A 71,544-nucleotide genomic window follows, 5' to 3' on the forward strand; every position below is an offset into this window, starting at 1 on the left:
GGTACAAGATAGGCCCTTCGGAGAGGGAAGCAGAGGTTGTCATGCGCTTTTGAGGTTTGAATGCATGTCCTCTTAGTGCGGAGGAACGTCACTTTATATTGCCTCCTGTGATAAAGAACTTTATTATGCAGTCTGTCGCTTTTATGTCTTCCTCATCACAGGTTCATACAAAGCTTATTTTCCACACACTAATAGATCATACATACTAGAGAGCAATTTTTATTGCTTGCACCGATGACAACTTACTTGAAGGATCTTATTCAATCCATAGGTAGGTATGGTGGACTCTCATGGCAAAACTGGGTTGAAGGTTTATGGATGCACAAGTAGTATCTCTACTTGGTGCGGGAGTTTTGGCTAAAAAGAGGTGGAAGCAATCGTCACATGCTAAGGGATATCTAATCATATAACATTGTTTGGAACCAAGCAAAGACAATTCATTATGTTGTCTTCCTTGTCCAACATCTACTCCTAAGCATGTAATAGTTTGGTGAGTGCTCACAATTGTAAAAAGTGTCTAAGATGATATATTTATATGTGAACCTCTATTTCCTTATTACTTCTTATTAATTGCAACAATGACTGAGGCCTATCTTGATTTATTCTCAATAAGTTTCAATCATCATACGTGTCATATGTGAAGCTTTCACTTTCCATAAGATCATCTCATGATCTTTCATGCTATCGTTCTTTTCATACTTTTGATCATGGCACAAAGCAAAGCCCTTGACTATATAGCTCGCAAGCTCGAATACATCGGGGGAGAGACAAAAGCAAAAGACTCACACTAAACACTAAAGACTTATTCCTCTAAGAGAAGAAATAAAAACTGAAAAGGAAAGAACTAAAACAAAGGTAAAAGCAAAAGATATAAAGGTGATACGATACCAGGGCAACTCCCCCAAGCTTGGTAGAAGCCAAGGGGATTGCTGTGACAGCCCGAGACCGACGTTCCAGAAGATTCCCCCTTTATTTCCGTTTCTGTCGTGTGTTTATTTTTATTTGTTGCATCATCATGTAGTTTGCATCATCGCATCATGCATGGCATCTTGCATCGTCTGTCGCGTGTGGTGCTTCGAGTGCTCTCCGAGTCGTAGAGCGATATTAGTTCCCCCTCTCTCCCCTCTTTTTTCCTTTTTTGTGGTTTTGCTAAAGATTTCAGACTTAACCCCCCTTTTAAAAATTCGTTTTCTTTTAAAATGTCATTTTATTAAATGTGGGGCAACCCTTGGGTTTTTATTTTATTTCTCCTTTTGTTTTATTTTAAAACCGTCTCATTTTCTTTTCTCTTTTAAAAAGCTTTTATTTCATTCTTTAAATAAAAGAGGTTTTATTTTAATTCTTAAAAGGGTTTCATTTTTATATGTTTAAAAATGCCCAAGCTATTTTATAGTTGGGGTATGTTTTTTTTCAAAAGGGAGCCAAAAGCATATTTCTATTTTGTTAAAAACCTTTTTCATTTTGTTGGACTTTTCTGTTTTTAAAAAGGGAAGAACCCCCCCCCCCCCCAAATATGTAGAGGGAGCTGCCAAGGCAAGGCCCAGCTGGCCAGGCCCAACAGGCTCCCCCTGCCCTAGCGCCAGGAGCCCGAGATCCCATCGATCCCCTTCTCAGCCGTCGTCCCCGTGCTCCCTCCCCTCGTCCCGACAGCGCCGCCGTTCGCGCACCAGAGGCGAGTGAGAGCCCCGCTCCCGAGACTAGTCCCGTGCTCCTCGTGCCCAGCGCCTCGACGTCCCCGCCGCCTCCAAGAGTACCCGCGCCGGCGTTGATCTCCCAGACGGCCATGGCGGATTCGCCCGGGTGTTTTGCTGCCTGAGGCTGCCGGCAGGGCAGCAGCAAGGTCCTGCACCCGCGCTCGATGCCCTCCTCCTCCTCCTTTTCTCGTATAGCTCTCTCCCTCTCCCTAAATTTCCTTTCCCTCTCTCTATCTCGCAGGCTGCGCAGCGTCATGGAGCTCGAGATCCCTCGCAGGTTGCTCTCGTCGTTCTGGAGCTGCCGGTCAGAGCCGCGTCGGGGCGCCACCGCCGACCCCAACTCGCCTCGCCCCGGGCCGCACGACCTAGGAGGACCGGATCCGGGAAGCCTCGGCCAGAGGAAGCCGTCCCATAGCCTTCCCCGCCGGCCCTCCGCTACCAGCAGAAGTTGCCGTTGACCTCCCGTCGCGGCCAGGTTCCCCTGGATCGATGGTGAGCAGGCCTGACAGTGGAGTAGCTTAGTATAATTAGCCCCCCGTTTAGCACAAGCACTTGTACCAGCGCAGCGGTTAGCTCTCCGGTTCCATCCCAGAGATCTGGGGTTCGAATCCCAGCTTTCCCATGTATTTTTATGCTAGTTTCTGTTGACCTGCACCATGGTGTAATTCATCTAGTTTAAAACACTGATTTATATTAGGATGAGTGTGTAGCCGAGCTGGCTAGTGCACTTAGTCTCCACCCAAGGTATCCGGGGTTCAAGTCCTACGTAGCTCTCTTTTGCCATGCTTTCTTTTTCTCTTTTTTTTGCTCTCACACACACACTTAGATTCCCCGGCCGCTGCACTATGTTGCAATTCGACCTATGTTCCTTTTTTTCCTCCTGCGATTTCATCTTTAGCCTAGACATGCATGTTTGTAGGAGTTGTGATGTTGTACGTTTTGTAGATGCCACGCTAGTTGCACGTTGTCCCTCTTTCGTCGTTCCCTCGAGACATGGGAACCCGGTAACCGGGATCACCCCATCTTATTTACCGTTCCCGCACGCGTTTTCAGTTCGTTGGCACGATATCTCGACGAGTATCGGGATAGGTACGTTGCCGTGGCATCGTTTTTGTCTTGCCGACATAGTTCCCTTTTCGCTCGTCGTGGCGACATATGCTTCTTACCCTTCTTGCCGTGATGTAATGAACTTGCATGCATAATGCATTCATGGCATAATATATTGTGTTGCATGTCTCTTGTGCCGTAGCTCCGATCTATGTTTCGCGTGTTACCCGACTAGGATGTCGTGTAGGACCATCGCTTCACCCCCTTGCCATGTTAACCACAATTAAATATTGCCGTGTAAATTAACGGGAGTGAACTAAATAATTAAACGTGGAGTTTCGTCGATATGCAACCCGTTGCATATCGAGCTTCATTTAATGTGTAGTGTTTGCGTGAGGTGAATTGCCATGCCATCCCTTGCATCATTGAACTGATCATGCATCATATTAGGTTGGGCATCATGTTGTGCATTGCGTGGTGAATATCTGTGTTGATATTTGTTTCCGGTTGTTCCGTCTCGATAGAGCTCCGCAAGCATGTCGGAATGTGAGGACCCGTTCGACTACGTTGGTTCGCCGACTTCTCGGAGTTGTTCTTCTTCCAAGCGGGATCTCAGGCAAGATGATCATTTCCCCAGATACCATTACTATCATTGCCATGCTAGTATTACCGTTTCTATCGATTATGTCTCGTTGCCTACCACATGTTAAATATCAGCCTCTCAACAATGCCATGAAAACCTTCAACCTGTTCAACCTAGCAAACCACTGAATGGCTATGTTACTGCTTGCTTAACCCTGTGTAGTGTTGCTAGTTGCAGGTGCAGTTGCTTCCATGTGATAACATGGGTCCCTTGTCATATCACCAAATTAAATGCTATTTAATTTAATGCACCTATATACTTGGTAAAAGGTGGAAGGCTCGGCCTTTCTAGCCTGGTGTTTTGTTCCACCTTTGCCCCCTTAGTTTCGGCTACCGGTGTTATGTTCCATAAATGAGCGCTCCTAACACGATCGGGGTTGTTATGGGGACCCCCTTGATAAGTCGTTTTAGATTAAAGCTGGTCTAGCAAGGCCCAACATTGGTACTACATTTTCCCAACATAATAACTTTGTTAATACTGAAAGCATAGGGCGTCATGAACCCGAGGAGTAATTTCACATAATACAGGAAGGGCCAGTGCTAATGGTGCTGGTCCAAAACAGAGCACCGTGCGGGGCCACCGCGAGGAAACTTGAGGTTTGGCACTCGTACGCTTCGCTTATCCGTAGTGTCCTGAGAACGAGATACGCGGCTCCTATCGGGATCGTCGACACGTCTGTTAGAGCATATATCTCCATATGTGGTTTTGGTAATTGATGACAATTCCTATGGACTAATGGTTGCCTTAAGTTATATTTATAGGATTTGTCCATAGGCACTTCTTGAAGTCCATCTGTTGGGTTCAAGGAGTTTATATGATGACCAAGATGTTATTCAAGGTATTATCCAAAGAATGGTCATAGAAACACTAGGTCGATCAAGATCTCAGACAAAGAGTAAATCAAGATGATCAACACACAAAGCGTATAAGATGTACCGAGAGGGATCAAGTGATCCCATGGTATGGTAAGCATTGTCCATTACGTGTTTGTGTACTAACCCATGGTCTTTGTGAGACTCCTGTGTGGGGGTTAGGTGTGCTTTCATTGGGCTTGCGTCAAAAGGAAGATCTCATACAACCCATGAAGGATGACGTCAAGTGGTGATCGTCATCAAGATTGTGGTGTGCAAGTTCAAGTGGATCAACACGAATATATCATTGAAACATAAGCTAACAAGGATGTTGATAAGGACAACCTCATGTGCTAACAAGGACAAGATCAAAATAAGCATTCCTGAGCACTACATGCTTGATTCTTGTGGATGTTCACATGGTGGACAAATGAAGATGAATACATAAGCTAGGCTTTCCGCATTGTGTATGGGAAAGCTACTTGAAGACTTCATCATGTCTTGCTTTCAACTTGAGCCAAGAAGGAACAACAACATCAAGCTCAGGTGAAAGGGCTAACTCAAAGGTATCAGTTCCTTTGACGTTAGTTGTGCGGAGTGATGATCAGCGAATAAAAGTATACACTCAAGTATGGATCATCAGTACTCTTTTATGATTCTTGAGTCCTTAGGGATCCCGCACTATTAAGAGGGGATCACAGGTTTTGCGATGAACTTGCTCAAACTACATCTTCACTTTCTGTTCAGACCACATCTCCACTGCTCTGCTGTTATCTGAAAACAGAACCAGTGCCTCGGACATCCGGCCTCCTCCGGACGTCCGAGGGCCGGACGACCGACAGCTTCGGAAATCCGGAATCCTATACCAGAGAAATCAGAGCCATATAACTCGGACTTCCGGCTCTCTCCGGACGTCCGAGCCCCGGATAGCCGACCAGCTTCGGAATTCCGGAACTATGCACCAGAGAAACTTGAGCCACATAACTCGGACTTCCGGCTCCCTCCGGACGTCCGAGGGCCGGTCAAGGCTCGGACGACCGACTAGCTTCGGAAATCCGGAGCCCTGCACCAGAAGAACATGAGTTCTATATCTCGGAAATCCGGCTCCCTCCGGACGTCCGAGTGCCGGACGTCCGACACCCGTCGGAAATCCGGAACCTACCACCAGTAGAAGTTGAGATGTATAACTCGGATTTCCGGTCCTCTCCGGACGTCCGGTCGCTGTTTAATTCAAAATAGTTTCATTCGTATCTACAGGCCTCGGACGACCGACCCCTCGCGGACGCCCGGACTTCCGACAACTGTCGGACGTCCGGACCCTGTGTGACTTAAAGTGTCCCCAACGGCTCTTTTTCTCTCCCCACTATAAATACCCCCCTCCCACTTCGTGAGAGGGTTGCCCAACACAGCCATATCCTCATAAGAACACTGAAAGGATCGATATGGTTGGCTAGAGGGGGGGTGAATAGACAACGACCACTTTTTGATTAATCTTAGCAAGTTAAGGTAAACACTATGCGGGTTCACAAATAATATGACAATGAGGTGAACCCTATAGAATCTAACAACGAGAGCTATTAAGACAACTAAGATATAGTCACAAGCAAAAGCAAATACAAAGTAAAGGATAGAGATAACCACAAGTGGAACCGATGGAGACGAGGATGTGTTACCGAAGTTACTTCCCTTTGACAGGAAGTACGTCTCCGTTGGAGGGTGTGGAGGCACAATGCTCCCCAAAAAGCCACTAAGGCCACCGTATTCTCCTCACGCCCTCGCACGATGCAAGGTACCGTGATTCCACTATAGGTGCCCTTGAAGGCGGCGACCGAACCTTTACAAACAAGGTTGGGGCAACTCCACACAAAGCTCGAAGGCTCCCAACTAAACCACGAAGCTTCACCACAATGGAATATGGCTTCGAGGTGACCTCAACCGTCTAGGATGCTCAAACATCCAAGAGTAACAAGATCCGCAAGGGATTGGTGGGGGAATCAACTTTTCTCTTGGTGGAAGTGTGGATCTAGGCCTTCTCACCCAATCCCTAGAGAATCAACAAGTTTGATTGGCTAGGGAGAGAGATCGGGCACTTTTGAGCTTGTGGAGCAACAATGGAGCTTAGAGAGGTAAGAGATAGGGTTCCTCAGCTAGAAGAACCCTTTATATAGTGGGGGGAAAATTCAGACCGTTTTCCCACTCTCTGCCCGAGTACCAGCGGTACTACCGCTGTGCAGGAGCGGTACTACCGCTGGCTGCAGCGGTACTACTGCTGGGCCTCCAGCGGTACTACCGCTGACACCAGCGGTACTACCGCTCGCCCCTTGGTAGTGCACAAGCACTACTACCGCCGGGAAAGTCTTCGCAAAAGGGTCCGTCCACGAACTACCGCTAGGTAGGTGGAATAAAGCACCTGGAGTGGTACTACCGCCGACCAGGGGCGGTACTACCGCTGGCTGCAGTGGTACTACCGCTAGCAGTCCAGCGGTACTACCGCTGGGACCAGCGGTACTACCGCTGGGGACCATTTTGCAGAGATACTCAAGACGAATAAGCGAGGGCCGCTCCAAAAGATAAAGAAAGGGAGAATGTGAAGTGTGCGTGTGTAAAGATAGATTCCACCCAAACCTTTCCACTACGGATCCCCTCTTAATAGTACGACTTTCCTATGACTCAAATAAAGAGAATCGTAGAGAGCGCCGTGCTTCCGTTCCAGAAGAGAGGAGACGTGTCGTCTTGTGCCGTTGACGAGTGTTACCTGAAACCTTGACACATATGATTAGTCCTGTACGGTACTGTCATCAATCACCAAAATTACTTAGGCATAAACTATGCCCTAACAAACACATTTCCACCTCACACACATTTGCTCACTCCAAATCTTAGATCCCAAGAGCATTTGTGAGCCCCTTTGAGAGTTGTTCCAATCAAAAGATAGATCGTCTCCCTCTCCTTCTCTCAACCCAAGCTATTTGTGATTTGAGCAAGTTTTGAGCATTCCCCGTGATCTTGTTACTCTTGGAGGTTGGAGACTCCTAGGCGGTAGGAGTTCTTCGGAGAGGAATCAATCCGTGTGATTTCCCTCGGAAAAGTTTGTGAGGGTTTGGAAGCCACCTCAAAGGCTTACCACTAGTGGTTGAGAAACGCCTTCGTGGTGTTATCTCAAAGGGAGAATAGGGTGAGCCTTTGTGGCGTTGGTGTGCCTTCGTGGTAACATCCACCTCTCTAACGGTGACTAGCTTCCCTCCAAGGAAGTGAACATCGGGATACATCTTCGTCTCAGTGACCTTGGTTATCCTTAACCCTAACTCCTTACTTGTGGTTTACTTGTGTTATTTGAGCATACATACATTGCATATTGCTTGTGCTCATTATATTGTGTTGGCCATTTCTTGTACAAGATTAATCATTCAAGCATACCCTCTATATCCACACGTTCATACTTGCATCCCTTGATACATCGTGTTGATATAGTGTGATCTAGTATCTTGTGTTGTTCACCTACTTGTCGTGTGATATAGAGCAAGTAAGTTTGTGTAACTTACTTGTGCTTGTTAGTAACTGTATTGTGTCCATCTTGGTAGATCGTGTTGTTGATACACGTTGCAGTGCCTAGTGCATTTAGGATTTGTGCTTGACAAGTACCCTCTTAGTTTATTTCCGCATTAGGTTCAAGCCAAATCTGAAGAAGTTTTTAAATAGCCTATTCACCCCCCCCCCTAGGCCTCATCGAGGTCTTTTCAACGCCGGGCGGCCTTGCTGGATTAGTTTTACCTTTGACGAGATATCTTGTGCATCGGGATTCCGGTGATGCTTTGGGTAATCTCAGAGTTGAGGTTTTCCACTAGGGAATCCGACGAGATCGCGAGCTTCGTGATTGAGGATTTCTATGCGGCTTGTGGTAATTTGTGATGGACTAGTTGGAGCACCCCTGCAGGGTTAAATCTTTTCGGAAAGCCATGCCCGCGGTTATGTGGCAACGTGGAAACTTTGTGTAACACTGGTTCTAGATAACTTGAAGTTAACTTAATTAAAATATGCCAACTGTGTGCGTAACCGTGACTGTCTCTTTCGTGAGTTCTTTCTCCGATCGAGGACACGGTGGGGTTATGTCTGACGTAGGTAGGTGTTCAGGATCATTCTTTTGTCATCAGTAGTTTACGTCCGTTATGCGTAGATCTTTCCCCTCTTATTTCTGGTACTCGTAAGTTTAGCCACCAAATAAATGCTTAGCCGCTACTGCAACTTCACCACTTAACCATACCTCACCCATCAAGCTTTGCTAGCCTTGATACCTTTGGAATTGAGATTGCTGAGTCCCCTGTGGCTCACAGATTACTACAACACCAGTTGCAGGTACAGGTAAAGATTACTTGACGCGAGCGCGTTGATTGTTCATTTGGAGTTGCTTCTTCTTCTTCTTCTTCATCGATCTAGGATGGGTTCCAGGCCAGCAGCCTGGGATAGCAAGGATGGACGTCGTTCTTCTTTTGTCGTTTGTTTTCGTCCGTAGTCGGACCCTGCTCTTACTCTTGATGATTATGTAATGTACTGATGTGACTCTGATGTAGCTTCAGGCGAGTGTAAGCCAATTCTATATATCTCTTCTTTTCAGTACATGTACTTGTAACGATATCCATTCTTGCGACACGACGAGATGCGCTTCTATCCCTGACGAGTCCCTCATGCCAAATTGAGGATAGGGTCGCATCTTGGGCGTGACAATTGCCCATACCAATGCTTAGTTGTCTTTCTTTGGTGGAGATGGTGGTGGTATTGTTGGAGTAGTCTGATCCTCCGTCTTCCAAGGCATAGGTGCTCCATCATGGCAGGATGAACGAGTCGCTGGAATCCTCAAATCTGCAGCCAACCTTATTGATTTAAATCTATATTCATACTCACAATTTTGGTTCTGCAGGTCATAGATCTAGCCCTGAAGTTGGTCAACCCTGTCATAGAGCCTGTAGAGGTGTTTCCCAATGTCAATGGCATCCATCTTGTGATTGCTGGTGAACTCCGTGATCATCATGTGGTTGGCGTTGAGTCCACGCTCCACCATCCCTTGGCACTTGAAGACTTGTTGCTCCATTGCTTCGAGCCTCGTCTCCACGCTTCCGGTCTTCTTAGGCGCCTCAACATCACGGATGTGCAACATCCCCTCGCTCATCTTGATAGATTGAGGGTGTTTCAGCACTTCCGTGAGGTAGGGATTGATGACCTTCTCGAAGATCTTGTCCTTAGGAGCATTTGGAGAAGTCATGATGATCTAGATCTGTCACACAAACAGGCTCGAAATGAAAACAGAGGAAAACTGCGCGATACGGAGATCAAAACCTTCGGGCGAATATATATTGATTTTTTCTGGACCAGAAGGAGTGCTCCGCAAGAAAACGGAGTCCGGGAGGCACACGGGGTGCCCACAAGCCCCCTAGCCGCCACCAAGGGGGTGGCGGCTTCCAAGCTTGTGGCCGCCTCGTGTGCTCTTTGGACTGCTTTTTAGTTTTCTAATTTTCCAAAAATTTGAAAACGGAGAAAATTTCCTATTGGAAAAGCATCAGAGTCCAATTTCTTACCGAAACAGACACCTCTTCGTTTACACGGTCTGAAACAGGCTGATAAACATCCCTTATGTACTCCTGTGGAGTTATGACATTGATGATATTGGTCTCAACATTTATGGGAGTACTGGAGATATAATGCTTGATTCTTTGCCCATTTACCACTCTAGGAAAATTTCCTTCCGTGTTATTGATTTTGATGGCACCAGAACGATATACTTCCTCGATAACATAAGGACATTCCCATTTAGAGAGAAGCTTGCGTGCGAAGAATCTTAAACGAGAATTGTATAGCAGGACATAATCACCTACATTGAACTCTCGTTTCTGTATTCGTTTATCGTGCCATCTCTTAACCTTTTCCTTGAACAACTTGGCATTCTCATATGCCTGGGCCCTCCATTCATCTAACGAGATGATATCAAACAACCGCTTCTCACCGGCAAGTTTGAAATCAAAGTTGAGCTCTTTGATTGCCCAATAAGCTTTGTGTTCCAGCTCAAGAGGTAAATGACAGGCCTTACCGTAAACCATTTTATACGGCGACATGCCCATGGGATCCTTATAGGCAGTCCTATAAGCCCATAGTGCATCGTCAAGTTTGCTAGACCAATTCTTTCGAGATCTATTGACGGTCTTTTGTAGGATCAATTTGATCTCTCTATTACTCAACTCCACTTGACCACCAGACTAAGGATGATAAGGAGATGCAACTCTATGGTTGACATCATACTTAGCGAGCATCTTGCGGAAAACACCATGAATGAAGTGTGAACCGCCATCAGTCATCAGATATCTAGGGACTCCAAATCTTGGGAAAATGACTTCTTTAAGCATCTTAATAGAGGTGTGGTGATCAACATTTTTAGTGGGGATAGCTTCTACCCACTTAGTGACATAATCCACGGCAACTAAGATGTGAGTATACCCATTGGAACTCGGGAAAGGTCCCATATAATCAAAGCCCCAGACATCAAATGGTTCAATGACAAGTGAATAGTTCATAGGCATTTACTGACGCTTATTGATGTTCCCTATTGTTTGGCTTTCGTCACAAGACAAGACAAACTTACGGGCATCCTTGAAGAGAGTGGGCCAATAGAAACCTGATTGCAATACCTTATGGGCAGTTCTATCTCCAGCATGGTGTCCTCCGTAGGCTTCGGAATGACACTTGTGCAAGATCTGTCCCTGTTCATGTTCAGGCACACAACGTCTAATAACACCATCTACTCATTCCTTATAAAGGTGAGGATCATCCCAAAAGTAGTGTCTCAAATCAAAGAAGAATTTCTTCTTTTGCTGATAGGTGAAACTGGGTGGTATGTATTTGGCTACGATATAGTTTGCGTAATCAGCATACCACGGTGCACTATGTGAAGTGTGGATGACATTTAATTGCTCATCAGGAAAGCTGTCATCAATAGGTCGTGGGTCATCAAGGACATTCTCTAGCCTAGACAAGTTATCTGCTACAGGGTTATCAGCACCCTTTCGGTCAGCGACGTGCAAACCAAATTCCTGTAGCAGGAGAACCCATCTGATCAGCCTAGGCTTAGCGTCCTTCTTCTCCATAAGGTACTTAATAGCAGCATGATCAGAGTGAATAGTGACTTTGGAATCAACTATAAAGATCTGAACTTTTCACATGCAAACACAACTGCTAAAAACTCCTTTTCCGTAGTGGCATAGTTTCTTTGGGCACTGTCTAGAGTTTTACTAGCGTAGTGAATAACATTCAACTTCTTGTAAACTCTTTGTCCTAGAACAACACCAACAGCATAATCACTAGCGTCGCACATGATTTCAAAGGGCAAGTTCCAGTCAGGTGGTTGAACAATAGGTGCGATTATCAAAGCCTTCTTAAGTATTTCGAAAGCTTCCTCACAATCCTCATCAAAAACAAAAGGAACATCCTTCTGCAAGAGCTGGTAAGAGGCCTAGAAATCTTAGAGAAGTCTTTAATGAACCTTCTATAGAAACCAACATGACCTAGGAAACTTCGTATACCTCTGATATCTGTGGGGTGATGCGTCTCCATCGTATCTACTTTTCCAAACTCTTTTGCCCTTGTTTTGGACTCTAATTTGCATGATTTGAATGGAACTAACCTGGACTGATGTTGTTTTCAGCAGAATTGCCTTGGTGTTATTTTTGTGCAGAAATCAAAGTTCTCAGAACGTCCTGAAAATTTATGGGGAACATTTTTGGAAAATATGAAAAATACCTGCGCAAAGATCCACCCGAGGGGGTGGGCCAGTGGGCCACAAGCCCTGCCACCGCCACCCCCTGGTGGCGGTGGGCAAGCCTTTGGGGCCCACGTGGCTCTGCCGCCCCCAATCTCAGCTCTATAAGTTCACATTCGTCCCAGGAAAAATAAAAAGAGAAGATTTCGTCGCGTTTGCGATACGGAGGCGCCGCCACGACCTGTTCTTCATCCGAAGGGCAGATCTGGAGTCCGTTTTGGGCCCCGGAGAGGGGAAATCGTCGCCATCGTCATCATCAACCTTCTTCCCTCTGCAATTCCATGAAGCTATTCGTCGTTCGTGAGTAATCTATTCGTAGGCTCGCTGGGCGGTGATGAGTAGGATGAGATCTATCATGTAATCGAGTTAGTTTTGATGAGGATTGATCCCTAGTATCCACTATGTTCTGAGATTGATGTTGTTACTACTTTGCCATGCTTAATGCTTGTCACTAGGGCCCGAGTGCCATGATTTCAGATCTGAAATTATTATGTTGTCACCAATATATGTGTGTTTTAGATCCGATCTTGCAAGTTGTAGTTACCTACTATGTGTTATGATCCGGCAACCCCGGAGTGACAATAACCGGAACCACTCCCGGTGATGACCATAGTTTGAGGAGTTCATGTGTTCACCAAGTGCTAATGCGTTGGTCCGGTTCTTTATTAAAAGGAGAACCTTAATATCCGTAGTTTCCTTTTGGACCCCGCTGCCACGGGAGGGATGGACAATAGATGTCATGCAAGTTCTTTTCCCTAAGCACGTATGACGACACACGGAATGCATGCCTACATCACATTGACGAACGGGAGCTAGCCACATATCTCTCCGTGTTATAACTGTTGCATGATGAATATCATCCAAACAAATCACCGACCCATTGCCTGTTGGGGAACGTCGCATGGGAAACAAAAAATTTCCTACGCGCACGAAGACCTATCATGGTGATGTCCATCTACGAGAGGGGATGAGTGATCTACGTACCCTTGTAGATCGTACAGCAGAAGCGTTAGTGAACGCGGTTGATGTAGTGGAACGTCCTCACGTCCCTCGATCCGCCCCACGAACAATCCCGCGATCAGTCCCACGATCTAGTACCGAACGGACGGCACCTCCGCGTTCAGCACACGTACAGCTCGACGATGATCTCGGCCTTCTTGATCCAGCAAGAGAGACGGAGAGGTAGAAGAGTTCTCCGGCAGCGTGACGGCGCTCCGGAGGTTTGGTGATGACCTTGTCTCAGCAGGGCTCCGCCCGAGCTCCGCAGAAACGCGATCTAGAGGAAAAACCGTGGAGGTATGTGGTCGGGCTGCCGTGGAAAAGTCGTCTCAAATCAGCCCTAAAACCTCCGTATATATAGGTGGGAGGGAGGGGAGGAGGCAGCCTCAAAACCTAAAGGTTTGGCCGAAATTGGAGGTGGAGGAGTCCTACTCCAATCCTACTTGGAGTAGGATTCCACCTTCCCACTTGGAAACTCTTTCCACCTTGTGTTTTTTCCTTCTCAAACCTTATGGGCCTTAGTGGGAACTTATTCCAGCCCACTAGGGGCTGGTTTATCTCTTCCCATAGCCCATGAGACCCCTTGGGGCATGACACCCCTCCCGATGGTCCCCGGCACCCCTCCCGGCACTCCCGGTACACTACCGATCAGCCCGAAACTTTTCCGGTAATGCACGAAAACCTTCCGGTAACCAAATGAGGTCATCCTATATATCAATCTTCGTTTCCGGACTATTCCGGAAACCCTCGTGACGTCCGTGATCTCATCCGGGACTCCGAACAACATTCGGTAACCAACCATATAACTCAAATACGCATAAAACAACGTCGAACCTTAAGTGTGCAGACCCTGCGGGTTCGAGAACTATGTAGACATGACCCGAGAGACTCCTCGGTCAATATCCAATAGCGGGACCTGGATGCCCATATTGGATCCTACATATTCTACGAAGATCTTATCGTTTGAACCTCAGTGCCAAGGATTCATATAATCCCGTATGTCATTCCCTTTGTCCTTCGGTATGTTACATGCCCGAGATTCGATCGTTAGTATCCGCATACCTATTTCAATCTCGTTTACCGGCAAGTCTCTTTACTCGTTCCGTAATACAAGATCCCGCAACTTACATTAAGTTACATTGCTTGCAAGGCTTGTGTGTGATGTTGTATTACCGAGTGGGCCCCGAGATACCTCTCCGTCACACGGAGTGACAAATCCCAGTCTCGATCTATACTAACTCAACGAACACCTTCGGAGATACCTGTAGAGCATCTTTATAGTCACCCAGTTACGTTGCGACGTTTGATACACACAAAGCATTCCTCCGGTGTCCGTGAGTTATATGATCCCATGGTCATAGGAACAAATACTTGACACGCAGAAAACAGTAGCAACAAAATGACACGATCAACATGCTACGTCTATTAGTTTGGGCCTAGTCCATCACATGATTCTCCTAATGATGTGATCCCGTTATCAAGTGACAACACTTGCCTATGGCCAGGAAACCTTGACCATCTTTGATCAACGAGCTAGTCAACTAGAGGCTTACTAGGGACAGTGTTTTGTCTATGTATCCACACAAGTATTGTGTTTCCAATCAATACAATTATAGCATGGATAATAAACGATTATCATGAACTAAGAAATATAATAATAACTAATTTATTATTGCCTCTAGGGCATATTTCCAACAGTCTCCCACTTGCACTAGAGTCAATAATCTAGTTCACATCACCATGTGATTCCAACGAATCCAACACCCATATAGTTATGGGGTCTGATCACGTCTTGCTCGTGAGAGAGGTTTTAGTCAACGGTTCTGAAACTTTCAGATTCGTGCGTTCTTTACAAATCTTTATGTCATCTTATAGATGCTGCTACTACGTGCTATTCGGAAATGCTCCAAATATCTACTCTACTATACGAATCCGTTTCACTACTCATAGTTATCCGGATTAGTGTCAAAGCTTGCATTGACGTAACCCTTTACGACAAACTCTTTAACCACCTCCATAATCGAGAAAAATTCCTTAGTCCATTAGTTACTAAGGATAAATTTCGACCGCTGCTAGTGATTCAATCATGGATCACTCTCTGTACCTCTCAACATACTTTGAGTCAAGGCACACTTCAGGTGCGGTACACAGCATGGCATAATTTAGATTCTACGGCTAAGGCATAGAAGACGACCTTCGTCTATTCTCTTTATTCTGCCGTGGTCGGGTTTTGAGTCTTACTCAAATTCACACCTCACAACGCAACCAAGAACTCCTTCTTTGCTGGTCTATTTTGAACTCTTTCAAAAACTTGTCAAGGCAAGCATCTTGTTGAAACTTCTATTAAGCGCTTTCGATCTATCTCCATAGATCTTTGATGCTCAACGTTCAAGTAGCGTAATCCAGGTACTCCTTTGAAAACTTCTTTCAAACAACCTTGTATGCTTTACAGAAATTCTACATTACTTCTGATCCACAATATGTCAACCACATATACCTATCAGAAATTCTATAGTGCTCCCACTCACTTCTTTGGAAATACAAGTTTCTCATAAACCTTGTACAAACCCAAAATCTTTGATCATCTCATCAAAGTGTATATTCCAACTCCGAGATGCTTGCACCAGTCCATTGAAGGATCACTGGAGCTTGCATACTTGCTAGTATCTTTTAGGATCGACAAAACCTTCTGGTTGTATCACATACAATGTTTGCTCAAGGAAACCATTGAGAAAACAATGTTTTGACATCCTACGTGCAATATTTCATAAATAATGCATCAACAACTAACATAATTCTAACAGACTTTTAGCATCGCTACGAGTGAGAAAGTCTCATCATAGTCAACTGTTTGATCTTATCGAAAACATCTTTGCGACAAGTCGAGCTTTTCTTAATAGTGACTTATCACCATCATCGTCTGTCTTCTTTTAAAGATCCATTTTTACTCAATAGTCCTATGACCATCAAGTAGTTCTACCAAAGTCTACACTTTGTTTTCACACATGGATCCTCTCTCGGATTTCATGGCTTCCAGCCATTTGTCAGAATCTGGGCCCACCATCGCTTTCTCCATAACTCGTAGGTTCACTGTTGCTCAACAACATGACCTCCAAGACAGGGTTATCGTACTACTCTGCAGCAGTACGCGACCTTGTCGACCTACGAGTTTTGTAGTAACTTGATTCGAAGCTCAATGATCATCATCATCAGCTTCCACTTCAATTGGTGTAGGCGCCACATGAACAACTTCCTGCGCCCTGCTACACACTGGTTGAAGTGATGGTTCAATAACCTCATGAAGTTCTACTACCCTCCCACTCAATTCTTTCGAGAGAAACCTTTCCTCGAGAAAGGATCCATTTCTAGAAACAAACACTTTGCTTTCGGATCTGAGATAGGAGATGTACCCAACTGTTTTGGATATCCTATGAAGATGCATTTATCCGCTTTGGGTTCGAGCTTATCAGACTGAAACTTTTTCACATAAGTGTCGAAACCCCAAACTTTCAAGAAACGACAGTTTAGATTTCTCTAAACCTCAGTCTATACTGTGTCATCTCAACGGAAATACGCGGTGCCCTATTTAAAGTGAGTGCGGTTGTCTCTAATGCATAACCCATAAACGATAGTGGTAATTCGATAAGAGACATCATAGTATGCACCATACCAGATAGTGCGTGGCTATGACGTTCAGACACATCATCACACTATGATGTTCCAGGTGGCATGAACTGCGAAACAATTTCCACATTGTCTTAACTGTGTACCAAAACTCGTAACTCAGATATTCATTTCCATGATCATATCGTAGACAGTTTATCCTCTTGTTACGACGAACTTCACTCTGAAACAGAATTGAACTTTTCAACATTTTAGACTTGTGATTCATTAAGTAAATACTCCTGTATCTACTCAAATCGTCAGTGAAGTAAGAACATAATGATATCCACTGCGTGCCTCAGCACCCATTGGACTGCATACATCAAAATGTATCACTTCCAACAAGTTACTATCTTATTTCATCTCAATGAAAACAAGGCCTTGCTCATGTGGTATGATTCGCATGTCACTAGTGATTCGAAATCAGGTGAGTACAAAGATCCATCAGCATGGAGCCTCTTCATGCAATTTATACTAACATGACTCAAGCGGCAGTGCCACAAGTAAGTGGTACTATCATCATCAACTTGTATCTTTTGGCACCAATATCATGAACATGTGTAACACTACGATCGAGATTCAATAAACCATTGAAGGTGATTATTCAAGAAAATAGAGTAACCATTATTCTCTTTAAATGAATAATCGTATTGCAATAAACACGATCCAATCATGTTCATGCTTAACGCAAGCACCAAATAACAATTATTTAGGTTTAACACCAATCCCGATGGTAGAGGGAGCGTGCGACGTTTGATCATATCAATCTTGGAAACACTTCCAACATGTATCGTCACCTCGCCTTTAGCTAGTCTCCGTTTATGCCGTAGCTTTCATTTCGCGTCACCAATCACTTAGCAACCGAACCGGTATCCAATACCCTCGTGCTACTAGGAGTACTAGTAAAGTACACATCAACATCATGTATATCAAATACACTTCTTTCGACTTTTGCCAGCCTTCTTATCTACCAAGTATCTTGAGTTGCTCCGCCTCAGTGATTGTTCCCCTCATTACAGAAGCACTTAGTCTCGGGTTTGGGTTTAATCTTGGGTCTCTTCATTAGTGCAGCAACTGTTTTGCCGTTTCACGAAGTATCCCTTCTAGCCCTTGCCTTTCTTGAAACTTAGTGGTTTTACAAACCATCAACTATTGATGCTCCTTCTTGATTTCTACTTTCGCACTGTCAAACATCGCAAATCGCTCAAGGATCATTGTATGTATCCTTGATATGTTATAGTTCATCACGAAGCTCTCACAGCTTGGTGGCAGTGATTTGGAGAACTATCACTATCTCATCTGGAAGATTAACTCCCACTTGATTCAAGCGATTGTCGTACTCAGACAATCTGAGCACATGCTCAACGATTGAGCCTTTTCTCCTGTGCTTTGTGGACAAAGAATCTTGTCGGAGGTCTCGTACCTCTTAACAAGGGCACAAGCATGAAATCACAATTTCATCTCTTTAGAACATCACTTATGTTCCGTGACGTTTTACAACGTTTTCGGCGCCTTGCTTCTAAGCCATTAAGTATTTTTGTACTGAACTATCGTGTAGTCATCAGAAGCGTGTATGTCGGATGTTCACAGCATCCACAGACGACGCTCGAGGTGCAGCACACCGAGTGGTGCATTAAGGACATAAGCCTTCTGTGCAGCAACGAGGACAATCCTCGGTTTTACAGACTCAGTCTGCAAAGTTTGCTACTATCAACTTTCAACTAAATTTTCTCTAGGAACATATAAAACAGTAGAGCTATAGCGCAAGCTACATCGTAATTCGCAAAGACCATTAGACTATGTTCATGACAATTAGTTCAATTAATCACATTACTTAAGAACTCCCACTCAAAAAGTACATCTCTCTAGTCATTTGAGTGGTACGTGATCCAAATCCACTATCTCAAGTCCGATCATCACGTGAGTCGAGAATAGTTTCAGTGGTAAGCATCTCTATGCTAATCATATCAACTATACGATTCATGCTCGACCTTTCGGTCTCATGTGTTCCGAGGCCATGTCTGCATATGCTAGGCTCGTCAAGCTTAACCCGAGTGTTCCGCGTGCGCAACTGTTTTGCACCCGTTGTATGTGAACGTTGAGTCTATCACACCCGATCATCACGTGGTGTCTCGAAACGACGAACTGTAGCAACAGTGCACAGTCGGGGAGAACACAATTTCGTCTTGAAATTTTAGTGAGAGATCACCTCATAATGCTACCGTCGTTCTAAGCAAAATAAGGTGCATAAAAGGATTAACATCACATGCAATTTATAAGTGACATGATATGGCCATCATCACGTGCTTCTTGATCTCCATCACCAAAGCACCGGCACGATCTTCTTGTCACCAGCGTCACGCCATGATCTCCATCATCATGATCTCCATCAACGTGTCGCCATCGGGGTTGTCGTGCTACTCATGCTATTACTACTAAAGCTACGTCCTAGCAAAATAGTAAACGCATCTGCAAGCACAAACGTTAGTTATAAAGACAACCCTATGGCTCCTGCCGGTTGCCGTACCATCGACGTGCAAGTCGATATTATCTATTACAACATGATCATCTCATACATCCAATATATCACATCACATCGTTGGCCATATCACATCACAAGCATACCCTGCAAAAACAAGTTAGACGTCCTCTAATTTTGTTGTTGCATGTTTTACGTGGTGACCATGGGTATCTAGTAGGATCGCATCTTACTTACGCAAACACCACAACGGAGATATATGAGTTGCTATTTAACCTCATCTAAGGACCTCCTCGGTCAAATCCGATTCAACTAAAGTTGGAGAAACCGACACTTGCCACTCATCTTTGAGCAACGGGGTTACTCGTAGCGATGAAACCAGTCTCTCGTAAGCGTACGAGTAATGTCGGTCCAAGCCGCTTCAATCCAACAATACCGCGGAATCAAGAAAAGACTAAGGAGGGCAGCAAAACGCACATCACCGCCCACAAAAACTTTTGTGTTCTACTCGAGAAGACATCTACGCATGAACCTAGCTCATGATGCCACTGTTGGGGAACGTCGCATGGGAAACAAAAAATTTCCTACGCGCACGAAGACCTATCATGGTGATGTCCATCTACGAGAGGGGATGAGTGATCTACGTACCCTTGTAGATCGTACAGCAGAAGCGTTAGTGAACGCGGTTGATGTAGTGGAACGTCCTCACGTCCCTCGATCCGCCCCATGAACAATCCCGCGATCAGTCCCACGATCTAGTACCGAACGGACGGCACCTCCGCGTTCAGCACACGTACAGCTCGACGATGATCTCGGCCTTCTTGATCCAGCAAGAGAGACGGAGAGGTAGAAGAGTTCTCCGGCAGCGTGACGGCGCTCCGGAGGTTTGGTGATGACCTTGTCTCAGCAGGGCTCCGCCCGAGCTCCGCAGAAACGCGATCTAGAGGAAAAACCGTGGAGGTATGTGGTCGGGCTGCCGTGGAAAAGTCGTCTCAAATCAGCCCTAAAACCTCCGTATATATAGGTGGGAGGGAGGGGAGGAGGCAGCCTCAAAACCTAAAGGTTTGGCCGAAATTGGAGGTGGAGGAGTCCTACTCCAATCCTACTTGGAGTAGGATTCCACCTTCCCACTTGGAAACTCTTTCCACCTTGTGTTTTTTCCTTCTCAAACCTTATGGGCCTTAGTGGGAACTTATTCCAGCCCACTAGGGGCTGGTTTATCTCTTCCCATAGCCCATGAGACCCCTTGGGGCGTGACACCCCTCCCGATGGCCCCCGGCACCCCTCCCGGCACTCCCGGTACACTACCGATCAGCCCGAAACTTTTCCGGTAATGCACGAAAACCTTCCGGTAACCAAATGAGGTCATCCTATATATCAATCTTCGTTTCCGGACTATTCCGGAAACCCTCGTGACGTCCGTGATCTCATCCGGGACTCCGAACAACATTCGGTAACCAACCATATAACTCAAATACGCATAAAACAACGTCGAACCTTAAGTGTGCAGACCCTGCGGGTTCGAGAACTATGTAGACATGACCCGAGAGACTCCTCGGTCAATATCCAATAGCGGGACCTGGATGCCCATATTGGATCCTACATATTCTACGAAGATCTTATCGTTTGAACCTCAGTGCCAAGGATTCATATAATCCCGTATGTCATTCCCTTTGTCCTTCGGTATGTTACATGCCCGAGATTCGATCGTTAGTATCCGCATACCTATTTCAATCTCGTTTACCGGCAAGTCTCTTTACTCGTTCCGTAATACAAGATCCCGCAACTTACATTAAGTTACATTGCTTGCAAGGCTTGTGTGTGATGTTGTATTACCGAGTGGGCCCCGAGATACCTCTCCGTCACACGGAGTGACAAATCCCAGTCTCGATCTATACTAACTCAACGAACACCTTCGGAGATACCTGTAGAGCATCTTTATAGTCACCCAGTTACGTTGCGACGTTTGATACACACAAAGCATTCCTCCGGTGTCCGTGAGTTATATGATCCCATGGTCATAGGAACAAATACTTGACACGCAGAAAACAGTAGCAACAAAATGACACGATCAACATGCTACGTCTATTAGTTTGGGCCTAGTCCATCACATGATTCTCCTAATGATGTGATCCCGTTATCAAGTGACAACACTTGCCTATGGCCAGGAAACCTTGACCATCTTTGATCAACGAGCTAGTCAACTAGAGGCTTACTAGGGACAGTGTTTTGTCTATGTATCCACACAAGTATTGTGTTTCCAATCAATACAATTATAGCATGGATAATAAACGATTATCATGAACTAAGAAATATAATAATAACTAATTTATTATTGCCTCTAGGGCATATTTCCAACATTGCCTACGAGTTTGTCCTACTGCTGTTGTTACTTGTCTTGCTCTGCTCCTGTTACTTGTCTTGCTCTGCTGTTGTTACTTGTCTTGCTCTGCTGTTGCTGCTGTTACTACTTTCGCTTGCTACTGTTGCTACTTGCTACTGTTGTCACTAATGTTGTTCCTTGCAACTGCTGTTACTCGTTACTTTGTTGCTACTACTTTGCTTGCAGATACTAATCTTGCAGGTGCGGTTGAATCAGACAAATTCAGCTGCTAATACTCGAGAGTATTCTCTCACCTCCTGCCTGGCGAATCAACAAATTTGGGTCGAATACTCTACCCTCGAAAACTGCTGCGAACCCACGCGCTGGTGGGCCATCAACAACATTCTTCTAGTTTCGTTGTCGGGAAGTGCTAGCAGCATTCTTCTGGTGCCGTTGCACGGGAAGGTTTATTGTCACAGAATCAGCATTCGTCTAGCTATTGCCAGAGAGTGCCAGTCATGGGGCAAGGCATTTTCTCAATTGCATCAACCTTAGCCTTATCAACTTCAATGCCTCTTTCAGAAATTTTGTGTCCTAAGACGATACCTTCATTAACCATAAAGTGGCACTTCTCCCAATTCAAGACGAGGTTGGTATCTTTCCATCTCTGTAAGACTCGATCAAGGTTGCTGAGGCAATCATCGAAGGAATACCCGTAAATGGAGAAGTCATCCATGAAAACCTCGACAATGTTTTCACAAAAGTCAGAGAACATAGCCATCATACATCTTTGAAAGGTGGCAGGTGCATTGCATAAGCCAAAAGGCATACGTCTATAAGCAAAGGTACCGAAGGGGTAGGTGAAAGTGGTTTTCTCCTGATCAGATTGTGCAACAGGTATTTGCGAGAAACCTAAATAACCGTCTATAAAGCAGAAGTGTGTGTGTTTGGATAGCCTTTCTAGCATTTGGTCGATAAACGGCAAAGGATAATGATCTTTCCTGGTTGCCTTGTTCAGTTTCCGAAAGTCTATCACCATCCTATAGCCAGTAATAATCCTTTGTGGGATTAGTTCATCCTTATCATTAGGAACGGCGGTGATACCTCCCTTCTTAGGTACGCAATGTACTGGACTTACCCAATCACTATGAGCAACAGGATAAATGATTCCTGCTTCCAGAAGCTTTAATATTTCTTTTCTAACGACCTCTTTCATCTTAGGATTTAATCTCCTTTGATGATCAACAACTGGTTTAGAATCAGGATCGGTTTTAATCTTGTGCTGACATAGAGTGGGACTAATACCCTTAAGATCATCAAGAGTATATCCAATAGCAGCACGGTGCTTCCTCAGAGTTTTTAGTAACTTCTTCTCTTCGTGCTCTGAGAGGAGAGCACTAATAATAACAGGATATATCTCCTTCTCATCAAGATAGGCATACTTAAGAGTATCAGGCAACTGTTTAAGCTCGAACACAGGATCACCCTTCGGTGGGGGAGGATCCCCAAGCAGTTCAACAGGCAGATTATTCTTGAGAATAGGGTATTGTTCTAAGACAGTTTTATCTATCTCATCTCTATCCTCCATATGCATATCATTTTCATGCTCAAGCAGATATTGCTCTAAAGGATCCGTAGGAGGTACGGCAATAGAGGCAAGAGCAACGATTTCATCTCTACTAGACGACTCTTTTTCATGGGGTTGTCTTCCAAACTTGGAGAAGATAAATTCATGAGACACACCGTCGAAACTAACAGTGACGGTCTGCTTAATGCAATCAATGTGAGCATTGACAGTGTTGAGAAAGGGTCTACCAAATATGATGGGACAAAAGCTATCTTGTGCAGTACCAAGGACGAGGAAATCAGTAGGATACTTCGTCTTACCACACAGGACTTCTACGTCTCTCACAATTCTCAGAGGGCAGATAGTGTCTCTATTAGCTAGCGTAATAGTGACATCAATGGGTTCTAGCTCAGCAGGTTCTAACAAGGTCACAAGCATGAAATCACAATTTCATCTCTTTAGAACATCTCTTATGTTCCGTGACGTTTCAAAACGTCTTCGGCGCCTTGCTTCTAAGCCATTAAGTATTTTGCACTGAACTATCACGTAGTCATCAGAAACGTGTATGTCGGATGTTCACAACATCCACAGATGATGCTCGAGGTGCAGCACACCGAGTGGTGCATTAAGGACATAAGCCTTCTGCGCAGCAACGAGGACAATCCTCAGTACAGACTCAGTCCGCAAAGTTTGCTACTATCAACTTTCAACTAAATTTTCTCTAGGAACATATAAAAACAGTAGAGCTATAGCGCAAGCTACATCGTAATTTGCAAAGACCATTAGACTATGTTCGTGACAATTAGTTCAATTAATCATATTACTTAAGAACTCCCACTAAAAAAGTACATCTCTCCAGTCATTTGAGTGGTACATGATCCAAATCCACTATCTCAAGTCCGATCATCACGTGAGTCGAGAATAGTTTCACTGGTAAGCATCTCTATGCTAATCATATCAACTATATGATTCATGCTCGACCTTTCGGTCTCATGTGTTCTGAGGCCATGTTTGTACATGCTAGGCTCGTCAAGTTTAACTCGAGTGTTCCGCGTGTGCAACTGTTTTGCACCCGTTGTATGTGAACGTTGAGTCTATCACACCCGATCATCACGTGGTGTCTCGAAACAATGAACTGTCGCAACGGTGCACAGTCGGGGAGAACACAATTTCGTCTTGAAATTTTAGTGAGAGATCACCACATAATGTACCGTCGTTCTAAGCAAGATAAGGTGCATAAAGGATTAACATCACATGCAATTCATAAGTGACATGATATGGCCATCATCTAGTGCTCCTTGATCTCCATCGCCAAAGCACCGGTATGATCTTCTTGTCACCGGCGCCACACCATGATCTCCATCATCATGCCGCCATCAAGGTTGTCGTGTATGCTATGCTATTACTACCAAAGCTACGTCCTAGCAATATAGTAAACGCATCTGCAAACACAAACATTAGTTTAAAGACAACCCTATGGCTCCTACCGGTTGCCGTAGCATCGACGTGCAAGTCGATATTAACTATTACAACACGATCATATCATACATCCAATATATCACATCACGTCGTTGGCCATATCACATCACAAGCATACCCTGCAAAAACAAGTTAGACGTCCTCTAATTGTTGTTGCATGTTTTACGTGGTTGCCATGGGTATCTAGTAGGATCGCATCTTACTTACGCAAACACCACAACGGAGATGTATGAATTGCTATTTAACCTCTCTCCAAGGACCTCCTCAGTCAAATCCGATTCAACTAAAGTTGGAGAAACCGACACTCGCCAGTCATCTTTGAGCAATGGGGTTGCTCGTAGCAATGAAACCAGTCTCTCGTAAGCGTACGAGTAATGTCGGTCCGAGCCGCTTCAATCCAACAATACCGCGGAATCAAGAAAAGACTAAGGAGGGCAGAAAATCCTACATCACCGTCCACAAAAACTTTTGTGTTCTACTCGAGATAACATCTACGCATGAACCTAGCTCATGATGCCACTGTTGGGGAACGTCGCATGGGAAACAAAAAATTTCCTACGCGCACGAAGACCTATCATGGTGATGTCCATCTACGAGAGGGGATTTCCGATCTACGTACCCTTGTAGATCGCACAGCAGGAAGCGTTAAGAAACGTGGTTGATGTAGTGGAACGTCCTCACGTCCCTAGATCCGCCCCGCGAACCGTCCCACGAACCGTCCCGTGATCCGTCTCACGATCCGCTCCGATCTAGTGCCGAACGGACGGCACCTCCGCGTTTAGCACACGTACAGCTCGACGATGATCTCGGCCTTCTTGATCCAACAAGAGAGACGGAGAGGTAGATGAGTTCTCCGGCAGCGTGACGGCGCTCCGGAGTTTGGTGGTGATCTATCTCAGCAGGGCTCCGCCCGAGCTCCGCAGAAATACGATCTAGAGGAAAAACCGTGGAGGTATGTGGTCGGGCTGCCGTGGCAAAGTTGTCTCAAATCAGCCCTAATACCTCAGTATATATAGGAGGGAGGGGCAGGACCTTGCCTTGAGGCTCAAGGGAGCCCCAAGGGGTCGGCCGAACCAAGGGGGAGAGTCCTCCCCTTCGAATCCTAGTCCAACTAGGATTGGAAGGTGGAGTCCTTCTCCACTTTCCCGCTTCCCCCTTTTTTTCCTTTGATTCCTGCGCATAGGGCCTCTTGGGCTGTCCCACCAGCCCATTAAGGGCTGGTGCGGCACCCCTGAGGCCTATGGGCTTCCCCCGGGTGGGTTGCCCCCCGGTGAACATCCGTAACCCATTCGTCACTCCCGGTACATTCCCGGTAATGCCGAAAACTTTCCGGTAATCAAATGAGGTCATCCTATATATCAATCTTCGTCTCCGGACCATTTCAGAAACCCTCGTGACGTCTGTGATCTCATCCGGGACTCCGAACAACATTCGGTAACCAACCATATAACTCAAATACGCATAAAACATCGCCGAACATTAAGTGTGCAGACCCTGCGGGTTCGAGAACTATGTAGACATGACCCGAGGGACTCCTCGGTCAATATCCAATAGCGGGACCTGGATGCCCATATTGGATCCTACATATTCTACAAAGATCTTATCGATTGAACCTTAGTGCCAAGGATTCATATAATCCCGTATGTCATTCTCTTTGTCCTTCGGTATGTTACTTGCCCGAGATTCGATCGTCAGTATCCGCATACCTATTTCAATCTCGTTTACCGGCAAGTCTCTTTACTCGTTCCGTAATACAAGATCCCGTGACATACACTAAGTCACATTGCTTGCAAGGCTTGTGTGTGATGTTGTAATACCGAGTGGGCCCCGAGATACCTCTCCGTCACACGGAGTGACAAATCCCAGTCTTGATCCATACTAACTCAACGGACACGTTCGGAGATACCTGTAGAGCATCTTTATAGTCACCCAGTTACGTTGTGACGTTTGATACACACAAAGCATTCCTCCGGTGCGAGTGAGTTATATGATCTCATGGTCATAGGAACAAATACTTGACACGCAGAAAACTATAGCAATAAAACGACACAATCAATATGCAACGTTCATAGTTTGGGTCTTGTCCATAACATGATTCTCCTAATGATGTGATCCCGTTATCAAGTAACAACACTTGCCTATGGTCAGGAAACCTTGACCATCTTTGATCAACGAGCTAGTCAACTAGAGGCTTACTAGGGACAGTGTTTTGTCTATGTATCCACACAAGTATTTTGTTTCCAATCAATACAATTATAGCATGGATAATAAACGATTATCATGAACAAAGAAATATAATAATAACTAATTTATTATTGCCTCTAGGGCATATTTCCAACAGGTATTGCTGTTCTGATCTTGATCATGATGCATGCATGTTCGTATCTTGTTTTGTCGACACCTCTCTCCTTAAACATGTGGATATATTTATTGAGCTAGGCTTTCGCTTGAGGACAAGCGAGGTCTAAGCTTGGGGGAGTTGATACGTCCATTTTGCATCATGTTTTCATGTTGATATTTATCGCTTCTTTGGCTGTTATTTCACTTCACGGTACAATTCTTATGCCTTTTCTCTCTTATTTTGCAAGGTTTACATGAAGAGGGAGAAATTTCACTTCATGAAGAGGGAGAATACCGGCAACTGGAATTCTAGCCTAAAAGTGGAGCAAAGTTGAGATACCTATTCTGCGCAACTCCAAACGCCGTGAAAATCAAAGGGGATTTTTTTTTCCAATTTATCAAAAATACTGGGCCAAAGAAGTGCCAGAGGGGCACCAGGGGGTGCCCACAAGCCTGCACGACGCGGCCACCCCCAGGCCGTGCCATGGGTGCTTGTGGGCAGCCCACTTGCCCACTTGCCCCCTATTTTGCTATATGGAGGGTTTCGTCCAGGAACAAAAATCAAGGAGGAGCTTTTTCGTGGTTTCGCCGCCGCCACGAGGAGGAACTTGAGCAGAATCAATCTAGAGCTCCGGCAGGACGATCCTGCCGGGGAAACTTCCCTCCCGGAGGGGGAAATCGTCGCCATCGTCATCACCAACACTCCTCTCATCGGAGGGGACTCGTCACCATCAACATCTTTATTAGCACCATCTCATCTCCAAACCCTAGTTCTTCACTTGTAACCAATCTCCGTCTCGCGACTCCGATTGGTACTTGTAAGGTTGCTAGTAGTGTTGATTACTCTTTGTAGTTGATGCTAGTTGGATTATTTGGTGGAAGAGTTTATGTTCAGATCCTTGATGCTACTCATTACCTCTCTGATCATGAGTATGATTATGCTTTGTGAGTAGTTACTTTTGTTCCTGAGGACATGGGATAAGTCATGCTAATAGTAGTCATGTGAATCTGGTATTCGTTCGGTATTTTGATATGTTGTATGTTGTTTTTCCTCTAGTGGTGTTATGTGAACGTCGACTACATAACACTTCACCATTATTTGGGCCTAGAGGAAGGCATTGGGAAGTAGTAAGTAGATGATGGGTTGGTAGAGTGACAGAAGCTTAAACCCTAGTTTATGCGTTACTTCGTAAGGGGCTGATTTGGATCCACTAGTTTAATGTTATGGTTAGACTTTGTCTTAATTCTTCTTTCATAGTTGCGGATGCTTGCGAGAGGGGTTAATCATAAGTGGGATGCTTGTCCAAGTAAGGGCAGTACCCAAGCGCCGGTCCACCCACATATCAAACTATCAAAGTAACGAACACGAATCATATGAACATGATGAAACTAGCATGACAGAAATTCCCGTGTGTCCTCGGGAGCGTTTTTCCTCCTATAATTGTTCAGGCTTGTCCCTTGCTACAAAAGGGATTGGGCCACTTTGATGCACCGTTGCTACTTTTGTTACTTGTTGCTTGCTACGAATCATCTCACCACACAATCACTTGTTACCGACAATTTCAGTGCTTGCAGATATTTCCTTGCTGAAAACCACTTGTCAGATCCTTCTGCTCCTCGTTGGGTTCGACACTCTTACTTATCGAAAGGACTACGATTGATCCCCTATACTTTTGGGTTATCACTCACACAAAAGATAGCAATCGGACACGAAGAGAGCATCATGAAACATGTGACAAACATATCTAAGTCTAACATACTTCCTATGCATAGGCATTTTATAGGAAAACAGATTGTCAAGACAACCAATAGTTACCATATGCAAGGAAGAAGAAAGAGACAATAGCAATCTCCACATAACGAGATATAATCACTTGGTTGCCCTTGAAGTTCAACAGTGCACAGCTTTGTGAATCCATCATACGGAGGTATAATCACTGGGTTGCTCTTGAAGTGCCACGGACCCCCCTGCGTGACTTTCTCCCAATCCACAAGACACTCAAATTGCATGATGAACAAATTATCTTCTAGGGTTTTGATCTTCACATGCCTAGCCAAGTCCCAAGCCGCGCACATGGTACGAAAAGACCCATAGTTGCTAAAGTCCTTATCCATATGGACCTTTACCAAGATCATCCCGCGAAGGTAGTCATGAGCGGGTGCATCATCTTCCTCGAAGACCACATCGTCCAGATCACCTTCCTCCATAGAAAGTCCCTTCATCATATCCTCCAATTTCCCCTTCCATTCGCTTGCCTCGGACGCCTTGCATTGCCACTACTCGCCATGGTGATATTGTAGTCAGATCAGAAAAACCTCCATGCCTTGACGACACCTGAGTAGCAAAAACCTAAACCTACCTAGCCACTAGATCACCTCCAAGATCGGGTAGCAACGTAGAGTTGCCCCTTGATCAGCCCGAGAAAAAACCTAGGAACCAGCGGGGCGGGAGAGTAGGAAAATCTCTATGTCGCCATAGGCGGCGAGAGGAGATAAAACCCTAACGAGAGGGTAGCGTACGCACTAATCAGCCAGGCTTGGTTAGTGAAAGTTTGTGGATGCATGGGCGTTGTGCTAGTAATACTAATGTGACAATTATGAGTCAATTACATGAGTGGTGATAAAACTTGGCACGAAAATTCAGTTTAGGCTGTGTTTGGTTGGATTTTAGATTCCAACTTCTCAATAAAAAGCTAGAATCTGAACCAAAGGGGTTATTTCTCACAACGGATTCGAAGAAGCAGTAGCTTCGAGACAGTGCAATTTGCAAAGCAGCTCGACCCCGGATTCCAGCTTCGGAGGGCAAACTTCTCGTCCAAATTACCCACACTGCCATACCGCAAGTTGTACCGGTTCGCTGGTATATCTCGCGACGTCATCCACGAACACAATTGAACAGAGACGAGCCGCCCGATCTCAAGAAAGACGGGCTAGGATTGGCTATCGCCGCCCACTGCCGCCAGCTTCGGCAACTGTCCTAACCGCCGCTGCCAGCTCCGACGGCCATCCTCGCCTACGCAGGTATACTCCCCTTCCTCCTTCCTTCCTCATCTATTCTTCCCGCCTTCCCCCTCTCCTCCCCCCCTCTGCGGTCCCCCACGGGCTTGCACCGACCGGCTGCCCGGCGACATCGGCGTCGGCTCCGAGTCTGTCTTTCTCCTCCCACCTCCCTCCTTTCTCCTCCTCGCCCTCTCCTTCCCCCTCTCCTCCCTCCCCCCCTCCGCGGTCCCCCACGGGCCTGCTCTGTCCGGCCGTCCGGCGTCGTCGTCGCCGGCTCCCAGGCCTTCCTGTACCTCCCACCTCCCTCCTTTCTCCTCCCCCCTATCCGCCAAGCCCTCCTTTCTCTCCCCCCTTTCTCCTCCCTCCCTCTTCCATCTTCTTCATCCAACTATAACCTTCTCTTTTAATGCATATCTTAACTAGTTTTTACGTACATGTGAATAGAACCTGCACATTTGATTTGGTAGTGTCAAGTGCTAATAGTGATGTATATTCCTATGTGATTTGGTAGTGTCCAATGCTAATAGTGCTACATATTGCTATTTCATTATTTTGCGATGACAGGAAGTAACAACACAAGCAGATCACGTTGAAGGGGAGGAAAATGAAGATACCATGGATACTATTTGTAGTAGGATAGCGGATGCTTGTCTTGCGATAGCAACATAGGTTAGCTATATTTGATAGAGGTTATCATCATGTGAACCATATGTATATTCTATGGTGCATGTATTTTGTAATATTATTATGGGATCAATATGTATATATATGTAATATGTAACATGAAAGTATAATCATTGAATCCGTATATGTTAGCTGTGAATCATCTCAATTGTCATCACTTTTCTTTACAAAAAGGTTGTTCTATTGCCTACTAATGTGAATATCATCATTTTACGGTCAAGTTGCACACAAAAAAATTGACTCATTGCCCAGGGTCATTATAGATAATTCACAGTCAAATCTACAATTTCATAGTTGTTTCAGCCAAGCAGCTTCCAACTTTTCCACAGTTAAAAGTCCACAACAGTTTTTTCACAGCTCACAACTCACAACAACTTTTACAAAATTTGAAGCTCAACCAAACACAACCTTACTGCTAAAACTCGCGGCATACATTCAACCGGTGTCACAACTTGGCTTTGGCGTGCATATACGGTGAAAATGACGTTTGGATATGAACACGATGCCCTTTTGGTGCTCTAGGGTGGCATGGGCCCTATTGTCAACCACCAAAGAAGTTAGGCAGTGCGTGTGGCCTGTTATTTTGCAAAAAAATCATCCGAATTTTTCTCTCACGACAAACCCCTGCCACGCTCATCAGTTGTCCGCAATAGTCACTTTGTAGAACCATTGATGTGTAGGATGTAGGTGTGCGTGTTTTTTTCGAGAAAGAAAACTAGGCATTTATTCAAATAATGTTTATAGGGATAGCAATGGAATCATACGGTGATCCCAACCACATGTGTCTCCCCAAAGAAAGAGAGACACCTCACCTAGCTATGCTAATCACAAGATCTAGACGCATTCATTTTCAATCTATATTTAGATGTTATGTATTTTGTGAAGCTTAAGTCAACCTGGTCGTTCGGGTATTTTGGTTATTTCGATTCAGGTAGTTTGGGTTATGGGTAATTCGGGTTTTCAAAAATGGGAATCAAATTTTTTTCTACCAAAAAAAGAACCGAACCCAAATTACCCAAAATTTCAGTTCGGGTAATTCGGGTACCCAGAAAACCCAAAATATCCGGAGCACACATCAACATTTGGTTTGAATAATTCGAATATTGTGAGTATTTTCGATAGTATGGGTATTTTAATTAGTATGGGTAACATGTAAGTGTAATAATATCATGAGTAATTTGGCTAGTATGAATAATTCAGATAGTATGGGTATTTCGGGTTTTCCAGAGTGGAACCCGAACCCTAACCCGAAAACCGAATAGTCAGAAAATGAGAACCGAACCCGAACCCGAACCTGATACCCGTATTACATGACAATTCGGGTAATTCTGTTCGGTTCGGGTTCGGGTAGCGGGTTAGGGTACCCAAACGCCCAAGGTGAAGCTTAAGTGGGTTGCAGTCCGTGCAGCCCATCACATTGTTTCTTTTTAAATGTATAGATCATATGTAAACTTTGAGCATTAGACTATATGTCCTCCTAAAAAAATCAGACTATATGTAGATTATAATCGTGTATTATAAATACTATACATACAGTTATAATAAATTACATTATAAAAAAAATCACATATTAATTGAACATTTATCCATATAATAAAATTACAAATTACAGAAATATTCATGTAATAATTTCCATATGTAATAAAAATATATTCAATAAATTCTTATATAAGTGAAAAAACACAATATTAATAGTATATAAAAGTGCTCATGCTTTAAAATAATTATTTATTTCTCTATATATTTTAGTAAATGGTTATATAGGAGTAACAATGTTCACAAATTGAACACAATATTCATTAGTATATAAAACAATTCATGCTTTTGGAAATATATATTTATATAACATAAAAATAGTATGTAAAACAGTTCATGCTTTAAGAGTTCACGTATCATCTAAACAATTATTCATATAATTTAATTATAAATTAAAAATTATTACCGTAATAATTTCCGTATTTAATAAAAATATCTAAGTAATTTTATATTTTCTATAAAATACTAACAAAGTTTCAAATTGTAATGTTAGAATTTACAGATATTTTTGTACTTCTCTAAATATTTTTATTAATAACACACCATTCGAGTTTACAGATATTTATACTTCAATAAAAAATAATAGTGCAAAATGGGTCTTAGGGACTCCAGCCCACTTAATACAAAAAGTATATAGTGTGTGTATCTGTCAAGGACATAGTACGTTTCGTGCTATGTAGGTTTGTTTTAATACCTGTGCCAAACACTTATTCGTTAGAAAAAGAATGTTTTAAGTCGTTTTCCATAAAATATTACTCCCTCCGTTTCAAAATAAATGCCTTAAATTTAATATAATTTTATACTAAAGCTAGTATAAAATTAAGACACTTATTTTGAGATAGATGAAGTATGCCATAAGCCTAGTCTTCGTTGTTTGATGTGTATCATACACCATTTACATCATATATGTACACAAAAGTGAAGTAATGATATCAATTTAATGTACTCCCTCCGTTCCTAAATATAAGTCTTTGTAGAGATTTCATTAATAGACTATATACGGATGTATATAGACATATTTTAGAGTGTACATTCAATCATTTTGCTCCGTATGTAGACATCTAGTGAAATCGTTTAAAAGACTTATATTTAGAAACGGAGGGAGTATGTCATAAGTTTTAACACTAAAGCCTTGCTTGGATTGCCGTTTTCAAATACAGACGTATTTATATTACACCTGTATTTTACCGGTCATAGTATATTTCTAGCTGAAAACAAAACGGTGGGCAAAGATCTGTATTTTTTTAGAGGGGTATTTGAGACGAAAACGACAATCCAAACAAGGCTTAAATTGACTTTTCGTGACAAGGTTTAGAACCACTTGTGTGATTGACTCAACAATTATACTAATGGAAGGTGTGAGGCTTGAGGCTTGGTGTAGCCCATCTAGGCTCTGAATTCTTGGCGGCCCATTCCCATTCCCGTTTCAGGTAAACATCCAGTCAGCCAACAGGGCCCACCAGGCAGCCTCACACCAACGTGAGCCCCAAGACAGAGAGAAAATCCCCATTCTATGGCGGCCTCTGCGCCTCCCTCCTCCCCCTCCTTCCCCGTCTCGTCGCCTCCACTCCACCAGTCCACCGCCGCCGCCACCGCCACCGTCGCCGTCGCCGCCTCCGCCTAGGGCAGAGGGATGCTCATGGAGCTCTCCAGGATCCGGACCTTCGAGAAGCGCCTCATCCGGCCGCTCCTCTCCCTGCCGTCGCGCTCCAGGGCGTTCCAGACCCTGGCCCGCTGCTCCCCTCCGCCGCCCCGCGCCCCCTCCCTCCTCCTCCTGCTCCGCACGCGCCACATCGCTCCCCATCCCCACCCCCCGCGCCGCGCCTCGCTGCCGCCCCTCCGCTCCTTCGCGTCCGTCTCCCCGGCCCCGTCGGCCCCGGGGAGGGACCTCCAGGGCAGCAACAGCAACGACGACGAGGGCCTCCCGCCCGCGCCCCTCCCGCCGCCGCCCGAGGAGCTCGGCTCCGACGACGACGCCTACTACCAGGAGCAGCTGCTCGAGTACACGCAGGAGGACGAGACCCGCCTCGTCCCCGTCAAGGCCTACTTCCCCTGCACCAGGTCGCCTACCCTATCTCACTGCGCGCTTCACGGTTATGGTTATTGGGGTTCAGGGCTCATGGACCATGCTCTGTTGTTCCTCATGCAGCATCAACCTCAAGAGCCTCCAGTCGCAGAATTCCTTCAATGTCATCCCGCCCACCTCGCGTGCCACCAATTATGTCGTCCTCAGATACTATGATGTCAAGGGAGACCCAGAGGTGAGCGGTAATCCTATAACCTGGTTGCAGTTTCTCTGGCCCATTTCCGCCGGAGTTTTTTGATTCATACGCAATGTGACCAACATTAGGCTGTCTTGTCTGTTGAACCTAAGAAACAATGTATTTCCTGTACCAATATTGTGTGTCATTCCACACTTGTTTGTCAGTCTAAGGGTGAAATTTTGAATGGGTATGATTTACAAAAGGCTACTTAACCACTTGAAAAGTAGCTGTAAAAATAATATAGTGGAAAATGGCTTCCACTTTTATCTGTATAAGATCTCTTTATTCAGTGGCCATTATATTATGCAAAATGTGGTTAAGCTAAAACAAATTTCCCAGTCTCATTTCCTGACACCCTACATGTACCCTCAGCCTTTTGTTCAAGCTGAGATAACTTGGAATAGACGAGTATCAGTTTACAGATGGAAGAGCGAAAGAATGACCTATCTGCAATGCTACAACCTTAGTTTAAGTTTTCCAAGACAAAAGCTCGATACATGACTTACTTAGTGGACTTTGGCCATTGTCACAGTGACACAGCCACCCTATTCTGACCTATATAGCGTACATGTTGGCTAAACAGAAAACATGTCACGGGTGAACTGCCTTGCCAACTCTCCTTTTGTTTTCTCTAGTTATTTGGACAAACTGTGGGATTATTAGAGCATGGCAAAATGATTTATAATATATTTGGGCGTGTGATTTATATCTAATAGCTTGATTCTTCATGCTTTTGCTCAGCACATATTTCTGCTAGGGCGCATTTATACTTCTCAGACTTGTGATTGCTGTCTTGTTTATTCATACAATATTCAAGTTCACTGTTTTCATCCTTTTGAGATAATGAAAAGCTGTTGCAATCTGATTATAGCTCCATAGTCAGTTATTGTCTGATTGTGCCATCACTTTTTTAGAGTGGTGATGTTTATCATTCTTTGGTGTGTTCCTAAGGATCTAATAGAGACTAATGGGCTGTGTCACCTGCTATTTTGCAGGGTTTTAAGACTGGTGTCATAGATGAGAGCCATTGCCACTATATGGTAGTTTTCCAATATGGGTCCATCGTGCTGTTCAATGTTTCTGACCATGAAGCAGATGGATACCTAAAAATTGTAGAGAGGCATGCTTCAGGGTTACTCCCAGACATGAGGAAAGATGGTAAACTCCTCCTCAGTATAAGAAAAGAGTACTTGTCTGATTTGATACAGTATAGCTCCTGAATCTTCATCTGATAACTGCTACTGTTTTCTTCCTCATACGAATGCTATGTTCTCCAATGCCGAGATGTTTCAAATTTATTACTCCAACATAAATATTTGGCGATGCTCCTTGTTCACGTGAAAAGGTGATACGACATTAACAGGCGCACGTAGAAATACAGTCTAAAATCTAAATGGTATCACTAAGCAACAACGGGCAAGAAAATTTAGGTAGTTGTAAGTTGCCTTCTAAGAGAGAGATGACCGCTAGTTATTTATGTAATATAGTTGATTTTTTTTTTCTGTTTTCACATGCAGACTGCACTCTTATGATGACTATGACATTTCCTCTTAGTTGAAACTGCTAATGCAATTGTACGATCTTGTCCTACTTTGTGATAATCTATCTGGCCTTTAACTTTATAATTTACAGCTCGTATAAAATGCTATCACAGTTTGTTGGATGTTCATTGCTGATTAATGGTGAGGTTTGCCTTTTCATTTCGGTCTTTTGCAAAAGCAAATAGCCTATGCTCTAGGAGCCGCATTCCAAAAAATAAAATAAAATCCAATTGCATGATATGCACGTATCATTGTGATTACTGTTGTAGTATTCTAATCATTAATATTTTCTGAGGATTCAACCTTGAAACCTTAAACTGTAGATTACGCCGTTGTTGAGAAGCCTACGTTGGAGACATGGATGGAGGGTGGCCTTGATTTTATTATACTCAAGGATCTAAGTATCGATGGTATTCGGACAATTGGAAGTGTACTTGGTCAGAGTATCGCTCTTGACTATTATATCCGGCAAGTACGTACTCGTTAGTTTCATACTTACGGTGAAACTTCGAAATATCTATTTAAAAATCTTCACTGATAGGTGGATGGAATGGTTGCCGAGTTCACGGATATAAATCGTGGAATGGAGAAAACTGGTACCTTCACTATGGAGAGGAAAAAACTTTTCCAGTTAGTCGGAAAGGCTAACTCGAACTTGGCAGATGTCATTCTTAAGCTTGGACTTTTTGAGAGGTAAGAATAGCATCATACTGAGAGCTAGGCACGTAAACTCAATATATGCTACAGTGTTCTGTTTCCGTTCCCTGAATTTGTGTTAGGATGTGACTGTTGGACTAATCTTTTATACAGTGCATTTTTTTTGTCTAAAGGCTGTAAAGGGTAAATAGTTTCCAAGCTCTGGAATATAAACAAGCTAGATAATTTTCCTTCCATTTCCCATCTTAAATACAATGTTTTCTTGCATGTGTTTTGACCACCTGTTATTCTTTGTGCTGTCATCAACTAGTCAGTCGTGTTGTACATTTGTGTCCACAAATCTTTTGCTTTATGTAATAATTTCTGAGATAAGTATTTTGCTTTGTTTCCTGAATTTGTGTTAGGATATGACTGTTGGACTAATCTTTTATATAGTGTTTTTTTTTCTGTAAAGGGTAAATAGTTTCCAAACTCTGGAATATAACAAGCTAGATAATTTTCCTTCTATTTCCCATCTTAAACACCATCCTTTCTTGCATGTTTTTTGACCACCCTCTCATTCCTTGTCCTATCATTCACTAGTTAGTCATGTTGTATAGTTATGTCCACAAAATCTTCTGCTTTATGCCATCATATGTGAGACAAGTATTTTGCTTTTTTTAACAAGTTCTGTGTAATGCTGAGATGTCAATAGTTGATGTATTATGATCGGACTTGCATTGTTGCATAATCATTGACGAATATAAGTCTCATATTACAAGTCTAAGTCATGCAGTACTTTTGTTGTTGTTAAAAAAGCTCTTTTGCCGGATAGCGAGAATTGTGGGAAATAGTATTTGTTGTCTACTGGGAAATAGGTGTATCTCTTTGCCGTCTTTTTTTGTGTGGCTTATAATCACTTTAGATCTCTGCAATGTATGTATAATGAGACATCATGGTAATTCAAATATTTAATGTATCTGTTAGTCTTATTGCTCTGCAAGTGGAGGTGTGCTCATTTTTTTTTCTTGTATAACAAAAAATAATTTGTTTTGCTGTTTATGCAAATATGTATACTAAAAAAAGATGAAAATTGTATAAGCCAGAAAATATGTATACTAAAAAAGTATGAAAATTGTATAAAAGCCAGAACATGTGTTGCCCTTTTGTATTTCTGAAAGTTTATACAATTGTAAAAAGCTGAACAGATGTTGGCCTTGTAATTACGAATTATTCTGTGTCGCTAAAATGGAACTCTACATTTGTGTATCTGCACACATTTACCTGCTTGTTGCATAGTCCTTGTCAAATTTAAATCTCATTGTAGTATATTACAGTCCAAGTGCTATATGAATGAATGTCTAATATTACTGTAAAAAATTGTCGTTAGAATGCCAGAATCATGGCAGAAATTTATTTCCTGAATGGAAATAGGTGTGTTCTATGTGTGTTACTCCCTCCGTTCCTAAATATAGTTTTTTTTAGAGGTTTCACTAGAAGACTACATATGGATGTATATAGACATACTCCTTTAGAGTGTCCATTCACTCATTTTGTTCCGTATGTAGTCCTCTAATGAAATCTCTTAAAAGGACTTATACTCTCTCTGTCCCAAAATAAATGTCTTAACTTTAGTACAACTTTGTACTAAAGTTAGTATAAAGTTGAGACACTTATTTTAGGACGGAGGAATTATTTAGTAAGTGAGGGAGTACTTCCTAGTGGTCACCAGCTCAGTTTTATGCCAGCATCGCATTGTCTCAATTGGATTGACTTTTTGGCATTCTTCATTTCAACTGTTTAAATATGCAGACAAAGTCAATATATTATTTTTTCTTCAGAAATTTTATATAAAATTTCTCTACAAGTACAGTTGTGCTGAGAGGACTTCTCTATTTTTAACACCAAAATTCTGCGCATTGAAAGTTGAAAATTGTGAAAAGCCGAAGGGATTTCCCCCTTCCAGCTCGCAATGCCCTTCTATATTTGTCCAGTGGACGTTTACTTACAGCTTTGTCTGCTCCACCAGGTCAGACATTGCTTGGAAGAACGCAAACTATGCTCAGATCTGGGAGTTCCTCCGGGACGAATACGAGCTAACCCAAAGATTCGGAAACCTCGATTTCAAGTTGAAATTCGTTGAGGTAAGGGTCACGACCGGGTACGAAAACATGCGCATGGTTTACATCATCTGAAGACCTCTGACAGGGAGTCTGTGATTTTTTGGCTGCAGCACAACATCCGGTTCCTCCAGGAGATCCTCCAGAACAGGAAGTCGGATTTCCTCGAGTGGCTGATCATCATCCTGATCAGCGTGGAGATCTTGATATCTGTGTATAACATTGTCCAGGAGCAGATGTAGAGCGATAGCGAGATACCCAACACGGTTGTTGGTGAGAGCGAGCGAGAGAGATCGAGATCATCGGACGAACCACACTCTTTTGCCCGAGAGTTTCCCCCCCCCCCCCCCCCCCCCCCCCCGTAAAGAATGCTTAATTCGGACCTCTGGTCACGTAGCTCGCTTTGTCCGGAGCTCGTCGTGTTGACGGTTGTTGTCTAGTTCAAGTGTGAAATGCGGATGGATCCGGGGATGTGATGTGAGATCCCTTTCTCCTCTAAAAAGTGTAAAATGCGGATGAGTGGGTGAGTGAGCGCGGCCGAGGTACTAACTGGGCGGCGTGTGACTGGCACGCGATGGCGACGGGTCCTGCTTGCGTTAGTGGTCGAAAAGGTGGGCGTGTGAAGGTGTGATTGATTGGGTGATGTTGGCTTGGCGGGGCGATTGCAGGGCATAAGCCACGTTCACATTCTGACAACTACCGCAACTATTTATTATCATCGTCTTTTCAGTTGAGAACGAGCTTGGTGCTATACTCCCTCTTTAAAAAGGATGCACGTGTATCTAGATCATTAATTTAACTTATATAAAAAATATTGTTTAATATAAAAATTATGTCATTAAAAATAGAAAATTTTAAGTTTCTAATGCTATATTTTTTGTTATATATGCATCTCATTAGTTGATCAAATTAACGACGTAGGTATATGTACCGGACTTGTAAACTGAGACCGACGGAGTATGGGAGTATTATTATCAATCTAATCTGCCGGGGAATCGTTGATTATACTAATATAAATTATTAACGTTATATTAGCACTAGTAAAGCATATCCATCAGCCATTTAGCCACTTGATTGATGATCCGTTGATTAAGCCGGCCAGACGGTCAGTGGGGGCAGGCAGATGCATGCCGTGCCTCGCCGGCCGCCGGTCGTTGGTTCGTCGTCGTCCACTCCCTCCCCCTAGCAAAAATAGCGAGGCGCTCCGGCTGACTGACTGGCTGGCCCACCCACCGACGTGGCCGTGGCAGAAAAATAGACTACCCCGGATCCGGCCCAATCCTGGCCCACCACTTGGCTCCCCTCACCGGCGGAATCTCCCGTGTTCACACCGCCAAATTACCCAAACGCCCCCCCTCCCCCGGCGACCTCCCAAGGGCAGAAACGTCACTCCCTGTACCCGATCATGCCCGTGCGACCCGTCCGCCCTCGTGGCCGCACGATCGCCGGATCCAGCGGCCCCGGTCGCCCTACCAGAAGCTTCCGGCCCGGTGTATATAAGCGCGAGAGGGCCAGCGTCCTCCATCGTCCTCAGCCCGCTCCTGCCCGTCCGTCCCCACACACACGCACGCGTTTGACATTTCCTCCCCACCGCCGCCGGCGCCGCTGCTCCAGCCATGGCCGCCAAGTGCTACCCAACGGTCAGCGACGAGTACCTGGCCGCCGTCGCCAAGGCCAGGCGCAAGCTCCGTGGCCTCATCGCCGAGAAGAACTGCGCGCCCCTCATGCTCCGCCTCGCGTAAGGAGCCCCGCCATCCGCCGCGATCCCATCCATTCGCTCTTCTCTGCCCGCCGCGATCTGATCTGATGTGTTCTGATCTGTCGTGTGTCCGCAGGTGGCACTCGGCCGGGACCTTCGACGTGGCCACCAAGACCGGCGGGCCCTTCGGCACCATGAAGTGCCCCGCGGAGCTCGCCCACGGCGCCAACGCCGGCCTCGACATCGCCGTCAGGCTGCTCGAGCCCATCAAGGAGCAGTTCCCCATCCTCTCCTACGCCGACTTCTACCAGGTACCCTTCCCCTCCCCGATCCGATCTCGCCCGCCCAGATCGCCGCGGTTTCGTCCATCCTCGAAACGAGGCATATTAAACCCGATCTGATTCTGCCGTTTCTGCCGAGTCGCAGCTCGCTGGAGTCGTCGCCGTCGAGGTGACCGGCGGGCCTGAGGTTCCCTTCCACCCCGGGAGACAGGTGAGAACCATTTCTGATACCCCCCTACGGGCCGTAAGGTTTATCTAGGGTTTAAGCCTGTTTTGTTTAGTTTACCTGCGCTGCCTGACTGAAATGATGCACCATTTCTGTACCTTATCCTTGTGTGAGATGGTGGACCTGTCAACGAGTATTATTGACTTGAGTGACGACAGATGCTGTATTGTTTAGTTGGGTGGTTGGAACGGTTGGTCCACATAAAATTGTTCATAGAATGGTGATGTGGGGAGATGTGGTGCTTGTTTATTGCTGTGATGGATACATCAAAGGCAATTATCGTGGCTTCATGAGTGGGGTGTATTTTTGTTCCATTCAAGGTCTGATGCTGACCTGATATATTCATATAACTATGAAAAAGAAATGACATGCTATTCCATAAAATTCTAGTCCATGTGTGGTGTGCTAATGAGAGTCTGGGGAAATGGTGCCTTGGTCCAGTAGTGATGATTGAATCTGATGTGTGGGGTCGCTGCAGTTGTGTGACCATTTAGAGGGTATCTACATGAATGTTTATGTTTCTCTTACTGTTAGTGTGTGGTTGAGTTAGAGCATGTATGTCCTTGTATTCTCACAGTGCTGTCTAAAATCTGTGTACATGGAAATAACTGACAAACTGTTGTTCCCTTCACCTGTATGTGTGTGTACTGCACACTGTTTGTTGTGGATCCTTATAATGGGTTGACTTTGTTTGCAGGACAAGCCCGAGCCTCCTCCAGAAGGCCGTCTTCCTGATGCCACCCAAGGTACTATTGTGCAGCATCTTGTATATAAACACACCTATAGAACTTCTATACTCGTAAACATTGCTGATTGTGTTGCTATTTTTGGTACCAGTTTTGTTGAATGTGTTAGCATATCATCATGTAGGCATTTAACAATTCATAGTGGTATCAAGCGGTAGTTATGTCACTGTGTTTGTATTAGGCATAGTTTCATGAGAGAACACAATTAACTTTGATTAATAATTATTAGATTTTTTTACGTTACGAATTGACTTCCATAACTTGAACGCTTCTCAAAGATTGGGTGCACCTGTGAAATTCTTAAATTCCCAGCCTATGCAATGCTGGACCATGCCCTTATTTGCTTCTATAGTCAGTGATTAAACGGGGCGTTCTTGACTATATATTATCCTGTTAATTTTATGGTGGGTGGATTGGTTGATTTGATTTTACCTGGCTGACTTGGTGAACTTGCTGTTGTATCAGGCTCTGACCACCTCAGGCAGGTGTTTTCCACTCAGATGGGTTTGAGTGACCAGGACATTGTTGCTCTTTCTGGTGGTCACACCCTGGTTAGTCCAACTGCTCAATTATCAGTTTGAGTGACCATGCTTGTTTGTAGGCCTGTTTGAAAGGTTGTGGTTACGCAGCTTTAATTGTTTTGATGCAGGGAAGATGCCACAAGGAGAGATCTGGGTTTGAGGGAGCCTGGACCGCCAACCCTTTGATCTTCGACAACTCTTACTTCACGTATGTGATATATATGCTTTATGAGAGCGTGTCTGCAAAAGAGCCAAAGCTTTCTGTTTTGTTTATTTTCCTGCTAATGCTGTTATTTCCTTGAACCAAAATTTTCTTCTCTTGACAGTGAGCTCCTGAGTGGGGAGAAGGAAGGTCTTCTTCAGTTGCCGACCGACAAGGTCCTGCTGACTGACCCGGCCTTCCGCCCACTTGTGGACAAATATGCTGCGGTACACCCTTGATCCTTTGTAGCCTATTGGCTTCTTACAAAGTTCATCATTGGCTACCATACCGTACCAATGTACTGATCTGAGATGCTGGGTGTCGATTGACTGTGCAGGATGAGGATGCGTTCTTTGCTGACTACGCCGAGGCACACCTCAAGCTCTCTGAACTTGGGTAAGTGACTTGGTCATTGCTGCCCCTAAAGCACCATTGCAAGGTCAACTTGCTTGTGCATCGTCCTTGAGAGTAATCCGTCTCTTGATTGATTTTCAGATTCGGCGAGGCGTCTGAGGGCTGCTGCTGATTCAAGATCGGCGCCTGAGGGTCGGTAATGAAGAAGAAGATCATGAAGAAGAAGAAGATCATGAAGAAGAAGAGCAATAAGAATCTGTCGTCGGCCCAGTGGCCATGTCATGTGTTTGTCTGGATTTGGATTAGATCGGTCGGTCGATGGGGTGTTGCATTGTTTTGCTTTTGACGCCTCGTATCTTGTGATGGACCTGCTTGTAGTGTGAACCGCTAAGTGTTATGTAGTTCCTTTCCGGTTGTTTTTCCCTGTCGAGAACGAAATGAAATTTTTTTTGGTTCCCCCCATTTTTCCCCGGATGTCACCTCAGTGTTTGTTTTACCAGCCAGTTGTTTTGTGTTAGGCTGGAACTTCTCTCGCATTGTCGTCCCTGGAGCTTCATATTTAAAATTAAAGTACATCTAAAATTAAGATGCATCTAAAATTAAGATACATCTAGACCATACATATCTAGACCATTCATTTGTTCGATAAGTGTTTTTGAACACAGAAATAATACATTATACTCCCTCCGCTCGAGGATTATTATATACTTCCTTTGTAAAGATAAAGAAATATGAAAATGTTGAGATCACCAGCTGTTCAGAGGCAGCAGCTAGAGCGTACTCCAGCTAAAAATGCACTCATATTGAGTAGTATCAATTTTTGATCTTGCATTTATATGGAGCTATATATTTATATACAAATAGGAACTAACGATTCGGAATCACCAACCAATAGGACAGGTGGGCTCTCCCTCCATTCCGCCCCTCGTTTACAAGTTAACTCAAGCACTCCCCCCGCCGCCGTCACCAACCTCCGCAACTCGGTCCACCAATCCACCAGTACCACACCCCGACCCGCACCACCACCATGGCCGCCTCCTCCTCCTCCTCGCTCCGGATCCCAGCACCAACCCGCCACCCCGCCGCGGGGGCACGACCGCTCCGGCTGCCATTCCACTCCGTCTCCGTCCGCCCCCGCCGCTCCCCAGTCTCCGCCTCCGCCTCCCCGCAGCAGGCGCCGGGGCCGGGCGACGGCGACCGCGCCAACGGGCGCACCGGCGTGCCCGTGCAACTGCCCTTCTCCCGCGACGCCGCCATCGCGCTGCCTCGTAAGGCCGACCAGACACCTCTCGGGATAGTTTGTTCGTGTTTGTTTGGTGCTCGCTGCGCTTCTGCAGGTCATAATACGAGCGTGTGCTTGTTTTTCGAATGCAGGGCCGCTCACCAGCGCGGATCTGATGGGGGAGGCCAGCGGCGAGGGCCTCAAGGTCGCCTACCAGGTCTGCTTCTTCTTCTTCTTCTTCTTCTTCCTCCCCTTCTCTCTCTCTGTTCCGCAAAAACTTGTCACCATGACGAGTAATTCCGAGTTTCTGACCTTGACGCAACGCAACTCCGATCGATCCATCCATCTCAGGGGTGCCCGGGCGCCTACAGCGAGGCCGCCGCCAAGAAGGCCTACCCGAGCTGCGAGACCGTGCCCTGCGAGTACTTCGAGACCGCCTTCCAGGTACCACCCGCCTCCCTGGTCCTCATCATCATCACCGCTGCCTGTCTGCCTGCTTGCTTGCTCTCCATGGAACAATTTTAGGACATGTCAGATGTCACCACATTGCAATGCTGAAACCGCCCTTTTTCTTTTCTTCAGTAACCCCCCAAAAAAACACGACACTCCTCAACAAAGATTACTACGTTACAAAAGTGAAAAGTTCGGATTTGCTAGTTCTAGATGAGAATTAACAAAGTCTCATCTAATTCCTGCACTATTTCATCAACCAAACCAAACAAAACAAAATCCCCACGTACAGTCCAACGGTGTAGGAGTTGGATGAGAAATAAACTAGGATTTGCAGCAGAAGGGGTTCCGGTGCCAAAGACAGCGAATAAAATTGCTAGAACAACTTTCCATCCCAAAGCTGGTAATCCAGATCAGAGTGATAAGTTAGGATGGCATGTAACGGATTTCATTATGGAAAGGGTCCTTTTTCTTTGTTTTTTGAAAACGAAATCTTCAAAGAAATGGATGACTGCCAGAGGGACATTCACCCCACAAAGTTTGCACCGGCGGATCGTTTGTACACTTCAAATTAGCATCAATTATTGTAGGAATCAAATAACAGGGTTTTGCACGGTTTATATGAATGTCTTTTTGAACACCCCCAGTTGGTCAAGTCAGGCATTGACCGTCAGGTCATGATGATCTTGTCTGTCTAACAGGCTGTTGAAAATTGGGTGGCTGATCGCGCCGTGTTGCCACTAGAGAACTCATTGGGTGGTAGCATACATCGCAACTATGACCTCCTACTACGCCATCGGTTGCACATTGTTGGCGAGGTACGGCTCGCGGTTCGGCATTGCTTGCTGGCGAATCGTGGTGTCAAGATTGAGAACCTGCGGAGTGCCATGAGCCATCCCCAAGTAAGTATGATCTGCCCGATTGTTTCATGTATTCATTCTTGACCATGTGTGATTTACTTGATTAAATGCCTTTTTATTTCTCTTAACTGTTTTCTAGGCTCTTGCACAGTGTGAGCAAACACTGACAAAGCTAGGAATTGAACATAGAGAAGCTGTTGATGACACAGCCGGCGCAGCCAAGGTAGTATGTTGTTTGATGGCATTATTTGGTTCACAAAAGTGCTAGCAGTAGTTTTGAATATCAAGTTAATTCTGTTGTCACTAATCAAGGTAATATGTGCCTTTTAGCACATTGCAGAACAAAATCTCCAAGACACCGCTGCAGTTGCCAGTTCGTTGGCTGCTCAACTTTATGGACTGGATATTCTTGCAGAAAATATCCAGGTAGAGCTAGTTCATTCTAAACCTCTGCATGATCATCTTCACTTTTTATTCATGGAACAGTAACTCACCTCTTTATACAGGATGACGCGGATAATGTGACCCGCTTTATGATGCTGGCTCGGGAACCCATTATTCCTCGCACTGATAAGCCATTCAAGGTATGTGTTGCAGGGAATCTTCCTGCAATTCCATCCTTTTTCCTGGTAAATGTTAATGAAATGTTGCTCTACCATCGTATGATCTCCAGACTAGCATAGTGTTCTCTCTGGAAGAAGGACCTGGACAGCTTTTCAAGGCGCTTGCAGTGTTTGCTCTGAGGAAAATTAACCTCACCAAGGTATCTTCAGCAACATCATGCTCTTAGTATTTCGTCAACACTCGCGCGTATTTGAAGCTGAGCTGATCAGTGCTGCATCCTTTTTGTATGGCCTGCAGATGGAAAGCCGTCCACACAAGAAAAGGCCTCTACGTGTGGCTGATGACAACTCCACGCCGCTCAAGTAAGAACAAACTTTTTCATTTGAGTTATGTTCAAGTGCTCAGTTCGAGCTGCACGGAAACTGTATTGTATGTATAATAACATTTCTCAAACTGTTGCGCCAGGCACTTCGACTACCTTTTCTACGTAGATTTCGAGGCGTCGATGGCTGATCCAAATGCACAAAATGCTCTCAGTAACTTAAAGGTGTGGTTTTATCAGTCGCTGGTCGGTATTGTCTGGTGGTTAAGCGAGCGGTGACTCAATTCGTATCTGTTTTTGTCTTTTGCAGCAAGAGTTTGCCACCTTCCTAAGAGTTCTTGGGAGCTATCCTACCGATGTTACCGAAGCATGAATGCCGGGCACCTGAGCAAACAACATCCTCCTTTCCCTTGGTCGTCGATATTTCGCTCTCGAAGAGAAGCATTTTTGTCACCGGTCTGTCACGATGAAGAGATCCACCTGGCAGTTTTTAGCTCCATGATTCAGTAAATCTTCCTGGGGGGCTACTCTGTTCTTTCCATGGGGACAGTAGTTCTCCAGATATTCTTTATTATCCTGTGAATGTGAGGGAGAACTCTCAACATATACATCTATTTTGCCTAAGAGTTCGCAAAATGACGAGCTTTTATTATTATAGGAGTGCTTGCTGGAGAACAGTGTTGGTCGGTTTGTGTGTCTTTTTCTAGAATACGATTGGTTTGTTTGTCTTGAATAGTGATGGTGATAGTTTAAAGTTTAAAGTCTCAACGCATTTAGCGTGATGTTTATGTTTGAGGTTGCTGTAATGCGTATGTTATTTGCAAAGTTGATTGGTGGGTGGGTTGGCTAACATATGCGGTCCTGACTGGGTTGTTGGCGCCGTGTACGACTGTGGTGATGCCATCCGATGGCTGGCCTTTTCACTATTGCCATGGTAGCATTCAGAAAATTATGAGAAGCTACTTTGAAACATAGATTGGCACAAGATGTACCTTCCATCTTGCAAAATTCCACTTATACATTCTATTCTGACCGAGAAACGAACGAAAAAGAGATAATCCAGCTACAGGTTCATATTCTACTGTGAGTTTTACTTTCAACTACTATTCATGGCTGAATTTCTCTTCTTCTGTTTCATGCTATGACTTCACCTACTTTATTTTGTCAAATCACGATTTCAAATACTGATCATGTGATTATCTGTCTTGATAGTGACAATGATAGTTTGAACTCAAGCATTGTGTGTGATGTTATGATTGAGGCTGCAATAATGTGTGCATTGTTTGCATCGTCGGTTGGTGAGGCTGCGTTGGCTAACATGTGGTATTCCTGTAGAGACAATGCCAAAGCAAAAATATTGAGGGCATTCTAGTTTGCTCGTCTCCGTGCACACAAATTCTTGACTGCTCGATCAGCATGATCGAACTCTCTTTGATAATATGCATATGTAGTGTTGGGAACTTTCTATTCCCCACGTAGGTCGATAGATACCGATGAAACTCGCGCCCGTAAGCGTGGCTACGCATATTTGGACCGGCCCAACTACAAATTTCATGAAAAATCATCAAAAAATAAAAAACGCGGAGACCTTTTGGTTTAAATTACATCACTTTTTACAAAATATGTCTAGCTGATTAAAAAAACCATTTTGAACGAATGAAAAAATAATCAAAGAAAAAACAACAACAGAGAAGCTCGTAGGTAACACTCTCTATGCTTATTTAGCCCGGCCCAATTTAGAGGTTACGCGGGGAATGGTGCGCGTTTGTCGCGTCCTCCGCTTTACGTGTTGATCACCAAACACACACCCTCAGGATAGCTCGCTCATATATGGGCTGATCCATATACGCGACTTCTCATGTGCCCTTCTCCCCCTTGTTTTGGGAAGGTTCATGTATGGGCTGAACATTTTTTTTTCAGTTTTCATAGTCATTTTTTACTTTAAAATTTGAAACATATTTTAAATTCAGGAATATGTTTTATTGTTGATTTTTAAAAATAAATTGGGAACAATATTTGAAATTATAGAACAATGTATGAGTTCTAATGGTGCCAAGTGTCTCTCCTCTGCAGCCTTGTGAGGCTTGCGAGGTTGCTTTGCTTGCACACACGAATGACACTTAGAACCTTTGGCTAAAGTGAAAGTTGGGATTAAATTCAGTTTTGCTAGCCGCGACATAACACCGAAACTTATGTGACAAAGACGTGAATGCCAAACTTCAGATTCATTAACACTCGAATGAATATTGTTCACGACTTTATTACAAAAATCTGCAAGAGAAAGGCGGAACAGACCTCCGCACTCATAACCTTTTCCAAAGAAAAGTCCATATTTCGTAACTACTACTTTATTAGACTCGAATACCAACTTAAACCCTTCTCTACACAGAAGGGAGCCACTAACGAGGTTCTTCTTGATGGCGGGGACATGCTGCACGTTCTTGAGCTGCACGATCCTTCCCGAAGTAAACTTCAGATCGACCGTGCCAACACGAAGAACAGAAGCACTCGCGCCATTCCCCATCAATACGGACCCGCGACCGGTGGCCTGACAAGAAGAGAACAATGATAAGTCAGCACACACATGAATATTTGCACCCGTGTCCACCCACCAATCGGTGGACTGACAAACTGTAAATACAGTAAGTAAATTACCGTACCCAGATGCACCACTTTCATTGTTGCCCACAATCATATTGGTAGACTTGGAGTCCTGCGCCGGCTTCTTGTACTTGTTTGGGCACTTGTTTGCCCAATGTTCCTCTGAACCACAAGTATAGCAGCCATCTCCCTTCTTATTCTTCTTGAAGGGCTTCTTTCCCTTCTTCTTGAAGTTGGTATTCTGTTGGACAGAATTCTTTCCCTTGGGCTTGTGGGAATTGAGGTTCCTCTGATGTACCATATTGGTAGCAGAAGAGCTTTCCACCGCTTTTCCATTGGAGTCCTTTGCTCTCGAGTTCTTCTCAACACTCAGATGGCCGATGATGTCCTCTACTGAGAACTCACGCCTCTGATGTTTCAGAGTGGTAGCAAAGTTTCTCTAGGAATTAGGGAGCTTAGCAATTATACAGCCCGCGACAAACTTGCCCGACAAATTGCACTTAAGAACCTCAAGTTCTTTAGCTATGCATATTATCTCATGAGCCTGTTCCAATACAGAACGGTTGTCAACCATCTTGTAATCGTGGAACTGCTCCATAACATACATCTCACTCCCAGCATCGGTGGCCCCGAATTTAGGTTCGAGCGCCTCCCACAAGTCCTTGGCAACATGCATATGTAAATATGCATCAACCAGCTTATCTCTGATCACGCTAATGACTGCTCCAAGGAATAGGACGGTGGCCTCCTTAAACATCTTCTCCTGTTCAGGAGTGATAGTTTCCGTAGGAGTGACACCGGCTACCCAGAACACGTTCATAGCCGTGAGCCATAAGGTGGTTCTCGTTTGCCAACGCTTGAAAAAGGTACCGGTAAACTTATCCGGTTTCAGTGCAGCAGCAAAACCATTACTCGAAAAATTCCTACACAAATTAGGTTTTTGGATTGTTGAGTAAATAGGCAATTTTCCGAGTAGATTGATCCATGAAATAATTACTAACATGGCATTTACTAGGTTCATGACATACTGATCACGGAGTATACTAGCAAGTACTACGCATATAGCAGAAACATCTACGCATATAGGCAATACTACTAGTGCAGACAGAAGCAGGAGAGACATAAACATATCATACCCCCCGATCGGCCAATTGGCCGTAGCAGCAGCGGTGGCGGCGGCAGCATCCTCTGCCGCCTTCTTCTCGGCTTCGACCTTCTCGCGGACGAGACGGTCAGCTTCGCTTGGTGAAGACATGGCGATGACGAGGGCGATGCGGACGTAGACGAAGCAGACGGACGGAGGCGAGCAGTCGCGTGATCGCTCCCCAAAAACCTAATCGCCCTCTCCCGTACAGGAATCGGAGAGGCGGGGTTTCGGAGGCCTGCTCTCCCGTCGACCGTGTACGCGGTAAACGGGACGGAGTCGCCGGAGGCAGCAGCAGCAGCAGCAAAAGGAACGAACGCGTGAGGCAGATGCGATCTGATTCTCGTGACGGCTAGGGTAGGCGATAGCCTGCTTATAAAGGCGGCTGGGTGGAGAGACGTGGGCCGAACCCACATCCGAGTCGGTAACAACCCACGATCCGACGTCTCGGATCGTGTCGTGTCCGTTACGTATTCTCCGTTCCTGACCGGCAAAAAAAAGCGCGTAGGTATGAGCTCGGCTCATTCCCGCAACCCGCGTCGCGTCGCGTCGTGACGAGGCGTGGCATGGCGAGGCGGGCGGCGGAGGAGGAGTGCGCGAGGGCACCTTCTCTTCTCACTCTCCAATAGGATGTGGAAGAGAGACCCTTATAAAAGGGTCCAACTTCTCCTACACTAGCGGGGTGGGACTAAACTTCCCACCACCTTGTCATGCCACCACCTACATGGGCCCTTGGAGATTTTTCTGAAATTCTCTAATGGGCCTAAAGCCCACTGCCAATTTCAACAATCCCCCACCAGATCTCAAGGGCACATCGTGTTCTCTCGTTCCAATCACTGTTTTAATATACCAGCATTTCAGTGAAGACCTGTTAAGGTTGAGCTTCACCTAGAGCAAGTAGCTACACCCCTTTACAATTGAACAATGGACTATGCCTTGAATTGTCAGTTTGGCGTAAAGGAGCTTCACCACAAGTCTTACTAGTACTAGACTGCCGAAGGTGACCCCTCGGGTGGAGCATATTAGTCACACTCCTGGCCTATTCATGAGTTTACTAGAGATCACCCAAATCTCATAGACTGTGACCAGCAGTCAAGCTCATATAGGTGTGTTCCTCCAAAGATCGCTCTGTAGGACAGCATCTTGCTTACATATAAGCCTTAGAACACATTAAGACAGTAGTCATCCTACCATACAATATCTGAGAGTATTGCATCTCCAACGGAGTGGGTTAGTAAAATTACTCTCCTCAGTTCACCACTGGCTTGTTTTCCCAGGTCCTACTTCACGGGATCTCCGATCATATAGGTTGGGTAACTACCATGGCAACTCATGTGGGTCTCATACCCATCTCCCTCGATGCAATATCAATCACAACACGTGATAGCCCTTTAGTAAAGGGATCTGCCAGATTCTTAGCCGTTTGGATGTAATCCAACGCTATCACTCCGGAGTTTCTCAAACGTCTGACAGACTTCAATCTCATTCTTATATGTTTGTTGGACTTCATATTGTCCTTTGAACTCTTCACTTTGACAATAACCGTCTGATTATTGCAGTTCATAAGGATAGCCGGAACCGGCTTCTCAACCACAGGTAAGTCCATCAAAAGATCTCGAAGAAATTCTGCTTCGACACCAGATGTGTCTAATGCTGTTAATTCTGCTTCCATTGTTGATCTCGTTAAGATCGTTTGCTTGCAAGACTTCCAGGAAACAGCACCACCCCAAGAGTAAACATATACCCAGTGGTGGCCTTCATCTCATCAGCATCAGAGATCCAATTCGCATCACTATACCCTTCAAGTACCGATGGGAATCCCGTATAGTGAAGCCCGTGGTTGACATTACCTTTCAAGTAGCGCATAATTCTTTCAACAACACGCCAATGAACATCGCCCGGATTTACAACAAACCGGCTAAGTTTGCTCACAGCAAACGCGATGTCAGGCCTCGTTGCGCTAGCTAGGTACATAAGCGAACCGATAATTTGAGAGAATCTCAATTGATCTATAGCTGTGCCTTCAAACTTTCGAATAAGCACACTAGGATCATATGGTGTTTGAGAAATTTTGCACTCTGAATATCCAAAGCGACTCAAAATCTTCTCAACATAGTGGGATTGCAAATGTAATCCCACCCTCATCATCTATGACAGCCCGATGCCGACGTCCAGGAGATTCCCCTTTTCTTTCCGTTTTCATCGTGTGTCTATTTTATTTTGTCGCATCATCATCGCATCATGCGCATCATCAGCATTGCATCGGCATCTCCGTTGCCGCCCGTTTTCAAAACTTGCATCCGTTGTTAGTTGCCGGTTCTCGTCGTTGTCCGTTCTGAGTCCGACCGCACACGCACGCGCCCGCGGCACCGTCGAAACCCTGTTTTTAAAGTGTGTTGAAAACTTTCTCTAATCGGGGAGAAACTTGGCATGCGGTCGGGATTTGTTATAGCTAGGCCGCCTGTCGAATTTCGTCGCGATCGGAGTTCGTCTGGTACCCGAACGGTCGTCGGTAGCGGCACCGTCTTCGGTCTACCGTCGGACGTGTGTCGGTGATTTAATTCGTTGCCGCGCCGCCCCTTCTCCCTCTCGTCTCCAGATATCCACTCTACACGGCCTCGTAACCGTTCCCGCGTTTGGAATCGTCCGAATCCGACCGCACGGTTGGATCCGGAACGAAATTCCGGCTAACCTAGCCCCCCCATTTGTCTATAAATAGACCTCCTCCTTAATTTTAGGCAGCCAACCCCCTCCACCTCGAAACCGCGCCGCCCACCTAACCCTAGCTCTCTCTCCCGCAGCCTCTCTCTCCCCAGCCGCCGTGGGCCCGCCGAGCCCATCCGAGGCCCGCCCGGGCCCGGATCGCGCCGCACCACCTCGCCGGCGGTCCCGTGGGCCCTGCCCGCCCCGTGTAGACCCTCCTCCGCGCCGCTGCTGCCTCGGCCCGACCTCCCTGCTACCCATGGCCCCGAGCTGCAGCGAGCCGCAGCCGCCATGTCCGCATCGCCGGCCGCCCCGGAGCCTCCCGCGTCAGATCCGGCCGGCCACCCCCGGATCCAGCCGCCCTCGCCCCGTCCCGGTCCTCCCCTGCTATGCCTCGCCGGAGGTCGCCGGTCCCGTCGTCTCCCGGCCGCCGCCAGTCCTCCTGCACGAGGAGAACGACGCCTCGCGAGCGCTCGTCTCCAGCCACGCTTAGGTGGGCCGAGCCGGCCCAGCTTGAGCCGGCCCACCGCCTCGCCTCCCCTCTCCTCCAGCAGGCCACCTCGGCCCAGATCCCCTTCTACCGAGCCGGCCCGAGGCCACTCACGTGAGCAGTTCCCCAGCACCTTTATTTACGCCCTAGGCGTTGTTAGTTATTTTGCGCCCCAACTCGGCCCGTTAGTGTATTAGGTTATTTTCGGATTTTTATTTAAATCCAGGAAAATAGACGATTTTCAAACGACCGTATATTTTATTCCGTTAGTCGGATCGAGACGGTTTAAATATGGTTTTCGTGTAGAATTTCGCGTAGAATACGATTATCCAACTTGCATAATTGTTTGACATCGTTTAGCATGCCGGATGCCTAGAATAACGTGCTGTTTTAATATGATACGTCCCGCATTTAATTTTCGCGCAAGTCCGGTTTGCTCGGATGCCGTAGTATAAATGCCCATGTTTTAGGAACTATTATTCCATGTATTTTTTAGAGCGATCATTTGTATTTTTGCGTGTAGGGATTTGCCGGTAATTTATTTCCCGCGTATAGGTTATTTTTCTCGCATTTATGTGCGGCATTATTTTGTGTTGCAAACCCCACATATTTTATATGTTATTTTTCTGTGCAATTAGTTTTAGCTTTTGAGCAAATTAGTTCGCGCGATATTTTGCCGTGATGCCCTTTTGTTTAATTCGTAGGACTTATTCCGTGCTTCGTTTGAAGGAGTTGTCAACTAGAGAGTTGATCTTGGATGTTTTGTCTAGCCCTTGGTATTTTTAGTTGCAATAGAAATGCATGTTTAGGTGTGATTTGTTTGCTCTCAAGTTGCTAGAAATAGTGCTGATTTGGAGGAGCTGAAATATTTCTAAGTCTGGAATCTGTTATATTTTGTTGCTGTCTTGTCTTGATTGCATCTTGTGATCTGTAGCTCTTTTGAGGTTGGTCCAATGGAGTTAGTTGTAGCCCTTATATTTCTCTAGATTGCTGTGAATTTTCATGCCATTTGGAGTCCTGTAGCTATAGGTTTTGCTGCTGTCAATATTGCTTCAGATCGAATACTGCACTTCCATGAAGTGTTATTTTCACTAAGTCTGAAATAGTGTGTGCGAAGCCATTTTGTGACTTCTTTCCCTAGTGATCCATGATGCCATGCTAGTAGTTGTTAGTTGTTTGTAGTAGTGTTTCTTGCCCTCTTTCGTGCCATGCCTTGCTTGAGCATTGTGACAGCCCGATGCCGACGTTCCAGAAGATTCCCCTTTTATTCCGTTTTTCGTCGTGTGGTTCGTTTGTCTGTCGCATTCATCTTCGCATCATGCGCATCATCAGCATTGCATCGGCGTTTCGTTGCCGCCAGTTTTCAAACTTGCATCCGTTGTTAGTTGTCGGTTCTCGTCGTTGTTCGTTCTGAGCCCGTTCACACACGCACGCGCCCGCGGCGTCGTCAAAACCCTGTTATAAAAGTGTGCGTAAAACTTTCTCTGATCGGGGTGAAACTTGGCATGCGGTCGTAATTAGTTATAGCTAGGCCGCTTGTCGAATTTCGTCGCGATCGGAGTTCTTCTGGTACCCGAACGGTCGTCCGTAGCGGCACCGTATTCGGTTTATCGTCGGACATTTTCCAGTATTTAAAATCTCGTTGCCAGGCTGCCCGTTTTCCCTCTTATCTCCGCCTAGCCCGTCCGCACAGTGCACCGTCCCTACACGCAACCTAGTCCGAAACCCGAACCGGGTGCTCGTGACCGTTGGGTCCGGATCAACCCGGTTTTACTGCAAATCATCATCGGTTTGTCCATTGGATTCCCTAACCTAGTTATTCTCGGCCGTCTGATTTACATCCGAGGGTCCTATTAGACTCTGGCCCAATACAATAGCTATATACAGAGACGTCCAGCCCTAATTCCTAGGGATCTTGTCCCATCACCGCGCCGCCACCCACCTTGAGTTCCTCATCCCACCAACCCACGACCAGCCACATCCACCACTCGCTCAGCGCAGCTTCGATCCCCATGTCGGACTGTAGGGGCGCGTCCAGGCGAACAAAGCACTGTGGTGCATTGTGTCCAGCGCCCGGATGCCCAACCGCCCATGCAGCCAAGCCGCCGAACCAGCAGCGCCGCCGCACTTGTGCTGGCCGCGAGACCCTGGAGGTCCGTCATGTATCTCTTCCTCCTTGCCTTCCCTTCCTTCTCCTTCTCTCCTCACCTCTCTCTATGTCGATCTGCAGGAGCCGCTGCTGGAGATGCTCGTTGCTCGCCATGGCACCGCCCCGCGTCGCCTTGTGGTTGCCACCCCGGTCTGAATCTGGATGGATTAGGTCGGCCCCGCCTCATTTCCGACGTGCCCGACAACGAGAAGAACTGGTGGATCAGCAGGTCCCCTGCCTTGCGCTCGTTCTCCTCCTCCCTCTCTCTTTCTCTCATCTCCCCCTCATCTCTGCTTCCTCTCTCTGTGTCAGGAACCGAACTGGCCGCCCGATCTCCGCGTCCGCACCGCCCCAAGCCTCCTCGTCGCCGGGAATGGAACCCCCGGTGTCTGATCTATCGAGCCCCGCCGTTACCGCGCCTCCAGACCTCATCCCCAAGCCGATCCCACCATGGAATTCCCTACAGCCCCGCCCTGGCAACAGAAGGCTGTGTTTTCGTTTCTTCAGTTTCGTCAGATTCGCGCAAGGTATATGTCATATAGAGTAGAACCCACGTTTTACCATGAAGCCTAGTTATTCCAGCTGGTTGGCTCTCCGCGCTTGCATCCTTGAGGTGCAGGGCTCGAACCCATGGCCGCACCTTTTCTTTTTCCCTTTTGGCCTCGGTGGGTAACTCCTGTTACATTTGTTCAATTGCTATTGCGCTGCCTTCATCATACAAACATGGAGTAGGCAATCTGGTTAACCCACAGCTCTAGCAACCAGTAGGTCTCTGGTTCGAAACCCAGTCAAGCACCAATATTTCGCCATGTTCTGTATTTGTTTTGCACAGCCACACACCCAAGCACATGGGCCGAAAGCTTCCGCTCGCTGCAGCCTTTTGCATAGATTCGGCCCAGTAGTGGTTTATTTAGCACGTGTAATTTTTTCTTTAATTTCAAAAAGCATTGTTTTACAAACGCTCGTAGTTTCTTAACCGTGCACCGGATCGGAGTGAGTTATATATGGTTTTTGACTAGAATTTTGCGTAGAGTAATATTTTCCAACTCTCATGCATAATTAGAACTGTTTAGTGTGCTGTTTCCATCGGTTTGCATGTCGACGTGTTGAAAACGGTTTAGGTCGTAACTATTTGTCCGTAGCTCCGTTGGAGATGTGCCATATATGTAAATGGGCCAGAACGATGAGTAGAAACACGTGAACCACTGTGTTTTTATGTTTAACAAACTTAAAATGTGATTAGGACAAATTTGGACAGAATTAGAATTTAGCACGTGGGTCGTTTCGGAGATGCTATATGTCGTTTCCGGCCTCATTTAAAATGCCTAGATTGGTAGTTTAATTTGTGCTTCACCCCTTGCCATGTTTAACAACATTTAATATTGTCGTGTACCTAAACGGTATAGAACTAAATAATAAACGTGGAGTTTCGTCAATATGCAACTCGTTGCATATTGAACTTCACTTAATGTGTAGTGTTTGATTGTGTGAATTGTCATGCCGTGACTTGCATGTATTCAGCTACTCATGCATCATACGTGTTGTGCATCGTGTGGTGAATTCCGTGTGTTGATATGTGTTTCCGTTTTGCTTCGTCTCGATAGAGTTCTGCAGCGTGCAGGATTGTGAGGACCCGTTCGACTACGTCGGTTCGTCTGCTTCACGGAGGCATTCTTCTTCCAAGGGGGATCTCAGGCAAGATGATCATTTCCCTAGATACCATTACTATCATTGCCATGCTAGTTTTATCGCTTCTATCGATTATGTCTCGTTGCCTACCACATGTTAAATTTCAGCCTCTCAACAATGCCATGAAACCCTCAACCTGTTCAACCTAGCAAACCACTGATTGGCTATGTTACTGCTTGCATAACCCTGTGTTAGCGTTGCTAGTTGCAGGTGCAGTTGCTTCCATGTGATAACATGGGTTCCTTGTCATATCACCATATATATTAATGCTATTTAATTTAATGCACCTATATACTTGGTAAAAGGTGGAAGGCTCGGCCTTTTCTAGCCTTGTGTTTTGTTCCACCTTTGCCCCCCTTAGTTTCCGGCTACCGGTGCTATGTTCCATAAACGAGCGCTCCTAACATGATCGGGGTTGTTATGGGGACCCCCTTGATAATTCATTTTAGATTAAAGCTGGTCTGGCAAGGCCCAACTTTGGTACTACATTTGCCTAATAACCTAATAATAATGCATAGGGACCCGCCGGCACCCGCGGACTATTTTAATCAACCCCCGGGCCAGTGCTCCTCATGAGTGTTGGTCCCACCTGAGCGATGTCCGGCGCCCCTCTGGTCACCCGGAGGTTTAGCGATCCCGACGTCTAGCTCATCCGTCGTGTCCTGAGAACGAGGTACGCGACTCCTATCGGGATCGTCGACATGTCGGGCGGCCTTGCTGGATTAGTTTTACCTTTGACGAGATATCTTGTGCATCGGGATTCCGGTGATGCTTTGGGTAATCTCAGAGTTGAGGTTTTCCACTAGGGAATCCGACGAGGTCGCGAGCTTCGTGATTGAGGATTTCTATGCGGCTTGTGGTAATTTGTGATGGACTAGTTGGAGCACCCCTGGAGGGTTAAATCTTTTCGGAAAGCCGTGCCCGCGGTTATGTGGAAACCTGTAAGCTTTGTTTAACACTGGTTCTAGATAACTTGAAGTCAACTTAATTAAAACTTGCCAACTGTGTGCGTAATCGTGACAGTCTCTTTCGTGAGTTCCTTCTCCGATCGAGGACACGGTGGGGTTATGTCTGATGTAGGTAGGTGTTCAGGATCATTCATTTGATCATTCGTAGTCACGTCCGTTATGCGTAGAGCGTCCCCCTCTTATTTCTTGTACTCGTAAGTTTAGCCACCAAATATATGCTTAGCCGCTGCTGCAACCTCACCACTTAACCATGCCTCACCCATTAAGCTTTGCTAGTCTTGATACCTTTGGAAATGAGATTGCTGAGTCCCCTATGGCTCACAGATTACTACAACACCAGTTGCAAGTACAGGTAAAGGTTACTTGAGCGAGCGCGTTGATTGCTCATTTGGAGTTGCTTCTTCTTCTTCTTCTTCTTCGTCATTGATCTAGGATGGGTTCCAGGCCGGCAGCCTGGGATAGCAAGGTTGGACGTCGTTCTTTCTTTTCTCGTTTGTTTTCGTCCGTAGTCGGACCCTGCTCTTACTCTTGATGATTATGTAATGTACTGATGTGACTCTGATGTAGCTTGTGGCGAGTGTAAGCCAACTCTGTATATATATCTCTTCTTTTCAGTACATGTACTTGTAACGATATCCATTCTTGCGACACGACGAGATGCGCTTCTATCCCTGACGAGGCCTTCGTGCCAAATTGAGGATAGGGTCGCATCTTGGGCGTGACAAGTTGGTATCAGAGCAAGGACCGACCTAGGAGCCCCCTTGATTGATCGAACTTGGCCGAGTCGAGTCTAGTGAAAAAAACTACTTTGAGTCTAGTTATATATCGGAGAGTAGGATTCTTTTTTCTCCTCTTATATGCTCTGGTGAGGAATCTCGACGTAATAATTTACTCTACTCCTCTTCCCACTCAATTTTTTTTAGGATCACGCGGATATTTTTGGAATCTATATGATGCCGATGTGACGGAGTTCTGTCTTGGTGCCTCCTGTCTGACTTGATTTTCTTCCGGGGAGTTGAGCTCCTGGGGATTTTTGAGCACATCGTTATCATTCAGATTTCTTAGTATCTCAGAACGAAGGATGTTCGTAATTGCTTCAATACTAGTAGTGGCGAGATAACCCCGATGTCCCCAGTACTGGTGCAGATTGTTCGGGAGTACTGCCATAGTTTGTTTCGTTGTGATCACAAGGGTCTGTTGTAGATGAAGGTCCGAGATTCTGGTCGTGTGTTGACGGATGTGATACAGGTGACGGGTTAGTATAGGAGTTGTGTGATTATTACTCCTTGTATCCGTGTACCAGATTGCATGACCAGACATTTCGGGAATTCATAGGTGGGAATTCAAGTAGTTGCTTATAGGACAATCTTCCAACAAATGCATGATGTTAGGTTGGGGTTTGACATCTAGTGGATTCGTTTGTTCACGGTCGACTTACAGCGGTACACGTTGTGTCTTAAAGAGTCCTTGTAGCTTGCTACGACTCGGGGACGCTTCGTATGTCGGGTGCACTACCTTGCACTTGATGGCTATTGTAAAATCGAGCCCGTGCAATCCTGTCCATGAAAATATCGGACGAAATCTTTCTCATGAGTTTGTTCTGGCTAATTATAAGCCGCACCCCTTGTGTTGTTGGAATATGGTAATTTGAGTTGCTTCGATGTCAGATGGTGATTTCATAACCTTCCAAGAGAGGTTCTCATATTTCTATGGGAATGCTAATTAATCCTCTTGCTTAATCAGTTGTCTTATCAATTTTGTCAACCGGAGTCGCCATATCAATTCTTTTTCAACCGGTGTGTTTCTCTTCAAGTGAATTCCATCCTCTCCTATTTTGCAAGATCATTCTCTGAATTCTTTCCGGAGTTGTCTCATCTAGCGAAAGTTGTCTTTGTTTTTCCCCACCCTCCCGCCCTTTTTCTTCAGTCATTCAATTTTCATCCAAGAGTTTTCTTTTCAATGTGCTTCCGCTATCTCTTCTTTCTTTCGTAACCGGTGATTCGTTGTGAAGATTCTCAGGAGATTCGTGTCATATTTATTCATTCTTGTCATCTTTTTCGGTGAATTCAATTCAATTGTCCGTGTTCATCTTATCCTTTTCATCCTTGTTAATTCTTTCCTATGTTGGGAATCCTTATCAGCCTATGTTGTTTATTTATTCCTCTCTTTTCGATCCGGAGCGTTGAAGATATCCCAGTAGTTTCTTGTTATCAATTCCTTCAATTATTTCGAGGTGATACCTCATCTAGTTCTCTTCATACCGGTGCAATATCAATCTTTCTAGCAATCCTTTCTAACGGTGGTTTCTTTGAGTGGGCCCATAACCCACAGGTTCTTTCCCAGGATCTCTCCTGGGTCTTTTAATCTTTTCTCGGAGATCTTTAATTCTTTTCAACTATGACGTAAGTATGATTTTCATCAGTCATATTCCTTCTTCAAGATCAATTTGAATTAATTCTCTTATTTGGCTCAACCTTGCATCCTTCTTTATCCCGGAGTGTCTCATTAATTTTTGGTGGTGTGTTCCTCGTCATCATTCTCAGCTTGCAAATTCGAAGGAGTGTTTCTCTCGAATCTTGGTCCATTCTCTTGTAGATTCGTCATTTCAGCTTTGTGCCATCATCTTATTTGTTCCAATCATGAGTAATCTCTTTCTTGCTATCCGGTGTTTTTCTGAGTTGTTTTCATTCTCGTTCCTCCGAAGGCCATCATTTTAGAAGATTCTTCGTTCTCAGCTTTCAGTTTTCATCCTCAAATCTTCTAAATTGTTGCCTCTTCGTTCGTCTCTCGGTTATTCCGGTGCCTTATTCAAGTTTTCTGTTAGGTGGATCATGATCTCATCATTCTCATGTATCTCGAGTCATTCATGGTTGCCTCATTCATTTCAATTCTCACCGGTGTCTCCTTCAAGACTTCTTCTAGTTTGTGCTCATGTCTCTCCTCAATCTTTTCAAGAAGAATAAGTTGTATGCTAATCCGTTGCTTGTCATCAATTTAATTTGATGAAGGATGAGCATAACATAATTCTTATTCTTGTCCTTCCTTCTTCCAAGAGATTTTAAATTCTTCTTCCGGAGTGGCTGTTGGTATCAATTTCTTTTCTCAAGTGTTCTTATCTTTTCTTTTCCGGAGTTCCAAGTTTTGTCAAGTATCTCTCTGTGAGGCTTCGTCTAAATTTTGGTAAGGTCATAATCTTATTCTTTTCTACCTTCATATCGTTGCATCATTCATTTGTATACGGAGGTCCTTCATGGTGGTTCATCAAGGTTTCTATTCATTCTCAAGTGTTCTTCAAGATTCTTGGTGGAGAACCTCAAGTATCCTTTCTCTTGCATTTCTATGTGCAATTGTTCTTCCTTTATCCTTTGCGGTGGTATTATAGCATTCTTGTTAGTGTAGGAGTCTCGAAGAGATTTTATCTCAAGAATGAGATAATTAAACCCACCAATTCTATGGTCATGAGATATTTCAACCCATGATTTCTTCATTGAGCTATCTTGGTTTGGATTTCACCTAAAGCTTTTCCTATGGATTGTTGCTATCATGGTGCTTGTCTTTAATCCAAGTTCTCAATGTATCCTCTTGGTGTAAGAAGTTTTGATATCTTTGCTTTCAACTATCCTTGATTCTTTTAGTGGTTAGTTGTCACCTCATATATGTTGAGATGATCTTCATAAGCCCACTACTATCTTTTTCTTTTCGTTGTTGGTTTTCCAACTACTATGCCAATTCTCTGTCCGGAGGCTCTTCAACTCTATTGTGATGATAGTTTTCATTATGTTCTTCATTCTCTTCTTCCGCTTGAGCTAGTTCCTATTCTATTGTTCCGAAGGCATTGTGATGTTGCTCATTTGGGTCAATCTTGTTGTTCTATCAAGATCATGGTGTCCCTTGCTCTATTTAGTTGTTTGTTATGAATATTGTGTAATTATTCCTTCTTATCAAATTTTTTGTCCCATTTTCCTACCGAAGTGCTGCCGAAATTTCCCGTGAATTCTTGCTTCTTTCTCAGATAATTCCTCGTCTCTTTGCAACCTTCAAGGATCGTTGGTTTCACTCGTTTGTCAAAGAAGCGACTTAATTTTTACCTCTTGTTCTTTCTCATCCTCTTCCCCCTTTCATTCTTGGATCTCGGGGCGAGATCCTCTTGTAGTGTAGGAGAGTTGTGACAGCCCGATGCCGACGTTCCAGAAGATTCCCCTTTTATTTCATTTTTCGTCGTGTGGTTCGTTTGTCTGTCGCATTCATCTTCGCATCATGCGCATCATTAGCATTGCATCGGCGTTCCGTTGCTGCCAGTTTTCAAACTTACATCCGTTGTTAGTTGCCGGTTCTCGTCGTTGTTCGTTCTGAGCCCGTTCACACACGCACGCGCCCGCGACATCGTCAAAACCCTGTTTTAAAAGTGTGCATAAAACTTTCTCTGATCGGGGTGAAACTTGGCATGCGGTCGTAATTAGTTATAGCTAGGCCGCGTGTCGAATTTTGTCGCGATCGGAGTTCGTCTGGTACCCGAACGGTCGTCCGTAGCGGCACCGTATTCGGTTTATCGTCGGACGTTTTCCGGTATTTAAAATCTCGTTGCCGGGCTGCCCGTTTTCCCTCTTATCTCCGCCTAGCCCCTCCGCACAGTGCACCGTCCCTACACGCAACCTAGTCCGAAACCTCCCGAAACCCGAACCGGGTGCTCATGACCGTTGGGTCCGGATCAACCCGGTTTTACTGCAAATCATCATCGGTTTGTCCAATGGATTCCCTAACCTAGTTATTATCGACCGTCTGATTTACATCCGAGGGTCCTATTAGACTCTGGCCCAATACAATAGCTATATACAGAGACGTCCAGCCCTAATTCCTAGGGATCTTGTCCCATCACCGCGCCGCCACCCACCTTGAGTTCCTCATCCCACCAACCCACGACCAGCCACATCCACCACTCGCTCAGCGCAGCTTCGATCCCCATGTCGGACTGTAGGGGCGCGTCCAGGCGAACAAAGCACCATGGTGCATCGTGTCCAGCGCCCGGATGCCCAACCGCCCATGCAGCCAAGCCGCCGAACCAGCAGCGCCGCCGCACTTGTGCTGGCCGCGAGACCCTGGAGGTCCGTCATGTCTCTCTTCCTCCTTGCCTTCCCTTCCTTCTCCTTCTCTTCTCACCTCTCTCTATGTCGATCTGCAGGAGCCGCTGCTGGAGATGTTCGTTGCTCGCCATGGCACCGCCCCGCGTCGCCTTGTGGTTGCCACCCCGGTCTGAATCTGGATGGATTAGGTCGGCCCCGCCTCATTTCCGACGTGCCCGACAACGAGAAGAACTGGTGGATCAGCAGGTCCCCTGCCTTGCGCTCGTTCTCCTCCTCCCTCTCTCTTTCTCTCATCTCCCCCTCATCTCTGCTAGATTCGCGCAAGGTATATGTCATATAGAGTAGAACCCACGTTTTACCATGAAGCCTAGTTAGTCTAGCTGGTTGGCTCTCCGCGCTTGCATCCTTGAGGTGTAGGGCTCGAACACCATGGTTGCACCTTTTCTTTTTCCCTTTTGGCCTCGGTGGGTAACTCCTGTTACATTTGTTCAATTGCTATTGCGCTGCCTTCATCATACAAACATGGAGTAGGCAATCTGGTTAACCCACATCTCTAGCAACCAGTAGGTCTCTGGTTCGAAACCCAGACAAGCAACAATATTTCGCCATGTTCTGTATTTGTTTTTCACAGCCACACACCCAAGCACATGGGCCGAAAGCTTCCGCTGGCTGCAGCCTTTTGCATAGATTCGGCCAAGTAGTGGTTTATTTAGCACGTGTAATTTTTTCTTTAATTTCAAAAAAGCATTGTTTTACAAACGCTCGTAGTTTCTTAACCGTGCACCGGATCGGAGTGAGTTATATATGGTTTTTCACTAGAATTTTGCGTAGAGTAATATTTTCCAACTCTCATGTATAATTAGAACTGTTTAGTGTGCTGTTTCCATCGGTTTGCATGTCGAAGTGTTGAAAACGGTTTAGGTCGTAACTATTTGTCCGTAGCTCCGTTGGAGATGTGCCATATATGTAAATGGGCCAGAACGATGAGTAGAAACACGTGAACCACTGTGTTTTGCTGTTTAACAAACGTAAAATGTGATTAGGACAAATCTGGACAGAATTAGAATTTAGCACGTGGGGTCGTTTCGGAGATGCTATATGTCGTTTCCGGCCTCATTTAAAATGCCTAGATTGGTAGTTTAATTTGCGCTTCACCCCTTGCCATGTTTAACAATATTTAATATTGCCGTGTACCTAAACGGGATAGAACTAAATAATAAACGTGGAGTTTCGTCAATATGCAACTCGTTGCATATTGAACTTCACTTAATGTGTAGTGTTTGATTGTGTGAATTGTCATGCCGTGACTTGCATGTATTCAGCTGCTCATGCATCATACGTGTTGTGCATCGTGTGGTGAATTCCGTGTGTTGATATGTGTTTCCGGTTTGCTTTGTCTCGATAGAGTTCCGCAGCGTGCCGGATTGTGAGGACCCGTTCGACTACGTCGGTTCGTCTGCTTCACGGAGGCATTCTTCTTCCAAGCGGGATCTCAGGCAAGATGATCATTTCCCTAGATACCATTACTATCATTGCCATGCTAGTTTTATCGCTTCTATCGCTTATGTCTCGTTGCCTACCACATGTGAAATTTCAGCCTCTCAACAATGCCATGAAACCCTCAACCTGTTCAACCTAGCAAACCACTGATTGGCTATGTTACTGCTTGCTTAACCCTGTGTTAGCGTTGCTAGTTGCAGGTGTAGTTGCTTCCATGTGATAACATGGGTTCCTTGTCATATCACCATATATATTAATGCTATTTAATTTAATCCACCTATATACTTGGTAAAAGGTGGAAGGCTCGGCCTTTTCTAGCCTTGTGTTTTGTTCCACCTTTGCCCCCCTTAGTTTCCGGCTACCGGTGTTATGTTCCATAAACGAGCGCTCCTAATACGATCGGGGTTGTTATGGGGACCCCCTTGATAATTCGTTTTAGATTAAAGCTGGTCTGGCAAGGCCCAACTTTGGTACTACATTTGCCTAATAACCTAATAATAATGCATAGGGACCCGCCGGCACCCGCGGACTATTTTAATCAACCCCCGGGCTAGTGCTCCTCATGAGTGTTGGTCCCACCTGAGCGATGTCCGGCGCCCCTCTTGTCACCCGGAGGTTTAGCGATCCTGACGTCTAGCTCATCCGCCGTGTCCTGAGAACGAGGTACGCGACTCCTATCGGGATCGTCGACACGTCGGGCGGCCTTGCTGGATTAGTTTTACCTTTGACGAGATATCTTGTGCATCGGGATTCCGGTGATGCTTCGGGTAATCCGAGAGTTGAGGTTTTCCCCTAGGGAATCCGACGAGGTCGCGAGCTTCGTGATTGAGGATTTCTATGCGGCTTGTGGTAATTTGTGATGGACTAGTTGGAGCACCCCTGCAGGGTTAAATCTTTTCGGAAAGCCGTGCCCGCGGTTATGTGGCAACGTGGAAGTTTTGTTTAACACTGGTTCTAGATAACTTGAAGTCAACTTAATTAAAACTTGCCAACTGTGTGCGTAACCGTGACTGTCTCTTTCGTGAGTTCCTTCTTCGATCGAGGACACGGTGGGGTTATGTCTGATGTAGGTTGGTGTTTAGGATCATTCATTTGATCATTCGTAGTCACGTCCGTTATGCGTAGATCGTCCCCCTCTTATTTCTTGTACTCGTAAGTTTAGCCACCAAATATATGCTTAGCCGCTGCTGCAACCTCACCACTTAACCATGCCTCACCCATTAAGCTTTGCTAGTCTTGATACATTTGGAAATGAGATTGCTGAGTCCCCTATGGCCCACAGATTACTACAACACCAGTTGCAAGTACAGGTAAAGGTTACTTGACGCGAGCGCGTTGATTGCTCATTTGGAGTTGCTTCTTCTTCTTCTTCGTCATCGATCTAGGATGGGTTCCAGGCCGGCAGCGTGGGATAGCAAGGATGGACGTCGTTCTTTCTTTTCTTGTTTGTTTTCGTCCGTAGTCGGACCCTGCTCTTACTCTTCATGATTATGTAATGTACTGATGTGACTCTGATGTAGCTTGTGGCGAGTGTAAGCCAACTATATATATATATATCTTCTTTTCAGTACATGTACTAGTAACGATATCCATTCTTGCGACATGACGAGATGCGCTTCTATCCCTGACGAGGCCTTCGTGCCAAATTGAGGATAGGGTCGCATCTTGGGCGTGACAAGTTGGTATCAGAGCAAGGACCGACCTAGGAGCCCCCTTGATTGATCGAACTTGGCCGAGTCGAGTCTAGTGAAAAAAACTACTTTGAGTCTAGTTATATATCGGAGAGTAGGATTCTTTTTTCTCCTCTTCTATGCTCTGGTGAGGAATCTTGACGTAATAATTTACTCTACTCCTCTTCCCACTCAAATTTTTTTTTAGGATCACGCGGGTATTTTTGGAATCTATATGATGCCGATGTGACGGAGTTCTGTCTTGGTGCGTCCTGTCTGACTTGATTTTCTTCCGGGGAGTTGAGCTCGAGGGGATTTTTGAGCACATCGTTATCATTCAGATTTCTTAGTATCTCAGAACGAAGGATGTTCGTAATTTCTTCAATACTAGTAGTGGCGAGATAACCCCGATGTCCCCAGTACTGGTGCAGATTGTTCGGGAGTACTGTCATACTTTGTATCGTTGTGATCACGAGGGTCTGTTGTAGATGAAGGTCCGAGATTCTGGTCGTGTGTTGACGGATGTGATACAGGTGACGGGTTAGTATAGGAGTTGTGTGATTATTACTCCTTGTATCCGTGTACCAGATTGCATGACCAGACATTTCGGGAATTCATAGGTGGGAATTCAAGTAGTTGCTTATAGGACAATCGTCCAACAAATGCATGATGTTAGGTTGGGGTTTGACATCTAGTGGATTCGTTTGTTCACGGTCGACTTACAGCGGTACACGTTGTGTCTTAAAGAGTCCTTGTAGCTTGCTACGACTCGGGGACGCTTCGTATGTCGGGTGCACTACCTTGCACTTGATGGCTACTGTAAAATCGAGCCCGTGCGATCCTGTCCACGAAAATATCGGACGAAATCTTTCTCATGAGTTTGTTCTGACTAATTATAAGCCGCACCCCTTGTGTTGTTGGAATATGGTAATTCGAGTTGCTTCGATGTCAGATGGTGATTTCATATCCTTCCAAGAGAGGTTCTCATATTTCTATGGGAATGCTAATTAACCCTCTTCCTTAATCAGTTGTCTTATCAATTTTGTCAACCGGAATCGCCATATCAATTCTTTTTCAACCGGTGTGTTTCTCTTCAAGTGAATTCCATCCTCTCCTATTTTGCAAGATCATTCTCTGAATTCTTTCCGGAGTTGTCTCATCTAGCGAAAGTTGTCTTTGTTTTTCCCCACCCTCCCGCCCTTTTTCTTCAGTCATTCAATTTTCATCCAAGAGTTTTCTTTTCATTGTGCTTCCGCTATCTCTTCTTTCTTTCGTAACCGGTGATTCGTTGTGAAGATTCTCAGGAGATTTGTGTCATATTTATTCATTCTTGTCATCTTTTCCGGTGAATTCAATTCAGTTGTCCGTGTTCATCTTATCCTTTTCATCCTTGTTAATTCTTTCCTATGTTGGGAATCCTTATCAGCCTATGTTGTTTATTTATTCCTCTCTTTTCGATCCGGAGCGTTGAAGATATCCCAGTAGTTTCTTGTTATCAATTCCTTCAATTATTTCGAGGTGATACCTCATCTAGTTCTCTTCATACCGGTGCAATATCAATCTTTCTAGCAATCTTTTCTAACGGTGGTTTCTTTGAGTGGGCCCATAACCCACAGGTTCTTTCCCAGGATCTCTCCTGGGTCTTTTAATCTTTTCTCGGAGATCTTTAATTCTTTTCAACTATGACGTAAGTATGATTTTCATCAGTCATATTCCTTCTTCAAGATCAATTTGAATTAATTCTCTTATTTGGCTCAACCTTGCATCCTTCTTTATCCCGGAGTGTCTCATTAATTTTTGGTGATGTGTTCCTCGTCATCATTCTCATCTTGCAAATTCGAAGGAGTGTTTCTCTCGAATCTTGGTCCATTCTCTTGTAGATTCATCATTTCAGCTTTGTGCCATCATCTTATTTGTTGCAATCATGAGTAATCTCTTTCTTGCTATCCGGTGTTTTTCTGAGTTGTTTTCATTCTCGTTCCTCCGACGGCCATCATTTTAGAAGATTCTTCGTTCTCAGCTTTCAGTTTTCATCCTCAAATCTTCTAAATTGTTGCCTCTTCATTCGTCTCTCGGTTATTCCAGTGCCTTATTCAAGTTTTCTGTTAGGTGGATCATGATCTCATCATTCTCATGTATCTCGAGTCATTCATGGTTGCCTCATTCATTTCAATTCTCACCGGTGTCTCCTTCAAGACTTCTTCTAGTTTGTGCTCATGTCTCTCCTCAATCTTTTCAAGAAGAATAAGTTGTATGCTAAATCCGTTGCTTGTCATCAATTTAATTTGATGAAGGATGAGCATAACATAATTCTTATTCTTGTCCTTCCTTCTTCCAAGAGATTTTAAATTCTTCTTCCGGAGTGGCTGTTGGTATCAAGTTCTTTTCTCAAGTGTTCTTATCTTTTCTTTTCCGGAGTTCCAAGTTTTGTCAAGTATCTCTCTGTGAGGCTTCGTCTAAATTTTGGTAAGGTCATAATCTTATTCTTTTCTACCTTCATATCGTTGCATCATTCATTTGTATACGGAGGTCCTTCATGGTGGTTCATCAAGGTTTCAATTCATTCTCAAGTGTTCTTCAAGATTCTTGGTGGAGAACCTCAAGTATCCTTTCTCTTGCATTTCTATGTGCAATTGTTCTTCCTTTATCCTTTGCGGTGTTATTATAGCATTCTTGTTAGTGTAGGAGTCTCGAAGAGATTTTATCTCAAGAATGAGATAATTAAACCCACCAATTCTATGGTCATGAGATATTTCAACCCATGATTTCTTCATTGAGCTATCTTGGTTTGGATTTCACCTAAAGCTTTTCCTATGGATTGTTGCTATCATGGTGCTTGTCTTTAATCCAAGTTCTCATTGTATCCTCTTGGTGTAAGAAGTTTTGATATCTTTGCTTTCAACTATCCTTGATTCTTTTAGTGGTTAGTTGTCACCTCATATATGTTGAGATGATCTTCATAAGCCCACTACTATCTTGTTCTTTTCGTTGTTGGTTTTCCAACTACTATGCCAATTCTCTGTCCGGAGGCTCTTCAACTCTATTGTGATGATAGTTTTCATTATGTTCTTCATTCTCTTCTTCCGCTTGAGCTAGTTCCTATTCTATTGTTCCGAAGGCATTGTGATGTTGCTCATTTGGGTCAATCTTGTTGTTCTATCAAGATCATGGTGTCCCTTGCTCTATTTAGTTGTTTGTTATGAATATTGTGTAATTCTTCCTTCTTATCAAATTTTTTGTCCCATTTTCCTACCGAAGTGCTGCCGAAATTTTCCGTGAATTCTTGCTTCTTTCTCATATAATTCCTCGTCTCTTTGCAACGTTCAAGGATCGTTGGTTTCACTCGTTTGTCAAAGAAGCGACTTAATTTTTACCTCTTGTTCTTTCTCATCCTCTTCCCCCTTTCATTCTTGGATCTCGGGGCGAGATCCTCTTGTAGTGTAGGAGAGTTGTGACAGCCCGATGCCGACGTTCCAGAAGATTCCCCTTTTATTCCGTTTTTCATCGTGTGGTTCGTTTGTCTGTCGCATTCATCTTCGCATCATGCGCATCATCAGCATTGCATCGGCGTTCCGTAGCCGCCAGTTTTCAAACTTGCATCCGTTGTTAGTTGCCGGTTCTCGTCGTTGTTCGTTCTGAGCCCGTTCACACACGCACGCGCCCGCGGCGTCGTCAAAAACCTGTTTTAAAAGTGTGCGTAAAACTTTCTCTGATCGGGGTGAAACTTGGCATGCGGTCGTGATTAGTTATAGGTAGGCCGCCTATCGAATTTCGTCGCGATCGGAGTTTGTCTGGTACCCGAACGATCGTCCGTAGCGGCACCGTATTCGGTTTATCGTCGGACGTTTTCCGGTATTTAAAATCTCGTTGCCGGGCTGCCCGTTTTCCCTCTTATCTCCGCCTAGCCACTCCGCACAGTGCACCGTCCCTACACGCAACCTAGTCCGAAACCTCCCGAAACCCGAACCGGGTGCTTGTGACCGTTGGGTCCGGATCAACCCGGTTTTACTGCAAATCATCATCGGTTTGTCCATTGGATTCCCTAACCTAGTTATTCTCGGCCGTCTGATTTACATCCGAGGGTCCTATTAGACTCTGGCCCAATACAATAGCTATATACAGAGACGTCCAGCCCTAATTCCTAGGGATCTTGTCCCATCACCGCGCCGCCACCCACCTTGAGTTCCTCATCCCACCAACCCACGACCAGCCACATCCACCACTCGCTCAGCACAGCTTCGATCCCCATGTCGGACTGTAGGGGCGCGTCCAGGCGAACAAAGCACCGTGGTGCATCGTGTCCAGCGCCCGGATGCCCAACCGCCCATGCAGCCAAGCCGCCGAACCAGCAGCGCCGCCGCACTTGTGCTGGCCGCGAGACCCTGGAGGTCCGTCATGTATCTCTTTCTCCTTGCCTTCCCTTCCTTCTCCTTCTCTCCTCACCTCTCTCTATGTCGATCTGCAGGAGCCGCTGCTGGAGATGCTCGTTGCTCGCCATGGCACCGCCCCGCGTCGCCTTGTGGTTGCCACCCCGGTCTGAATCTGGATGGATTAGGTCGGCCCCGCCTCATTTCCGACGTGCCCGACAACGAGAAGAACTGGTGGATCAGCAGGTCCCCTGCCTTGCGCTCGTTCTCCTCCTCCCTCTCTCTTTCTCTCATCTCCCCCTCATCTCTGCTTCCTCTCTCCGTGTCAGGAACCGAACTGGCCGCCCGATCTCCGCGTCCGCACCGCCCCAAGCCTCCTCGTCGCCGGGAATGGAACCCCCGGTGTCTGATCTATCGAGCCCCGACGTTACCGTGTCTCCAGACCTCATCCCCAAGCCAATCCCACCATGGAATTCCCTGCAGCCCCGCCCTGGCAACAGAAGGCTGTGTCTTCGTTTCTTCAGTTTTGTCAGATTCGCGCAAGGTATATGTCATATAGAGTAGAACCCATGTTTTACCATGAAGCCTAGTTAGTCCAGCTGGTTGGCTCTGTATTTGTTCGAAACCCAGTCAAGCACCAATATTTTGCCATGTTCTGTATTTGTTTTGCACAGCCACACACCCAAGCATATGGGCCGAAAGCTTCCGCTCGCTGCAGCCTTTTGCATAGATTCGGCCCAGTATTGGTTTATTTAGCACGTGTAATTTTTTCTTTAATTTCAAAAAGAAAGCATGTTTTACAAACGCTCGTAGTTTCTTAACCGTGCACCGGATCGGAGTGAGTTATATATGGTTTTGACTAGAATTTTGCGTAGAGTAATATTTTCCAACTCTCATGCATAATTAGAACTGTTTAGTGTGTTGTTTCCATCGGTTTGCATGTCGACGTGTTGAAAACGGTTTAGGTCGTAACTATTTGTCCGTAGCTCCGTTGGAGATGTGCCATATATGTAAATGGGCTAGAACGATGAGTAGAAACACGTGAACCGCTGTGTTTTGCTGTTTAAA

At 45.2% G+C, this 71,544-nt stretch overlaps 3 protein-coding genes across 3 annotated transcripts; all 3 read left to right on the top strand.

Annotated features, from left to right (window-relative positions):
* The first annotated feature begins 33,603 nt into the window (after window positions 1-33,603).
* On the top strand, window positions 33,604-39,169 carry LOC123424582 (protein RETARDED ROOT GROWTH-LIKE). Its single transcript, XM_045108220.1, has 7 exons — window positions 33,604-34,167; window positions 34,256-34,367; window positions 35,366-35,528; window positions 36,235-36,383; window positions 36,453-36,604; window positions 38,577-38,691; window positions 38,781-39,169. Exons 1-7 carry the CDS (start codon window positions 33,740-33,742, stop codon window positions 38,907-38,909), a joined length of 1,248 nt encoding a protein of 415 aa, XP_044964155.1. The 5' UTR covers window positions 33,604-33,739; the 3' UTR covers window positions 38,910-39,169.
* Window positions 39,170-40,182: 1,013 nt separating this feature from the next.
* Window positions 40,183-43,158, top strand: LOC123424584 (L-ascorbate peroxidase 2, cytosolic). Its single transcript, XM_045108222.1, has 9 exons — window positions 40,183-40,405; window positions 40,503-40,677; window positions 40,793-40,858; window positions 41,571-41,619; window positions 42,085-42,170; window positions 42,269-42,348; window positions 42,467-42,569; window positions 42,680-42,738; window positions 42,838-43,158. The coding sequence occupies exons 1-9, from the start codon at window positions 40,284-40,286 to the stop codon at window positions 42,866-42,868; spliced, it is 771 nt and encodes a 256-aa protein (XP_044964157.1). The 5' UTR covers window positions 40,183-40,283; the 3' UTR covers window positions 42,869-43,158.
* Window positions 43,159-43,599: 441 nt separating this feature from the next.
* On the top strand, window positions 43,600-46,875 carry LOC123424583 (arogenate dehydratase 2-like). Its single transcript, XM_045108221.1, has 11 exons — window positions 43,600-43,964; window positions 44,071-44,135; window positions 44,270-44,362; window positions 45,070-45,270; window positions 45,368-45,451; window positions 45,559-45,654; window positions 45,735-45,812; window positions 45,902-45,991; window positions 46,090-46,154; window positions 46,258-46,339; window positions 46,425-46,875. The coding sequence occupies exons 1-11, from the start codon at window positions 43,724-43,726 to the stop codon at window positions 46,485-46,487; spliced, it is 1,158 nt and encodes a 385-aa protein (XP_044964156.1). The 5' UTR covers window positions 43,600-43,723; the 3' UTR covers window positions 46,488-46,875.
* Window positions 46,876-71,544: the final 24,669 nt, after the last annotated feature.

This window comes from Hordeum vulgare, chromosome 2H, assembly GCF_904849725.1.
Source record: "Hordeum vulgare subsp. vulgare chromosome 2H, MorexV3_pseudomolecules_assembly, whole genome shotgun sequence".
NCBI classification, from domain to species: Eukaryota; Viridiplantae; Streptophyta; class Magnoliopsida; order Poales; family Poaceae; genus Hordeum; species Hordeum vulgare.

Excerpts from the sequence above, each read along its gene's own strand:
- LOC123424582 (XM_045108220.1), top strand. The coding sequence starts at position 33,740 with ATGCTCATGGAGCTCTCCAGGATCCGGACCTTCGAGAAGCGCCTCATC. Across the intron at positions 35,529-36,234 it reads CCCAGACATGAGGAAAGATG|ATTACGCCGTTGTTGAGAAG; the intron begins GTAAACTCCTCC and ends CTTAAACTGTAG. Across the intron at positions 36,384-36,452 it reads TTGACTATTATATCCGGCAA|GTGGATGGAATGGTTGCCGA; the intron begins GTACGTACTCGT and ends CTTCACTGATAG.
- LOC123424584 (XM_045108222.1), top strand. The coding sequence starts at position 40,284 with ATGGCCGCCAAGTGCTACCCAACGGTCAGCGACGAGTACCTGGCCGCC. Across the intron at positions 40,406-40,502 it reads CCCCTCATGCTCCGCCTCGC|GTGGCACTCGGCCGGGACCT; the intron begins GTAAGGAGCCCC and ends GTGTGTCCGCAG. Across the intron at positions 42,739-42,837 it reads CTCAAGCTCTCTGAACTTGG|ATTCGGCGAGGCGTCTGAGG; the intron begins GTAAGTGACTTG and ends ATTGATTTTCAG.
- LOC123424583 (XM_045108221.1), top strand. The coding sequence starts at position 43,724 with ATGGCCGCCTCCTCCTCCTCCTCGCTCCGGATCCCAGCACCAACCCGC. Across the intron at positions 45,271-45,367 it reads GTGCCATGAGCCATCCCCAA|GCTCTTGCACAGTGTGAGCA; the intron begins GTAAGTATGATC and ends ACTGTTTTCTAG. Across the intron at positions 46,155-46,257 it reads GACAACTCCACGCCGCTCAA|GCACTTCGACTACCTTTTCT; the intron begins GTAAGAACAAAC and ends CTGTTGCGCCAG.